Source organism: Rhineura floridana, chromosome 1 (assembly GCF_030035675.1).
Source record: "Rhineura floridana isolate rRhiFlo1 chromosome 1, rRhiFlo1.hap2, whole genome shotgun sequence".
In the NCBI taxonomy this organism is placed as follows: domain Eukaryota; kingdom Metazoa; phylum Chordata; class Lepidosauria; order Squamata; family Rhineuridae; genus Rhineura; species Rhineura floridana.
Genome location: NC_084480.1, coordinates 67,785,400 through 67,857,488, shown reverse-complemented (window position 1 = coordinate 67,857,488; position 72,089 = coordinate 67,785,400).

Sequence of the window (72,089 nt, the reverse complement as noted above, 5' to 3'; positions counted from 1 at the left end):
CTATCATTGTGGAAGAAGGTTCATATCTATCAATTGGTGACTAAATAACATGCTTTATGAGTGAACCCATTACTATAGAAAGGAATTACTCAGTTGTGGCAGGAACCAAGTAAAAAAATTAAAAACTTTTAGAGATTAGAATATCTTTATGCTTCTAAAGAGTTTGTTGTTGTTATGTGCCTTCAAGTCAACTACGACTTATGGTGACCCTATGAATCAGCGACCTCCAAGAGCATCTGTCATGAACCACCCTGTTCAGATCTTGTAAGTTCAGGTCTGTGGCTTCCTTTATGGAATCAATCCATCTCTCATTTGGCCTTCCTCTTTTTCTACTCCCTTCTGTCTTTCCCAGCATTATTATCTTTTCTAATGAATCACGTCTTCTCATGATGTGTCCAAAGTATGATAAGCTTAGTTTCATCATTTTAGCTTCTAGTGATAATTCTGGCTTAATTTGTTCTAACACCCAATTATTTGTCATTTTCACAGTCCATGGTATCCACAAAGCTCTCCTCCAACACCACATTTCAAATGAGTTGATTTTTTTCTTATCCGCTTTTTTCACTGTCCAACTTTCACATCCATACATAGAGATCAGAAATACCATGGTCTGAATGATCCTCACTTTAGTGTTCAGTGATACATCTTTGCATTTGAGGACCTTTTCTAGTTCTCTCACAGCTACCCTCCCCAGTCCTAGCCTTCTTCTGATTTCTTGACTATTGTCTCCATTTTGGTTAATGACTGTGCCGAGGTATTGATAATGCTTGACAAGTTCAATGTCCTCATTGTCAATTTTAAAGTTACATAAATCTTCTGTTGTCATCACTTTAGTCTTTTTGACGTCCAGCTGTAGTCCTGCTTTTGTGCTTTCCTCTTTAACTTTCATCAGCATTCATTTCCAATCGTTACTGGTTTCTGCTAGTAGTGTGGTATTGTCTGCATATCTTAAATTATTAATATTTCTCCCTCCAATTTTCACACCTCCTTCATCTTGGTGCAATCCTGCTTTCCGTATGATATGTTCTGTGTATAGATTTCTGTCTGCTCAGAAATACAAAAACAGGGAGGGAGTTAAGCATTCAGGAGGCTACAACACTTGCTTGTGGGTTTTATTTGGCTCAGTGGCTTTCACATTGTTATGGCCTACTTTAAACTTTACATCTGTCCTATATTTGTCTTCTAAATTGTGGACTCTGCCTGTAAAAACATTTATTCCAAAAAGTGATACATTAAACTCTCACACTTTGGGAGAGAAACAGATAACAATGATGTTACCATATCCAAGGTGAAAAGTTGTCCACAGCCACTTGACAGGGAGATAAAATGTTAGGCATGGAGCGGGGGGGGGACACACTGTGAACGATTTTCAGTGTCTATCTATTGAATGTTTAGCATGGCAACACTATGCATGCCTACTCAGAAGTTAGGCCAACTGGGTTCAAAAGGACTTACTCCTAGGTAAGTGTGTATAGGATTACATCCTTAGTAATTTATATATTTATAAAATTTATATACTACTTAATATAAAAAGAAATCTCTAAGTGGTTGCATGAGATATAATCAGGAAGAAATATCAATATCAGTTTATACTAGAATACAAGATTATGATAAGAGTTTCTAAAAGCTAAGTAAAAACAAGAATCAAACTATACATCATAAGTAAGAATGAGCAATACATGAAACAAGAGTTTAAAAATTAAGAATCAGAGCCAAAGAAAGGTTGGAGAAACATACATGTCTTTAGGAGGAGTGTAAAGCACATCACCCCCTCTAGGATGCACACCTTAACGTGGTGAAGGGGTTTGAGAGTGTTGAAGAAGCTAAGAGCAATGCCGTCAGGAGTCTAGACCAAAACACTAGACTCCTAGCAGGGGCACCCAAGGCGGAATGGTCAAAGCTGAAACACCAGACTAAGACGCATCCAAACTCAGAGGAAGCCAATGGTAAACCACCTTTGAATATCTCTTACCACGAAAACCCTATGAACAGAGTATCCAAAAGGCAACATGAGATAGTGCTGGAAGATGAGACTCCCAGGTCAGAAGGCACTCACCAAGATACTGGGGAAGAACAAAGGACAAGCATGAGTAGCACTGTGACTAATGACACAGTTGGGTCAAAGCCGAAAGGAAACCCAGAGGCTGATGCGCACAGATGCGAAAGGCGAGTCCGGAGTTGTACGACGCACACAATAGGAACATGGAATGTGAGAAGCATGAACCAGGGAAAGTTAGAAATTCTCAAGCAAAAAATGGAGCGTATCAACATGACAATACTTGGTGTGAGTGAATTAAAATGGACAGGAATGGGACATTTTCAATCAGGCAACTACAAAATATTTTATGCAGGAAATGAGAAATCAAGAAGAAATGGGGTTGCTTTAATAGTGAGAAGTGATGTAGCAAAAGCAATTAGGAGCTTCAAAGCAAGGTCTGAGCAAGTGATATCAATGAGATTAAAAGGGAAAACTGTTAACATAACCATCATCCAAGTCTACGCTCCAACGGCAAATGCAGAAGAAGAAGAATTGGAGAGATTTACGCAGAAGTACAGGAAGAAATTGAGCACACACCAAAACAAGATGTGCTGATAATCATGAGGGACTGGAATGCAAAAGTAGGGAACAGAGAAGAACTAGGAATTGTGGGGAAATGGGGCTTAGGAGACAGAAATGAAGCAGGAGAAAGACTTATTGAATTCTGTGAAGCCAATCATTTGTTTCTTGCGAACTCATTTTTTGAGCAATCAAAAATACGACTGTACATGTGGACATCACCAGATGGTCAATATAGGAATCAAATTGATTATATAATTGGCAACAGAAGATGGAGAAGTTCCATACTTTCTGCAAAAACAAGACCAGGAGCAGACTGCGGTACAGATCCTGAATTGGTTGTAACAAAAATCAGAGTAAAGCTAAAGAAGACCAACGAAGTAATCATAATGCCAAAATACAATTTAAATAACATCCCAGAAGCATATAAAGATCAAATAAGGAACAGGTTTGAGGCTTTAAACTTAGTTGACAGAGAACCAGAAGAACTATGGAATGAAGTCAGAGACGTTATCAGAGAAGAATGCAAAAAGACAATATCTCTAGTTAAAGAGAGAGAAAGACCTCAATGGATGACTGAAGAAACTCTTAAAATGGTTAAAGAGAGAAGGAAAGCAAAAGCAAAAGGAGAGAGAAACACAGTCACAACATTAAATGCAACAACACAGTGACTAGTACGTAGGGACAAAGAGAACTATTACAATAGTTACTGTATAGAAATAGAAGAGGACCACAAAAAGGGTAGAACAAGAGCTGTATTCCAAAAGATTAGAGAAATGAAAGGGAAATTTAAACCAAGAGTAGGGATGTTGAATAATCAACAGGGCAACACACTGACTGAACGAGATGAAATACAAGGAAGATGGAAGCAATACACTGAAGAACTTTATGAAAGAGATGCCAGGATGACAGATTCATTTACGGAGGAACCGTATGATGAAGAACCAGAAATTTTAGAATGCAAGGTGAAAGCTGCTCTTAAAGTACTTGGAAGAAACAAATCACCAGGAATAGATGGCATACCAATAGAGTTGTTACAAGCTACTGAGACTGAATCTGTCCAAATTTTGACAAAAATCTGTCAAGAAATATGGAAAACTAATCAATGGCCCACAGACTGGAAACGTTCCATATACATCCCAATTCCAAAGAAAGGGGATCCCAGGGAATGCAGTAATTATCGAACTATTGCCATAATATCCCATGCAAGTAAAGTGATGCTCAAGATTCTACAACAAAGGCTCTTACTATATATGGAGCGAGAAATGCCAGAAGTCCAAGCTGGATTTAGAAAGGGAAGAGGCACCAGAGATCATATTGCAAACATACGTTGGATAATGGAACGGAGCAAGGAATTTCAGAAGAAAATCACCCTGTGCTTTATAGATTACAGCAAAGCCTTTGACTGTGTAGATCATGGAAAACTATGGAATGCTTTAAAAGAAATGGGGGTGCCACAACATCTGATTGTCCTGGTGCACAACCTATACTCTGCACAAGAGGCTACTGTAAGGACAGAATATGGAGAAACCAATTGGTTCCCCATCAGGAAGGGTGTGAGACAGGGGTGTATTTTATCACCCTATTTATTTAATCTATACGCAGAACATATCATACAGAAAGCGGGATTGGACCGACACTTCCCAGGAGGATCCCTCCGCCTGTGCAGCTCTAAGACGGGCTCCCGTCTTGGATGAAACTTTTTCAGTTTTAAATCCAGTCAGAAGGGTCTTTTTTGACTGGGGATAATTTCTTCCGGATAAGGAAGAAACGTGAGATTTCCCACACAGCTTTGTTGTGATTGTTGGAGACTGGAATTCGTCAGAATTGTCTGTGAAAGAAGGTCTTCCAGCAGCTCGGATGGAGCGAGGATTTCTAGCTAAGCTCAGCTGAATAAGTGACCCGTTTTTTTTTCCTTTAAAGAAAGACGGACTAACAGGCAAGCATCTTCCTGTCTACGCTTTATTATTTTCTTATCTATACAGCTAAAGAGATTTGTCAAAGGAACAGCAATTAAGAAAACCTGGGTGAGCCAAAACTTTCCTTATCTTTTACTCACGGAACTAAGGGGGAAGAAAATAAAAATAGCCTATATTTTTTTTTTATTGCAAAAAGCTGACATGGAAAATAGCATTATAAAGATTTCAACGGATGAGGGGTTTCTGATTGGAAGAGAAAGGAAAAATCTTTTTGATTTATAAGACTTTTGTGTAACACATGTCTGGGACTATTTTTTCTGATCTACTTTTTTTTGACGAATCTGCTCTTTCCTTCTGCTACTAGTTATTTGGATGCTGTGAACTAAAGCTGTTTTTGCACTTCTGGGCATACAAGAGATAAGGGCTGTCTAGAGTGTGACGTCAGTTGGTTTGAAAGATTAACTTTTGTAACTGGATAAAGACATAAACTGTTCTTTGCTTGGGACATTGAAAATTGAAGGAGTTTTGTTCCTTTGGCTTTAAGAATGACAATTAAGAAGATCATGGATGTACAAGAAGGGACTTTATCTTTAGACATGTTTCAGAAAATAATGAATGGGATTAAGTCAATAAAACAAGAACTGAGAAATAATAGTCAAGCGTTGAGAATTGAATTTGACGAAATGAGACAGGAGCTGAAAGAAATTCAGGATTCTATGAGAAAGGAGAATAAAGATAGATCTGGAAAACCAAAAAAGGATGAAACAGAAATTAAAGGCAAGGTTCAAACTATGGAGGTTGGATTAAATATGGACATGGAAAAAGATTTGGATTTCCTGGCTGTGATGGATCCTGTGATGGATGCTATTCAGGTCCATCTCTTAGTGACTGTCTACGCACTTCAAAAGGTTGGAGTTAATGTTAAATCTCTGAACAAACATGCATCCTAATTCACTGTATTCATTATAAATTCATGACCAACAGGCAATGGTGTAAAATCTGAATTATCAGATTTTTTTTAAAAAAAAACAAGCATACATATGAGAGTACAAAGAACTGGGGGGGGGTTTCTCAGTGTAATAATGTTAAGATTTACAAAGACCTCACATGTTGAGCTAAGCAAATGGGAATCCACTGTATGCTCTATAAATAACAAAAGTGTCGGTTACTACTGCAAATGATTGTAAATTTGGTAGAACCAAATAATTTTGAAATCTGGACAAAGTATGCAGGCCACTTACAGTCATTTCCCAGTCACTCCTATCACTGTCACTGATCAGCAAAATCTACTGTTGTTTATCAGATTTCTTACCCGCCCTTTACTACAAATTTCTGGGGCAAATTACAACAATATATTATTATTATTATTATTATTATTATTATTATTTATTACATTTGTATACCATCCCATAGTCGAAACTCTCCGGGCGGTTTCCAACAATTAAAAACATTAAAAACAAATACACAAATTTAAAAACACTTCTTTTTTAAAAAATCAAAAACACATGCTAAAATGCCTGGGAGAAAAAGAAAGTCTTGACCTGGCGCCAAAAAGATAACAGTGTTGGCGCCAGGCACACCTCATCACAAAGATCATTCCATAATTTGGGGACCACCACTGAGAAAGCCCTCTCCCTTGTTGCCATCCTCCGAGCTTCCCTCGGAGTAGGCACCCAGAGGAGGGCCTTGGATGTTGAGCATAGTGTATGGGTGGGTTCATGTTGGGAGAGGCGTTCCATCAGGTATTGTGGTCCTAAGCCATGTAAGGCTTTATAGATTAAAACCAGCACCTTGAATTGAACTCGAAAACATACAGGCAGCCAATGCAAGCGGGCCAGAATTGGTTTTATATGTTTGAACCGTCTGGTCCCTGTTACCAATCTGGTCACTGCATTTTGCACAAGCTGCAGTTTCCAAACCATCTTCAAAGGCAGCCCCATGTAGAGTGCATTGCAGTAATCTAATTTGGAGGTTACCAGAGCATGGACAACTGAAGCCCAGTTATCCCTGTCCAGATAGGGGCGTAGCTGGGCCACCAACTGAAGTGGCCCTACAATTATAAAAACAAATAAAACTATTTATATAATTATAAAAAAATAAAACAATTTCAAACAAAAGCATCACAGTATAGATTAAACAAAACAGAAGAGATTAATGGTTGGGTCTTAACTACTGGTAACTCTCTGTAGCTTGATCTACAACCTGGTTGAGCTACAGTACTTTCATTTCAATCCACTTCATGTTAGTGGCATCAACAGTGCAGTCCTATACATGTATACTCAGAAGTAGGTCATACTGAGTTCCGTGAAACTGATTCCAAAGGAGCCTTACTCCGTTTAGACCCAAGTACTTGCAATAAAATGGTGATTGGCAGGTGAGCAGTCTTGCCCACCTATGAAACTTGGCCTCTGTGTTTGTTTGCAGGGGAAGATTACAATCTGGCCCACTGGCCAGTTCCCCACCAACCCCCTCATCCCACCCCTGCACTAAAGTACTAACGGATTACCTGATATACAATTTAATAGCTACCATACAATATGTTCAAGATTCTAAATGCCAGTAGTTGCACTTGCTTCAATGCATGGCAAGGCAGCTATGTATATCCACTGCTAGAAACTGATCAGCCTAGATTTTGTTTCTGCCATGGCATTATAGAGGATTTTTTTAATGCACTTAACTGACATACCAAAAACATGAAGCAGCTAGAAACCAATACAGATGAGGGGTCTTTTCCCATACACACATTTCCTGAGATGATCATAAACATAAGAGTCAAGCTATGCAAAATGAAGTGGTACACAAAGATGGTAGAATTCTAAACTGTACCACTTCAGATTGCTGGTGGGAAGGGATCGCATTTTTGAATGCTCCTCCATATTAAAAACTCCACTTCTTTAGTACACTAGTACATAAGATAGAACGTTCAGCAATTGTATCATGCAGATAGCTTTTTCTATGGGGAATATTCAAAAATATGGCACTCACACTTTACATTGTAAAGTGATACAATCCAGAGTTCCATAACATTAGTTGAGCACTCCATTCTGTAGAATAAATAGAAAGGCTATAAGAAATGGCCTTTGAGCACCTCAGTGTCCTTCCAAATACTTCAATGTCACACATATTCTATCTCCACATCACCAAATTTGCATGTTCTTTTTGAATCAGCCAAGGTGAAAATCAGTTTTCTACTATACTAAAAATAAATTATTCAACTCTCCAGTTGCTACAGAAACCTTTATTTTTATTTATTGCCACTTACTGGCTCTTGTATCTCAAAATTTCACAAAAAGCTTTCCAAAAAGTTACAGTATTTACAGCACAATGCCAGATATGGTTTTTCTGAAGGACATCCCATAGAATTCAATGAGATTTACTCATAAGCAGTGGAGGCTGGTGCATATTGTCTACTAGGGCACAAGCCTGCCATGGAAAATTGTAAGCAAAAATGTAAAAGTTTTCACAAAATCACGAACATCTCAAAGACACACTCTTTCCTGTCCCTACACCTTCATATCCTTCCATCTGAATTTGGAGAGACTCCTAGAGACCTTTCTGTCAATCTTCCATTCTCTGATCAATCAGCTATCTGCACCACTCAGCCAATTCCAGTCTAATCCCAATCCAAAACTATTGCTAATGACCAGGAAGTTCCTCCCACCTGTCTCCAGGCAAAAAAAAAATGTGGAAAATGAGCACATTCCTAGGCCTATAACTTCCTAAGAACTGGCACTTTTGGAGGATTCCCCCCCATCCCCGCTGTTTCCAGTTTGATGTGTTATACTGATTGCTGTTACCAGTTTGATGTGGGCAGACTGAGTGCCTGTACAACCCACCCAGGCAAGCCAGCAAATAACCACATATTGAATTTACCTTTGACCTACATGTGAAATCCAATTTTTATAGACCTGAATATCCTAGTTGTGTCCCAGGTTCTTTTTTCATGATTCCAGACCTTATCCCTTCCCCAATTCAGTATCAGGAGTAGGCAGGATGGACTTTTGCTTTTACTATTCTTAATTCATTGGTATTACATTTATAACTATCCCACCTTTCCTCTGAGGAGTTCAAGGTGGCATTCATGGGTCTGCTTTCCCTGATGTTATCCCCATGTTATCCTCATAACAACCCTGTGAGTAGATTAGGCTGAGAAACCATGACTGGACAAGGTCACAAAGTGATCTTCAAGGCTGAGCGGTGATTTTAACTCATGTCTCCCAGGTCCTAGTCCATTTAATATCCCTCCACCTCAGTCCACGTTCTGGAAATAATAGAACTGAGTAAGCTGGGGGAGGCGAATAATCTTTTCCCATAGGTCTGGAAGTTCATGGGGGCCCTTGTTAACAATCCTGTGTGGCACCTTTAAGGCAAACCAATTCAGGCTGCAATCCTGTGCAAATTTATTAAGGGACCAACCCCATGGAATTCACTGGGGCTTACTTCTGAGTAATGTACAGTCATTGTGGCATGAACCCAAAACAGACATTATGACACTAGCAACCCGTTCTGAACCAATGTAAGACTTAGGTGCTAAGTATTTATCAGCTACAATATTTATGTGTCCACAGTATCATTTCAAGGAAGAAGGATGGGAAGAAAACCAGAGTAACTTGGCCATACCTCCAAGACCAACTTAGCCACGAACCAGCCCCACCAGGCCCAGCGTTCATCAGCCGTCAATGTTTGCAGTTCAATTTCTCTTTATTTGTTCTTACACACACAGTTACAATCAGGTGAGGAAGAGAGCAGGGATGAGCCTGTTGACTCCATGGCCTCTGTCACTTCTAGTCATTGACTTTGTTGCCTTCTGCATGTGTTATATCATTTATAACACAGTGGCACCCACCGCCCCGAAGAGCTGCAAGGCTACGAGGCCTGGGAGCTAATGCTGTAGGGTCGGAAGGCCTGCGGGCCAGACCAGTTGGTCGGCCTGCCGGTTGCCGCCACCCTGTTTTCACTTTACCAGCAGCAGCGGCGTCCTGGGCCAGGGCATGCAGATGGAGACCCCCAGCATTAAGCTGCACTAGTCCTGGCCTGAGCTGCAGGCCATCACCGTTTTGGACTAGTGTACTGCCCCTTGAAATAGCTGTAAGTTCAGGTGGTATGGAATGCCTTTCCTGGATATTTTTTCTTAATTAATGTTATTTGCTATTTAATTTAATTTTTTGTACAATGTATTGCTTTATTGATGTATTGCCTTGTTGATGTATTTTTATATTTGTGTTTACTTTTTCTGTAAGCTGCCTTGAGGGCCATTTGGCCGAAAGGTGGGGTATAAACAAACATTAACATAACATAACATATTTTGTCTGAAGGGTAAGTGGAATCCAGCAATTTCTCTCCTTTATGCACTATTTGAGCCTGGATGGGGCCTGAAGCTGCTTGTAAACAGAGGTTTGTTAATACTGTGCAGAGGTGTGAGTTAGCTTGGAGTAGGCTGTGAACTCTGTCATAGCAAATGTTCCTTCCTGATTAGATCATTTGCATGCTTCTAGCAAGAAGTGACTCATGCAGAAATCACTCTTTGAAGTAGACAGTAAACAGTAAACAAGATCTGGTGCCTTACCAGTATTTTATGAGTACAGCAGTGAAGGCATGATAACAGTGTAGTAAACAACTACAGAGTATTCTCTGAGGTGACAGTGCCATCAATTGGCCACTTACAATACTAGAAATGGCCTATGATAGCCATTTCTCTACCTATAAAGAAAACACACAGGCACACAGAGAGGAGACATAGAGAGAAAACACAGAGACAGCAGCCATCAACCGTCACACATCAATGGTACAGACTCTGTGGATGGTTAGGGAGGGCTGCTGGACAAGAGAGCCCCACTCTCTTGTGATATAGGAGAAGAGGCCTCCTCTCTCCATAGCTTAGTCTGGTAAAGTATAATCTGCAATAAATATCTTATTTGTAATGCTGAACTATAATCTGTTAGCTGAATAAAACTACATTAAGTACCATAGCTGGTGTCAAACTTTATTGCTTATCCTACCTCATAAAAGAACATCTGTTCCTACACACACCAGTCAAATGTAAAGGGGGTGAGAGAACAGCATGTTAGGAAGGGAACTTGTGTAGGCTTCCCTTGTGATTTAGAATCTTCATCTTCCAGGGCTCTAAATTGTGCAGAGAGGCTACATTAGTAGATTGTGGTGTTGTTGTTATGTGCCTTCAAGTCAATTACGACTTATGGCAACGATGTGAATCAGTGACATCCAGCAGCATCTGTCATGAACCACCCTGTTCAGATCTTGTAAGTTCAGGACTGTGGCTTCCTTTATGGAATCAATCCATCTTTTGTGTGGTCTTCCTCTTTTTCTACTCCCTTCTGTTTTTTCCAGCATTATTGTCTTTTCTAGTGAACCATGCCTTCTCATGATGTGTCCAAAGTAACCTCAGTTTCATCATTTTATCTTCTAGTGACAGTTTTGGTTTAATTTGTTCTAAGTATTTGTCTTTTTTGCAGTCCATGGTATGCGCAAAGCTCTCCTCCAACACCACATTTCAAATGAGTTTATTTTTCTCTTATCCGCCTTTTTCACTGTCCAACTTTCACATCCATACATAGAGATTGGGAATACCATGGTCTGAATGATACTGACTTTGGTCTTCAGTGATACATCTTTGCATTTGAGGACCTTTTCTAGTTCTCTCACAGCTACCCTCCCCAGTCCTAGCCTTCTTCTGATTTCTTGATTATTGTCTCCATTTTGGTTAATGACTGTGCCGAGGTATTGATAATCCTTGACAAGTTCAATGTCCTCATTGTCAACTTTAAAGTTACATAAATCTTCTGTTGTCATTACTTTAGTCTTTTTGATGTTCAGCTGTAGTCCTGCTTATGAGCTTTCCTCTTTAACTTTCATCACCATTCGTTTCAAATCATTACTGGTTTCTGCTAAGTATGGTATCATCTGCATATCTTAAATTATTGATGTTTCCAATTTTCCCTCCAATTTTCACACCTCCTTCATCTTGGTCCAATCCTGCTTTCCGTATGATATGTTCTGCGTATAGATTAAACAGGGTGATAAAATACACCCCTGTCTCACACCCTTTCCGATGGGGAACCAATTGGTTTCTCCATATTCTGTCCTTACAGTAGCCTCTTGTGCAGAGTATAGGTTGTGCATCAGGACAATCAGATGTTGTGGCACCCCCATTTCTTTTAAAGCATTCCATAGTTTTTCATGATCTACACAGTCAAAGGCTTTGCTGTAGTTTATAAAGCACAGAGTGATTTTCTTCTGAAATTCCTTGGTCCTTTCCATTATCCAACATATGTTTGCAATATGATCTCTGGTGCCTCTTCCCTTTCTAAATCCAGCTTCTGGAATCTTGAGCATTACTTTACTTGCATGGGATATTAAGGCAATAGTTCAATAATTACTGCATTCTCTGGGATCCCCTTTCTTTGGAATTGGGATATATATTGAACGCTTCCAGTCTGTGGGCCATTGATTAGTTTTCCATATTTCTTGACAGATTTTTGTCAAAATTTGGACAGATTCAGTCTCAGTAGCTTGTAGCAACTCTATCGCTATGCCATCTGTTCCTGGTGATTTGTTTCTTCCAAGAATTTTAAGAGCAGCTTTCACCTCACATTCTAAAAGTTTTGGTTCTACATCATATGTTTCCTCCGTGAATGAATCTGTCATCCTGGCATCTCTTTTATAGAGTTCTTCAGTGTATTGCTTCCATCTTCCTTTTATTTCATCTCGGTCAGTCAGTGTGTTCCCCTGTTGATTATTCAATATCCCTCCTCGTGGTTTAAATTTCCCTTTCATTTCTCTAATCTTTTGTTATGCGGCTCTTGTTCTTCCCGTTGTGTTGTCCTTTTCTATTTCTGTACAATAACTATTGTAGTAGTTTTCTTTGTCCATACGTACTAGTCACTGTATTGTTGCATTTAATGTTGTGACCGTGTTTCTATCTCCTTTTGCTTTTGCTTTCCTTCTCTCTTTAACCATTTTAAGAGTTTCTTCAGTCATCCATTGAGGTCTTTCTCTCTTTTTAACTAGAGATATTGTCTTTTTGCATTCTTCCCTGATAATGTCCCTGACTTCAGTTCATAGTTCTTGTGGTTCTTGGTCAACTAGTTTAAAGCCTCAAACCTGTTCCTTATTTGATCGTTATATGCTTCTGGGATGTTATTTAAATTGTATTTTGGCATTATGATTACTTTGTTGGTCTTCTTTAGCTTTACTCTGATTTTCGTTACAACCAGTTCATGATCTGTACCGCAGTCTGCTCCTGGTCTTGTTTTTGCAGAAAGTATGGAACTTCTCCATCTTCTGTTTCCAATTATATAATCAATTTGATTCCTATATTGACCATCTGGTGATGTCCACATGTACAGTCATCTTTTTGGTTGCTCAAAAATGTGTTGGCAAGAAACAAATCATTGGCTTCACAGAATTTGATAAGTCTCCTGCTTCATTTCTGTCTCCTAAGCCCCATTTCCCCACAATTCCTAGTTCTTCTCTGTTCTCTGCTTTTGCATTCCAGTCCCCCATGATTATCAGCACATCTTGTTTTGGTGTGTGATCAATTTCCTCCTGTACATCTGCGTAAAATCTCTCCAGTTCTACTTCTTCTGCATTTGACGTTGGAGCATATACTTGGATGATGGTTATGTTAATATTTTTCCCTTTTAATCTCATTGATATCACTCGCTCAGACCTTGCGTTGTAGCTCCTAATTGCTTTTGCTACATCACTTCCCACTATTAAAGCAACCCCGTTTCTTCTTGATTTCTCATTTCTTGCATAAAATATTTTGTATTTGCCTGATTGAAAATGTCCCATTCCCATCCATTTTAGTTTGCTCACACCAGGTATTGTCATGTTGATGTGTTACATTTCTTGCTTGACAATTTCTAACTTTCCCTGGTTCATGCTTCTCACATTCCATGTTCCTATTGTGTGTGTCGTACAACTCAGGACTCTGCTTTTGCATCTGTGCGCATCAGCCTGTGGGCTTCCTTTCGGCTTTGACCCAGCTGCGTCATTAGTCATGGCGCTACTCGTACTTGTCCTTTGTTCTTCCCCAGTAGCTCGGTGAGTGCCTTCTGACCTGGGGGTCTCATCTTCCAGCACTATCTCGACTTGCATTTTGGATACTCTGTTCATAGGGTTTTCGTGGTAAGAGATATTCAGAGGGGGGTTACCATTGCCTTCCTCTGAGTTTGGATGCGTCTCAGTGTGGTGTCTCAGCTTTGGCCATTGCACCTTGGGTGCCCCTGCTAGGAGTCTAGCTTCTTGGTCTAGACTCCTGATGGGATTGGTCTCAGCTTCTTCAACACTCTCAAACCCCCTCACCACATTAAGGTGTGCATCCTAAAGGGGGACTTTAGTAGGTAAGGCTTCCCACTGCAGAAATTTGTACAGTGATGCAGACGGTGATGAGAAAACAGCAGAAGGAGCAGCACTGATATCCCAAATCTTCCACTGATTCCAGGAGGCTTGAACACCTGAAAAGGGCCTATGTGCTTTAGTATATTAGTGTTTGACATCTTTCAGTTTTCTGAGTATGATGATGTAATGCTTCCTGTTGATGTGATAATGTCTACTACAGCGGGGGGGGGCTCTGGCCCACAGGCTAATTTATCCCACTAGGCTCAATGGCCCACAAGATCATTACTAGCAAACTCCACCCACCCAGTAATAATGTGATGTCATCTGCCAGTGACTTTGATCTACCCCATTACTTTCTGTTCTTTCAGCAGTTTTCCTAAGATTTGACTTAATAAAATGTATGTAAAATAAGTTTAAAATATACTTAAACATTGTGTTTTGAGTTTTTTTCTGTGTTTTTGGCAGCTGTTGGCTATGCCCCTTCTCCCCCCTCCCCAAAAAAGCAGCCCTAGGAAAGATGGCCAGGTTTGAATCTGGCTCAAAGATAATTTGAAAATTATTGTTGGGTGGCATAGAACAATTTCCCAAGGCAAATTGTTATAAGGCTTCTGACTTCTTCAGGTTAATAGTCAAGTCAAGTTTTCTGCATGTTTCCAGGGAATAATCCATAATTAAATATGAATAGTCTATTTCTGGTCTGTTTTTTACCCATAATTTTGATTCATTTCCAATTTTTAAAGGTCAGATATTGGTAGAGCAAAGGGCTATGGAAGTTTCCAGAGCAATGGGGAAGGATTGTACAAGATTGCATCACCCTCTCTGAGTTCAGACCTCTCTCTACATCCTTGGAGAGGGAAAGGCAATGCTTCCTATAGTTCCTGGGATGTCCTCCCAGGTACCATAGGACTGCAGAGTGAATACATGCTTTGGTATGTTTAGCAGCAATGGTGAATGAGGGGGCAGAGCACCCGCACCATCCTTCTAGCAGTAGCAGATTGGCAGGATGGGTGAGATTATGATGATGTCAGGGTAGCTCCAGGTGGGCTGTATCAGCAACCTGCAAGTGTTCACATCTGTGGGCTGTCAAAACCGCCTACATGAACCTCCCCAACATCTTGTCCTGCAATGCCTTGTCCTGTCCCTTCCTCATCCCAGCAAGTGGCAGCTCTACCCCCTCACATGCCGCTGTAGATGTTTAGACTTTAGATGATAGAACTGCACTGCAACATTTGACGAAGCACAAAATCTTGGTAAATAACTAGGTTCCAATCCACACATTAGAGACATATGGATCAGTTCATTTGACAGGGAATTTTGGGATTCGTTGGACTAGGGGCCCTTAAGGAAACTGAAAACAGGTGTGCAGCAAAGGTAGGCCTTTATTGGTTATGTGCGCACAGTCAGTCTCCCATGATGTTCGGTGGAGCTCTGCAACGTGGCACTGCTTGCATAGGGTTTTTATACATTTTAGAAAAAAGACATTAGCATATCCAATCAAGGGGTTATACATGAGCATTACATAGCTGTTGTATAGCGATTACATAGTGGTTACACTTCTAGCCAATCAGGTAATTTCTCAGTAATTCTAATACCAGCACATTTCAGCTATGAGCTATCTACATTACAATGTTATTTTGTCCCAGGCCTTGGAGAGCTGGGATGTTCAGTACAAGTTCTGTTCCATTTATCTTATCATACCGAGGCTGCACTAAGTATTCCAGGCATACCAGTCACCATGGATACCAGGCCGAAGAGACAACCTCAAGGAGAGCATTTTTAGCTGAGAGAATGAGGGAATTTTTATAATAGAAAATAGAAAAATTCTAGTTCTCTAAAGAAATATATTTGTATATAAAAACAATCCCCCTTCAATTCAAGATAGGAATTTAACAATATTAAATTCCTCAAGCATCCTATTCTCAATGAGGTGGGCTCATTTTCTGCCTAATAAAAGTACATTTAACAGCAAACAAATTCCCAATAAGTTCCTCACATGTTTACTATTTTATTTATTTTGGACAACAGTGGTAGAAAAAAACAATTAACCATCTGTCTTGAAGCACTTATACATTCCTTTATACAAATTCCAAAAGTCATGTGTTAGCATCTTGAAACTGTAAGCAGACAAAGCCTTTCTTGTTCTGTGAAAGCAGGATTGCTTTGCCCTATAACTAACATGAGAGGTTGCTCCAAAGCCTACTGGACTTCTTAAAAAGAAGTGAATTTGGTGTTTTCATTTAGAAGATTTGAATTCTGTGGGGATTATACACTAATCTTCATACCAAAAAAATTACTTTCATGTAAAAGGGCATTCTAAAACATTTTCTGAATGTATTTTATGAATGGTTTAAATTTGTATAAGCTCAAAATATATAGCAGAATTTCCTATCATTAAAGCAGTTTCATTTCATGAAAAATAAATGTGACAGCCAAGCCATTAGTCTAATTGCATTGCCATTTTGACAAAAACTGCACTCGGGTTCACTTTTGTTTTAAAGATTATTAAATCCACAGACAAAATCTGTTCTTCCACAAAGTAATCAAAACCAGCCTATTCTGAACCTTAGACAGTGACCCACAAATAAAGGCAGTCAGCAATCAAAGTGTATTTAAACCTATTCCTTTCTACCCCTCCATTTTAAATATACATTACTTTATTACTGTCACAAGCATGTACTGAAGTTCCTTTTGGGGCAAAGTCTCCTAAGAGAGTGATATACATGACAAATGAGAATTTTCAGTAAAAATGTAATTATTTTATTGTTTTGTTGGATTTATTTATTGCATTTCTATTCTCCCCTTCTTCCAAGACACTCAGAACTGTATAACTCTATAATAAATTTATTTCGGTCCAAGACCAGCAAAGAACTGTATAACACAATTCTTCTTCCCTCTCCCAACCCACTTTTTTACCCACAACAATTTAAATGCAAACTTAGCTAATTTATCTTATTTTATTTTATGCATGAGGGGTACAAGCAGTTGTAGTTGGTCCATGCCCACAGCACACAGCCAGAGGAAGTATGGTGTTCACAGTCTCCGGAACGTTCTGGTCCCCGCTTGGAGTACAAGTAGGCTCGCACAAATTCAACAGGCACAATCGTTTTAACTCGCCAGGTGCTGGTTCAGCTCCCTTGCATCCGCTTGATTCAGGCCATGGTGACAGCTCGCTCTTCTCCAACTGTGAAGCACACTCAATGAGATGCTGGGTCGCCTCATGGATGTATCAAGAGAAGTTATAGATGGAAATGCCGACACCACTGCTGATAATGTGGAGGTGGTAATACCCCTGAGCTTTCTCCAGTTGCACAAAATACTTAGTCCCCATAGGAGTACCAGTACGTTAAGCAAGGGTAAATGGCTTCCACTTGCCATGTAGAGTTGGTCAGTACAACTGGTGCGAGAGGTATCCCAGTCAAGGAACCCTTGACCATAGATTCGGTTGAGTTATCAGCAAGGTTGAGGCTATGGAACTCATTGCAGAACTGGTCGCTTGAGGAAGGTGGTTGGTAGCAGTGTACCCAGTGTGGTGCTATCCTCCATGATCACTCATGCTGAATAAACTCAAACACAAAATCACACCCCTATTTATACTATACGCCTTTCTTATCTCCCTCCACTCACAGTACTCTCATACTAGTGATTTTGCTGCAATGGCCCACCCTGTGGTTTACATCTCTTGCATTGTAGTTAGTTGGGCATGTTCAAGTGAGCCTGGAATTGGGCATGGTACATTTATACCCCGCCTTTCTTTTCATGATAGAAACCCAAGGCAGTTTACATATGGTTCCCAGGTGGTCTCCCATCCAGGTACTGACCAGACCTCACGCTGCTTAGCTTCAGCAGGGTGCTGGCCTCATGTGCCTTCAGACCATAGCCTGGGACCCCAAAACAATACATGGACCAATACACAGTCATGCTTCAAAATTCATACTTCTGTGAATTTCACAATGCAGTTCTCTAGAAATGTACAAAAATGCTTATACTAGGGCAAAATATGCATATAAATCCATATATGTGTGAAAATAATTGCATACCAATATTCTAAAGTATTGCCGAAATAGCGCTGGCAGAAAGCCAAAGCTTAACTAATCTAGGTTTTTCTGAACTTCCGACATAACCCTTCTCAGGAGACTACTGACTTGACGCCTGGATCCCACTTGGAGCAAAACGCCTGTATATCTAAATCTCCGATGGTGGGCTCTATTCTATTAAAGGGACAGCAAAAAATTACAAAATCTTCTTTAGCTGTCCCCCGTATCCTCCCTGAAAACCATCCTGAAAAGGTTAAAGGGCCTGAGTCACTACTTTCCACAGAATGGTCTATGCCGCTTAAAGGCTTCTCTTATAACTATAAAGGTGACTATTTAGCAACGAATTTGGCCGACGAATTAACGATGGTGGAAGGACAATTTTTAACTAAGGAACCTGCAGCAACCAATGGAGCTTCTGATATTATGGACAAGTTAGTTACAATCTTACAACAGGATCCCGCTGCCAACCCACAACATGAGGGCACTGCCATTCCAAATTTAACCCAATTACATCAAATTGCTAACCCCACCCAGACTTTGGAAGTAGATGCACCCCATGATAAATCTGTGGAACAACTGACTCAGGATTTGGAATTATCCTTTAATCATACATTGTCAAACGGAGTTATATCTGATTTATCTTTAAAAGGGTGGTTACATATTCTGTCCTTGGAGTTGGAGTGCCTTAAGGCTTTTATGAAGGAATGTAACTCTTTGCTAACAACGTTAGTCATTGCGAGACGTAATGAACAGCATAGTGCTCCTTCCTCTCAGGGGCATTTGGCAAGCTCTGGAGCCCCTATGAATCCTATTCAGAATAAACCCGTCGGTGTTAAAAAGAAACACCCGGCATTCCATCCAAAAAAGTCCAAAAATGTGAAGTCTCAAAAAATAAAACAGAAAAGCAACATGAATTACAAGAGACTTTTTAATTTGTTAGAAAATACATCGCTGACGCGAACATCGAAATTAAGCTCACCCCAAATAAAACATCCTGGAAAAAAGAGCCTGGAGAGGCCTACTCAAGAAGGTCGATCTAATGATTTAATACAATCGGAGAGGGAACCCTTGTCTGAAATCCATATATTGACTCCCGCGCTTGACATACCCCAACAAGATCCTTGGCAAAATGTATTAAGGGAGGCACGTATAAAACATCAAACAACTTCTCCATCTTCACACCCTCGATGGAAACTTATATTGATCAGAAATAAACTAGTTTTCGGAAATTATCCCAAACCGTGGGGCTTTGTAAGCCCTTCTGCTAGGAAACGACATCTGACAGGCATCCTGAATAAGATGCTGATATCTCCTGTAAATAGGAATATATGTTGCAATGACATCAGTCAAGTAGATTACTTATACTACTCTAACACTAGAGCCAGAGCGGTGGTTACCTTTTCCTCCTATGAGCTAACTAACCAAATATGGCTTAATAAAGATTCATTGATAAAGCTCGGTATAACTACTCTTTGCTTTTTTGAAAATGTAGCACCGCCTTTGGACCTAAGAAGGTATCTGGTTAAAATTCCAATACATCCAGTCCCACAAGCGCAATTTGACTCGAGTCCGTTGATTGTTTTAGATGACCAAGTTAATCAAGAGGAGAGAGAATCTTCTTGCAAGCTTTTGGATTCACACATACTGATAAACCATCAAAGGAGCTTACTCAGCCCTCACAAATTAAGTGGACGATCAAAAATTCCTGAAGGATTGTTTACTCCAAAGATTAATTTGGACCAGACGGCCTTGCAAAGGGAGTCTGTAGATTTAGATATTGATATTGGCAATCCATCTACTTTGATTGACAAACATTCATCGTTAAACAAGTTTTCCCGACAGGAGGTCCAGTCTGATGATCATCTGGAGGAGGAAGAACAATCGTTATTGCAGTCGTTTGGTTTACTGCCAGAATCTGAATGGGACAAAATTCTAGACAGTTTTGTACAGCTTTCATTACGTCTTTCAGTAATTCATGAACAATCTAAGTCGTCTCTGCCCTCCAATCCAGATGAGATAAAGGAAGGAAATGACAAACCTAAGTTACTCTTAGTACCAGGAGCCAAGATAAATCAAAGACAAAACCTTTCCTCTAGGTTTCCTGCTGCTCCCAGTTTGAGTTTTCCAACCGTGCCAAAATCCAGTCAGGATAAAATTGGTTGCACCCCCTCGACTGAATCAAAGGATCTACGTGGGTCAGAATGACAACTTAAGTTTCTCTCATGGAACATCAAGGGTTGGGCTAATAAAGACAGTAAGGATGATTTATTTCCTTTTTTACAACAATTCACGATCGTTTGTCTTCAACAGACTTGGGTAACTTCTGAATCATCGATAGCTCTACCTGGCTTCCAGGCTTATCCAGCACCAGCGACTAAACAAAATAGCAACAGCAGAGCTAGTGCTGGTCTTTGCATCCTCATCTCTGATGATTTGCCAGCAGTGATTCATTTCTTATCATTTCCATGTGAACACTTTGCCCGAGGTTTGAGGATTGTTAGTGAATTGACGGGCCCACTTATTATTATAAATGTTTACTTTCCTCCTCATAAAGCTAGGATTTTAACCTTAAATAATATTTGGGACCAATTATCTGAATTTCTTGCTCGTGTGGAATGCCAATATCCTGAACATGGAATGATTATCTGTGGGGATTTTAACGCTCGGATGGGCTCTGGTAGCATGAATGAATTCTTATTAAATCATGGCCCAGTCACTTCATACCCTTTAGAAGTTAGGACTTCCCGAGACAGAACGTCAAACAAGCAAGGGTTGAGGTTAATGGAATTAATCTCTGCCCATCAGCTTATATGTTTACATGGCTCTCAGACAGATAAATCTAATGGTGCTTTCACTTATTTTTCCGGCCGGGGAGCCAGCGTAGTAGATTATATGCTGGTGTCTGGTACATTACTCATGAGGGTGGATGGGTTTTTTGTATTGGATAGAATTGAAAGCGACCATTTCCCCCTGTTAACGATTTTAAATCTTTTGCATCCGCTGATCTTACCGATACTACCAATTTTGGACGATCTTCAGATTGCAGATTGCAGAGTACGCTGGTCTATAAATTTACATTCCCTTATTTGTCAATTTCTTGAGTCATCTACCATTTCCGAAGTTAGGCAGGCAGTTTTGGAATCGAAAATAGATGTTGTCATAGCTTATGAACAAATTATATCTATACTTAAACCAATGCTAATTAAGAAAATCGCCCCAGCACAACACAGCCCAGGGACAAAAGCTGGTTTGATCAAGAGTGTAAAATAGCTAAGCGCCAATTAATTAAATTCACTCGCAATTTAATATGGGATCCTACCTCCTTTAAACATCACCAACTTAGCAAGCTGCGCTCTTCATACAAATCATTAATTAGGCATAAAAAAGAAATGTACACTAGTTTACAGTGGCAGCGACTTAATCAAGCTTGGCTGGATGGCAACGATCGCCTTTTCTGGGAGCTGGTTGCTGCCGGATCTGGTGTCTACAGACATTTTGCATCTAATAATATTACCCCTTTAAAGTGGAAGGAACATTTTGGTAAGCTATATGCTGCCCCAGTCAAACCTAGTATTGCTTATCCAGTTTACTATGAGCCTGTTTCCACTAATTGGCCCCCGGTTACCCCAGCCCATGTTAGAACACTTATTTCTTCTTTAAAAAAGGGTAAGGCCCCGGGGGAAGATATGGCCCCCTCTGAACTCTTTATGGAATTCCCAGATTGGTGGGCACCCATCCTGGCTAAACTTTTTACAAAGATCAACAACACAGGTATAATGCCAGATGGATGGAAACAGAGCATAGTTATACCTATTCACAAAAAGGGTAAGAAAGAGGATCCGAACAACTTTTGTCCTATTAGTTTACTAGATATAGGGGCAAAGTTATATAGTAAGTTCCTCCTACAAAAATTGGAAGAATGGGAAGTGGAAAACCAGATTATTGCTCCGGAACAGGTGGGGTTCCGCAAAGGACAGAGCACATTAGATCATTGTGCCACTCTTTATTTCCTTGCAAGACAATCGGTGGCTGGCCCTACAAAACACCTATACGCCGCTTTTGTTGATCTTGCGGCGGCGTTTGACTCTCTTGATAGAGATTGTTTATGGGCCAAGCTGTTGGGTACTAATATCAACAAACGTCTACTATACCTAATTAAAGAATTATATTCTAATAACACCCTTAAAATTAGAGTGGGTAACAACCTGACTGACCCAATAGCAGTGGGGAAAGGTGTTAGACAAGGCTGCCTGCTGGCGCCTACTCTATTTAATCTATATCTGAATGATATAGTACATGAAATGGAGGGTTTAAAATTTTTTCCACCCTCTGCAGGTAATAGAAAGACCACCACTCTTTTATATGCAGATGATATGATCCTCCTTTCTCTTACTCCTATAGGTTTGAGAAGGCTATTGTCAAAGTTAGACTGCTATTGTAACAACGAAGGCCTGCAAATCAATTATAGGAAAACAAAAATAATGGTTTTCGGCAAGAGATATCAAAAGCATAAATGGTCTATTGGGAACCATCCAATAGACCAATGCAGATCATTTAAGTATCTTGGAATTAACTTTCAAGACACCTTAGCTTGGAAAACTCATTTGTCGGCCATTAAATTGTCGGCCGCTAAAGTGATAGGTTCCTTACTAAAATTTTATAGGACGGAAGGGGGGCATATGGTGGCCCCAGCTCTAAAAAATTTTCAAAATAAGATTTTGCCCCAGATTACATATGGGGCGCCAATTTGGGGTTGGTCAGTACCTTCCTTTTCTGTGTTAGATGCTATCCAAAATAATTTCATTAGACGTCTTTTAAATCTTCCGCCGGGTACCCCATCTGCGTTTTTGAGAGCCGAAACTAATTTACTCCCAGTTAGCGCTTATATACATAAATCTTTATTACGCTACTGGGCTATCTTAGCAAACTCGTCTTTAAGGATATTGGTGAGATCTTGTTTTGATGTGGCAGTAGTAAGTAACTACTGGTCCTCCAAATTTCGGTTGATCCTTTCACAATATCATATTCCCATACATACAGTTTCTGAGCTTTATAGGTATAATATATATGACCATATAGTGAATCATTGCGTGTGGCTGGATGGCTTGTCAATTTTAAACTCGAAGTTTTCTAGATGGTACATTTCATTTAAATTTGATCATAAATTGGCAAATTATTTAACATATCAATTCCCGGTAAAATTAAGATATTCATTTACTGCGTTGAGATTTCAAACTATGACAACTGCATGGTTAGCAGGGCGTTATCAACATACCTCATATGAACAATGCCTATGTATATGTCAAACTGGGAATGTGGAAGATCTATCTCATTATTTATTTGATTGCCCGATCTACTCCCATCCTAGGGCTGTGTTCCTTAATATCTTAATAAATCGTCAAGGGCCTGGCTTGGATGATCATTTTATTCCATTTCTTTTAGGAGATAATGATTATAGGATTTCTTATTATGTGGCTAGATTTGCCTTCGCTGCTCAAAACCTGAGGGCTAAATACTTAACTACAATGGATTTACAGGCTGCTTAAGGCTTATTGGTTTTAGTGTCCTATTTGAGTTTTATTTTCCATTGCAAATTTTAATTGTGTTGTTATCGCTCCGTTGATGTTTTAACTTTGTATGCATGTTGCGATGGCCTAAGGCCTGCAATAAAGTGATGATGATGATGAAAATAAAGTATTGTATTAGGGAAGCTGCTTTGCAAAAAATGTGTGTATTAGGCAAAAATGTGCACTAAAATGCTGATGAATTTTCATGACAATTTGTTTTTTAAAAAATCACAAACTGATATGGAAATATGGAGAACTGAACTTAATACTGGAGAAATGAGAAACTGAGAAAAACCAAAATTGGCAGATTCGCTCTTCCCTAACAACAACTCTGAGAGGAGAGATGAACTATGAAATGGTGATTGGCCCAAGTCATGTGTGATATTTCACAGCCACTTAAGTACTGGAGCCTGGATCTCCCTGGTCATAGCCTGACACTCTTACTGCCACCCCACCCTGGCTCAGTGGACTATCCAGGGGTCAGCTTGTTTGCTAGACATCAGTCTTTTCTTTCCAAACTTTTAAAAATTTATAATGCATTTTTTGCCAAAATTAAGTGATGAGCAAAGCCTTCTATTTGTCTAATTTACAAAGACATTTATACTTGAAAAAGGTAATTGAAAAAACACACTGCGAAGTTTAAAAAAACGATTATAGCACAAGAAATATAAAAAATGAGTATTTGATATAAACACATGAGAGAGAGAAAACATTTCATGCAGAAATATGTGTTAAATTATTGCTATAATAACCTGATACCTTTCCCATGATGTTTCGGCAAAGAATACAAGGCAAATCCCTACCCCACAATGGGCATAGCCAAACTGTATTCAGCCAATAAAATAAGAAACCAGCCACTCTGGATTTAAACACATGAACAGGAAGAATCCTAGTAGGATGATGGAAACTGCCATAGGTCCCAGAAATCCTCTTTACTTAAAATAACAAGCTGTGTAGCATCTGTTGAACCTCAGGTACCACTAAAGGGTGAAATGAATGTGTTGCTCAGCTGTCAGCAGCTGAGAGAAATGGTGGGTTTAAGTGAAGGGTTGATCTGATTTAGTGCCTTCTTTGCAGTGCTTCACTCTAATTGGAACCTATGAAGCAGTACATTAGTAAAAAATAGAGCGAGTCAGTATTAAAAGTGACAAAAGGCCAATGCAGCCTAGTGATAGTTGGGGAAAAATGGGGGTGGGAATCCTGTCTTGAGATACCATGAATCACTACACAAGCAAATAGCAACATGTGTATGGCCCAGTGTAGAAGATACCTTATATGAAGTTTTCCTCCACATGTTCAAAGAATGCACACACAGAGAAGAAACAGAGACCAGCACACCATTTCTATCCCCAGCAGCTTCACTCTTCAGCCCCATCTGCACCTTAACATTAAAGCACTGTTATACCAATTTAAAACAGTCATGTCTATTCCCCCTCAAGCATTCTGGGAACTGTAGTTTGTTAAGGGTGCTGAGAGTTGTTGGGAGATCCCTGTTCCCCTCATAGAGCTATAATTTTCAGCATACCCTGGGAAGAGGAATTGATAGTTAAACCACTCTGAAAATTGTAGCACTGTGAGGTGAATAGGGGGTCTCCCAACAACTCTCAGCACTTTTTACAAACTACAGTTCCCAAGAATCTTTGGGGGAAGCCATGACTGTTTAAAGTGGCATAATAGTGCTTTAAATTTATGGCACAGATAAGGCCACAGATGTTTGTACTTTGGATGGAAGGTGTGAATGGAGCATCTATGTGTGATCGATGAGCCAGCATGTGCAGCCCCCCTCCACATATTTTTGGAACATGTAGAAGGTTACACCTGTATAGGGCTGGCCTCTCATTATCAGGGAATTCTCAGAGCATTTATTTAAACTTCTTACATTGTACAATCCTGCTAAACATGTGTGCCTTTATACTTGCATCCTACTTTTCCTATAGGATAAAGCTTATAGAGGGCTATGAGCCAGTTTCCAAATCATGCACTAACCAGTCCAAATCCTGCTGATTTCAACAAGCTACCACACAAAGGGACGAAAACCCATGTGTCTAATTTTAGTTATAATTCCTCTGCATTATTTCTATTATTATTTATAGTTGTATGTAGTAGCAAGCTTTGAGGGGGTATAGGAGAATTCTTTCTCCATTGGGAACTTTGCTGGGGTCCATGAATAAAAATTGAAGACACATGCTTGAAGCAAAAAGGTAGGCCTTTATTCTTTACAAGCACATGCCAGCACAGGCAGGGTCAGCCTCCAGAAACATCCAGGAGAGACTGCACTGAGACACTGTATGCAAGCTCTTTTATACCTTAATATTACAACATGTGACAGTAATTCACCAATCTTATGAGTCCTTGCCCACCCATCACAGTTCCTCCTCTATACATTCATTCCAAACCAATCAGAAAGCATTAGCTAACTCCCTCGGTGATTCCAAGATTCTGTCCTTATCATAAATGTTACCATTGTCCTACTGTCTCTTCAAGACTAACGAATTTTGGTACTAGTTGGAACAGTTACTTCTGTGAATGTTTTCAAGCCTACCCAGTACATCCATTGTTGCATTGTTTTCAGATGGGTCAGGCTGACTCAGGCACACCTAGAAATATTTTGGACAAGTTCCCCGAGTTAAGTTTGGGAACTTAACTCAGGGTGTTTGTGAATGTATGAGCACCCCCAGTTCTATTCCTTTTCCCATAGGAGTTCTTATGTCCTCATACTTTCTCAGAAATCCCATTCCCTTTCTTATGAAATACATAGCTCATGAAAGAGGATTTTATTTAAAACACTTGAGCTCATCTTGAAGACACACAAACAAAGGAAAGCTGGGTGACTGGCTAACTAATAATTTTTTTAGCCTCTTTAGATATATAGACAGACAAGCAGGTCACCCCAGATGTACCCTTTTCTTTATGGAAAGACACCTGTAACGTTAATACACTGTTATTTAAAATCTAAAATCTATTTCTCTTTATTAAAACATTTGATTACTTATCCCCTAGATGGCATTAAAGAATCAAACATTGGAAATCCCTACTCATTTCATCAATCCCAGCCTCTCTCGGTCCTAACGCTTCTTGATTCCCAAACAATAAAGTCATTAATTTCAGCCTTGTCAAGTACCAGTCGGTTTGCCAAGAAAAACAGGCGGTCAGTATGACCTGTTGCCATCACAACGGATTTTTGCTGTTAGCCTGAATAAAATGCTAAGATTCTGTTTTCTCTATAAGCATGGACTCAAGGCCCCACTAGGCCTGAAGTTCAGTATTTAACTCCTCATGATTATAAAACATATACCCTTTTTTATAGTTATGATCATACATGTATGGATATATAAAATTCCCCATTAGTGGGAGATCAGAGGGCAATATTTTCCATAGGGTCACCTTGCCTTGCAGACAGCCCATCCTCAGTGTTAGAATAAGCAAACTTGCATGATCCCTTCAAGGGATATTTTGGGAAATATCCCACATACCTGTTTACCAGTGATGCAACTTCCTAAAGGGTGGGTTTACCTGGCTTCTCTTCCTCCTCCTTTGTCTGGGATTCTCGCATATTCTCCATTAAGCCTGAGGAGAGTGAAGCATGCACATGCTCCTCTCCAAGATGACCATTACCATGGACTGAGACTTCTACTTTTCTTTCACCTAAGCTACAGCCTACGTTTCCTGAACATATGAAAGGTCGTGAGTAAACATTCTTTATCTTTTACCTAAGAAGATTGTGTCTGTTATTATTTGTGTCTGAGGGAAAGGGTGGACTGGTTGATTCTTATCCCACTGCTTGCATTTATATCTCTGTTAAGAAATAGGACCACTAAACTATTGCTATTTCACACATATTTTTAAAATACCAAACACTCAGCACTGGTTGTAATACTGAGTCCATGATCCTTTAAGGTTCATCAGTCAGTCTCTCTCTCCCCTGGATCCTGGATCCCACAAAAGACCTGGACGCTGGACAGGAACATGTGGCTGTGGTCATCCACAGGGAATTTCCTCTCCTCCTACCTGGCAGGACCTGCTCTGCTCATCGCTCCTTCCCTCCTATGGGTATACTATTTCTCTGAGTATTATAGGGTCCAAGGAAAACTGACACTGCTATTGTGTGCCAGCATAATGTCTTCCTTTCATCTTCCCTCTTGCCCAGTTAAGATACCTTTTGAAGGGCCTGATCAAGCTAGCGATATAGCCATGCCTCACCTTTGGCATCCCCCTGGCATATTTCCTTCCAGGACAGCAGATGGGTGAGGGGCACCATGCAACTCAACGGAAGCTGTCCACATTACAGATAATATCCTAATAAATAAGTGAACTGCAACAAGTACCCTCAGACCATACAAGATTTTCTGGGTCTTCTATATATTCCCAGTTGCTTTTCACTGCCACAGGCAGTCATCATTTCAAGGAACATGACACATGAAGTTGAAGCTATGCAACACATTTTAATATATACATTTCCAATGTATATTTTAACATTTGTGATTTACGCTAGTGATCACACATCCCAGTAAGATCCTTAGCTTTTGCTTTTAAAAAGAAAAAAGAAAATGAAGTATACAGTTAGCATTATCTGAGTTGCACAGGAACTGAAGACTGGAACTGGCCATTACAGTATTGGGGTGTAAAAAAATTATATTTGGAAAAGAAAGTTATATTTTCATTCCTTAATACAGTCACCTTTTGTTTTGCTATTTTACACTCATTTACATCCAAAAAGTAGCATTAATAATTTGTGCTTTGCATGTTTCATCTCTGAGTCTAAAAGTGCCTTATAACGCTGCCAGTTCAAGGAGAGTTGTTGCTGAAAATTAAGAGACAGAAAGACATGGGGAGCAATACATTAAAGGCCAGCTTTCAAAACTGGTGGCTTCTCCGAAACAAAGACAGAAAAACAATCTAAACAGCAGCCGACAAGCACAGAAGGTGAAATTAGACTAACTGATTGCACTTATTAAAACCAGAGCTTTAAACAACTGTTGAGTTAAAGGATATTCATTCTAAGCAAAGCCTTCACGCTATCGTAATACAGCCAGCTTTTAAAAATAAATCAAGTCTTCCTCTCACATCTGAAAATTGCAGTATCTCTGTAACAGTTTAGAGACAGCAAAGCCCATCTTGATGCATGAAAAATTCAGCTTAGATACTAATGGTATTGCAGCATTATTCCGCCTCAACCCTGCAATGGCTCAATAAAGGGTTTAGCCCAACCTTCACTGACACGGTGCCCTCCAGATGTTTTGGACTACAAAATATCTGCTGATGAGAATTGTAGCCCAAAGCATCTGGTGAACACCAAGTTGGCGAAGGTTGGCCTACCCCTTAGGCATGTTGGTTCATGCATAAAATGTACAATTCTCTTTGTGTCCCTTCCAAATTTTTCAAATAGCCACTGAGCAACAGCTTCTACAACTCTGAAACTCATAGGCTTGGTAGTAGCCTCCTCTTACACTTCCACATCCTAGATAGCCATGCATCTTTTTTTGTTTTAACAGTTTCTGACTTTCTGTCAGACCTTCCAAAGAATCATTTGTAACTGCCTGTCCAAGTCTAGCCTATGGAAAAGTTGAGTCATAAGTAAACTTGATTTGGAACTACTCCAAACACTGGTAGGGTAGAAAAAATGGCATGGATCTGTCTACAGTACATACAGCACACCCCTCTTTGTTTTCTGGTTTAAGTCATAGGAAAAAATTGGGCCCTTTTCTTTCAGTGATATTGGTTCACAATCGGCAGATAAAAAAGAGCAAAGATAAAAAGATTCCTAGACAATTATTTTAGAATTACCGAAAGAAGTAACTGTGCAAAACACACATGACAAAATCATGAGGTATGCACTTGTTACTTCAAATGTTTTTCACTTACGATTAAATGTAGCCCACTATTTCTGAAACAGTTTCAATCTATTATATAACAGTTTTAAATTCCTTAATCGATCCTGAACTCTATCCCCATTAACATCATGCCACTTCTGTCCATGGCACTTTACAGAGATCAAGTTTGATAAGACCCTGTCCCAAGGGGCTTACAGCCTAACAACAGACAGAAAGAAATAACAGAGTAAGGGAAAGGAAACTGAGGCAGGGATAAACAAGGGATACCATTACTTCACTTTCATCTATTTGGCTTAGTTAGGGTATTGGGCAAGGGGATTGTTCCAAAAGTGTCCTTTAAGGTAAGTTTTGAGAAGAGATTTGAAGGAAGTAATGGAGGGTTGTGGGAGGCAGTTGAAGGTTTAAGGAGCATCAAGAGGAGAAAGGTGGAGAAATTTCAGGGCATGAAAACTTCAGATAGCTACAGGTAGTAGAGCCAGATGAATGAAGATCACAGGAAGGAAGGTGGATATAAGAGCGGCCAGATAAGGGCACACAGCTGTGGAAGATCTGAACATTTTGCATTGGTGCAAGAGAAAATACATACAAGAATTTAAGATTTATTTATTTTATTCAATTTTTATACCGCCCAAAGCCAGAGGCTCTCTGGGCGGTGCACAACATAGCATAAATACGATACAATAAAAATACATTAAAATGACAATAATAACACTAAGCATATATGTTAAACAATTAACAGCCTGGTCTATGTAACAACAAAAATTTAAAATATTTAAAAAGATGAGTGAAAAACCATATGCTCTCCCTTGGGATGGATGAATCTGTCGTTTCCCTCCATTTCTCATCTTTCCAACCTTCAATTCAGTTCATTTCATTTCTGCATCAATCTGCAAATTTTTCTTGTAAAATGTCTGCACAAAAAATGATGTTCATGCAGATTTTTCCCTACTGTATGCCTTTTGCATATGCAATTTTGCCTAATATATGCATTTTTGCAAGCAATTTAACCAAATATAATGTAGTTTTGTACATTATTTTGACTAACATCTGCATTTTTGTACACACCTTTTGGTAGAAGAATTGGGTCACAACATTCAGAGGAGTGTGAGTATCAAAGGATAGCTGTGGCTTGGTTCGCTCTTTGGTTCGGTAACTGCAAATTAGGTGGTTCTCACGCATTCCCAGGCCTTCCTCCACTCCAGCATTGTGTTAGCATGAACACCATGGAACTCACATTATTCCTTACAGTTCTTTCTAGCCCAGCAAAAGTCATTTTTAATGGTAATGGGATGTCAAAACCGAGACAGCATTGCACTAGAACAAAAAGCAACCTTGTCACTTTTGTGCTGTTAACATTTTCTTTGGGGGGCAATTCTGCTTTCTGTGATATCACTTTAGATAAATCTAATGCTCTACACGCATCCATGGAAAATATGTAGTAGCTAGACTTAACATCAGGATAAAGTAAGAGTGAACATGGCTCATTTATTCCCATAATTAATACATTCTGATATAAAACATTCTGAGTGAACATTATTTTGCAGTTTCTGCATGCTACTTTCTCTAACTAGCACAAAATAGGACAGTCAGCTGTGTACACCAAGGCAGCAAGATTTGGGTTTCTGTGGCTTAGGAAGGAGGAGGTATTCCCTATACCCAAGTCCAAATCTGCAACAGAGGTAGTTACCCTCTTTGCCAAACCCAGCCTCCAAGAGGTCTTCTGTATCTTTAAAAGTTGTGGAGGAGGGAGGGTGGTTTTTCCCATTACAGGGTTCCACGAACACCTGCACTTGGCTGACCTTCTCTTCTCCTAAAGATACAGGATCAGTCTCAGGCCATGGACCTGGGAACCCTACTTCCTGCCCTGTTCTCCATCCCATGCACTCAGTCTGCCTGCCTCTTATTGCTGACCCATAGTTTTTGCATACAGTAGGGCAGATACAGAATTTTAAATAGGCTGCATGGTTGCATGGACCCTCACCTGTTTAGACAGCAATGCATATTACTTCATGTGATAAGCCAGCCCTGCTGCATGTGTGTGTGGGGGGGGGGCCTTCTCATTCTGCTCAGTGAGGTCCTGGACTTCTGCCCCAAAGTCCTTTTAGCAGAGTGAATAGAATAAAGCAGACAGAGTCCAGAGAGAAAAAAAGAAATGGACAATATTTTACTGATTTAAACTGAACAAGAACACAGGGTATATATTAAGAGGAGGAAAAATCAAACAGAGATGTTTGTCTTTCTTAGATTAGGCCTACACAGGGGGAAAACTCCTTCAGGACCACATTTCCTCCTGCCTACAGTCAAAACTCAACTGCCTCCCTCACAGACATCTAACTCCCACCTGTAAGAATCTGCTGTTAGCCAGTTAGTCTGCTGTTGGCAAAACCAATAAGAAAATTAACCCCTTGAATTACTGACTGAATGATCCCTGCTGTTGTACTTGCAACAAATCCTATGTTAACATCCTATCACGTTATGATATACAGACTAAAAACACAGTATTACAATTAAAACATCAAGTACATCAGTAAGAGCTGGTTGGCAAAGAATTTCAGATTTGAAAGACCTGTCTGAATAACAACAGTTTTTAGAAGACATCTATAAGCAAGCAGGGATAACTCCTCCCAAACCTCTATTGGCAAGGAATTCCACTTTCAGAGTCATGGCTTCTCCCCAAGGATCCTGGGAACTTTAGCTTGTTAAGGGTGCTGAGATTTGCTAAGAGACCTCTCACAGAGCTATAATCCCCAGCACTCTTAACAAACTACAGTTCCCAGTATTCTTTTGGGGAAGTTGTGGCCATTAAAGTAGCATAATAGTGCTTTAAACGTATGGTGTGGGAAAGAAAGTCACAGGTTTATCAGCATATGTATGTATGTATGTATGTATGTATGTAAAAAAATCTTTGTCCCAACACTTAAAAGAAATTAATGTTGGTGCTTGGTGAGCTTCTCTTGAGCTTCTCATACTGGGTGCCATGAGAGACAGAACTCTGCAGGTGACTACCTCCCTGACCTCAGATGGAGAATGAATTCAGACTTGGATTTGGGATGATTCATGCAGGAAAATCCTGCTCTTTCAGTAGCCAGGTCTACCTGTTTTAACACCCAAGTATTCTAATAGCCTGCACACATATACACAATGCTGGTACAGAATTGGCAGTTCAAAAACGACACTGACAGCTGCCTATGGATAAGTGAAAAAAGATCAGGAGGCAATGGGAAACAACCAGTATCTGATTTGGGGAGATATAAATTCTTACCTTACTGGGAAGAAACTGAAAACTCAAATTGTTCAAATCCCATTTTATTTCTTGACACATTTTGAAGTTGCATGGAAAGTCCTTCTAGACACTCTTAAGTATGGTTGTCAACCCTTTCTCTGACAGCTCTCCTCTTTAATAACTGTGTGAGAAGCAAAAAATCCAGTGAAAACCGTCACCTTATTGTGCCATGCAGCAGAGGGGAAATGTTGGCAACAATGTCTTCAGTAGCTCTGTGGTATAGTAGTTAGAGCAGCCTTTCCCAACCAGTGTGCCTCCAGATGTTGTTGGACCACAATTCCCATCTTTCCTGGCCATTGGCAATGCTGGCTGAGGCTGATGGGAGTTGTGGTCCAACAACATCTGGAGGCACACTGGTTGGGAAAGGCTGAGTCAGAGGATTGGACCAGAGTTCAAATCCCCACTCAGCCACATAGGTGACCCTGGATCAGTCATCGTCTCTCAGCCTAACCTACCTCACAGGGTTGTTGTGAGGATAAAATGGGGAGGTTCTCAAACACAAAACCCATTGAAAATAATATGAGCCATCAAGAACACAAGTGTGTCACCAGAAGTCATACTTATTTCCCATTCATTTCTATAGAGTTCCCACAGAACAACATCTGCAGTGGTGAGTAGCCTTTGTGGCTGCTCAAGGAAGGGAAGCCTGGCATTTGGCTTTAACGTGCAGATACATTCTGAGTCGTGGGACTGGTGCAAGGCTACTTAAGTCCGCCCCACCTCTCCTTAATCTCTTCATTCACTATAGGCATTGCTACTTGGGCCAAGTAGGAATGTTTTTGCCCATCAGTGGTTTGGCCGTGCTGGCGGTTTTTTTCACCTATGCTGTACTGATTTGGTAGTGGATATAATTAGCAAAGGCAGTCACTAAATTTGCCACACTGACAAGTAGGTACAGGAAGTTATCATGTAGTTAATATCTGGAACCTTTAGGGGTGAAGGATGCAGTTCTGAGACTTGCCTTCATAACTGTTGGGCTCGCCGGCATGGTACTGAGTGTCCTGGCTCCTTCAGCAGATTCAGACTCGGGACTCTCAGACTGATTATTGCCAATGGCTTTAATCCACAGCTTGGAACATAGATCAGGTTACAGATGACACAGCAAGGTACTAGGCATGGCTACGCAAGTGATGACATTGTCACAACACTTGACATGCCCCCTGTATCTCTGTTAAGTAGGATAGGGTGGGCATGACTACTTGTACAGGACTTACCTCCCAGCTCAGGATTGGGCAAGCAAGAAGCAAGAGGACACTCCCATGAGTAGGCTGGTTGTCAAGTTCAGTCTGTTTGCACCTGTTTGCATGATAATGGAGGTGGAGATGACTCAGCCAGGTCCTCCCTTTGCTCCATCTCTGCCATCTCCTTCTGCGCGGAAGGCAATTCAGCAACAGGAGGTGGATTGAGAGGCAGACCCACTGCTGAAGGTGGGGAAGAGGAATGGGCTGCCAACTCAGCCCCCTTGATCATGTTGGGTGGTGCCTCCGGGCCTGAGCAGCCAACATGCAGATCACTTGGCCCCTCCCCATCAACCTCATCCTTAAGTCCCAGATCACAGGCATCATCTCCTGGATCCCAGTCCTCCTCCTCATCAGACCACTTTGGCCATGAATTCTCCCCAAGACTCATGACAGTGAGCACCTTTGGGACCAATCTGTAACACCCATCAGGAGTTGTGGAGGCCTGGGAGGGGTTGAAGCAGGAAGGCCACCCTACTTATCTGAAAGGGTGTGGCTTAAGGGAAGGGGTAGCTGAAATGCTATCCCTCACACTTGGCAAGGCTGGGTCACCCACCATTTATTATGAGCAGTTAGAATCTTACTTCATTGTTCCTTACTGCTTATCTGTTGTTGTTAAATTAATAAATATGGCCCAATTCATCCAGTCTTGTGTCTTTCCGCCTTATTTATTTGTAAACAAATTATTTCTTTGTGTAGTTGCAATCTGTCCTAATTACCCACCTCTACATCCTGTACTTGTGTGTAGGGCACACCAAGGAGCCCTTAAGAGAAGGGCCGACATTTTGGCATTGAGCTAATGAACCATCAAGTGTCTGTAATCAAACTGTGGTCAGGGAGAAGGCAACATATTTATGTATAGCATCCTCCTGGTTAAATACTGTTAGTTTTTAATTTAGCCCACGCTTCAGAATAACTTAACAGGGCAGTCAAAACCTTTGCACTTCTTTTAATCTTCAGATATGAGTATGATGTTTTTAGGTTTACTTGATTGAATCCAAGGAGCTGAGCCATTCAACCATGTATGTTCCTCAGATCTCTTCACTCTGGGGAAAAGCAGCCAGTGAAATTCTTATGGCGGTGATCCAAGCCATGATGAACTGAAGCAATTTCATTTTTGTTGGCCATTGCTCCAGGTCACTGTAATTTAATGAGTAGTAATCCTATTTAAAATATGTTACAGACAGCCAGGTGCCTGCTGGGAGAAAGCTGCTACACATGAACAGATCAATATGCATTGTGTGCATTCAACCATTCAATAATCGATTCACCCTTGTTATGAGAAAATAAATGCTAAAGGTCCTAAAAGTTAATTTCTATAGAAAGCTTTTACAAGGCTATCAAATTATTAAAAGTTTTCATGGCTTCTGCTTTTCTTTTTGAAAATGAGAAGCCTGGGCAACTTCCTCTTATGAAATAGTGTAACTCCTGAAATCTTTTAAAATCAGGTTGTTGTTGGGGATGAATAGGTTAGTCTGTTTTCCATCTGTGTCAGTTTTCCATGTATTGATTCACCATTTTGTACCATTTCTTTATCATTCTATGGCTCTTTAAAAAAAACACAGAGAGACAAATTCACACTTTTGTAACCTAAAATAATGCATGTTATATACATTCTAACCTAAAATACACATTTTATATGCATTTTAGTACAGATTTGAACTGAGAACTGGGCAAGAACTTTGTGGAGTGGAGAAGTGCAAAAACTGAAGCATAACTGTATCCTGACCTGCATATTAGTCCAAGAAGGGCAAATGAGCTTGGTTTGTTTAAAAATGCAGACAGAACAAAATCATCAGTCATCCCTAATTGATATAGAAGTTACTATCTCTTCATGGAGAGCCAAGCTAGAACTTACAGAGCTGGATCTAAACATCCCAGTCTTCTCTCCTTCTGCAAAAAGGGAAGGGATTTTCATCAATTCTCCCTTTCCCCTGCAGACTCCAGTACCACCAGCCACACTGTTCCAGAAGGTCACCCAGAAGGTCAGAAGGTACAAGCCTGGTTCATTCCTCTAGCTGGAGTGTTCCATGCCTGGAGTTTTTCTCATGGATACTCTGCACACACACCATAGAGTGGGCAAACCCGTTGTGTTATAACCCTTCCTAGACCCTGCTGTGAATGCTGAGGACCTAGGAATATCTGCTCAGAAGATCTCAAAATCAAAGAATCCACTAGACTAGGGATGAGCAAATCTGTCCATTTCAGTTTCTCGGCTTCTCATTTTTCAAATCCTAAGTCCAGTTCTTTACATTTCCACACCAGTTTGCAATTTTTTTTAAGTCCTCATGAACATTCATGAACATTCTTGCATTTTAGTGCAAGTTTATCTTAACATACACATTTTTGTGTGCAATTTTGGCTAATATACATATTTTTGCAAAACAGTTTCCCCTAATATAATGCATTTTATCTGCTTTTACTAGTATATGCATTTTACCCTACTTTATCCTAGTATACTCATGTTTGTATGCATTACTTGTCTGAAGAACTGCATTGCAAAATTCGGAGAAGTGCACATTTTGAAGGATGGCTGTGTTTCAGCTGGTGTATTGTTAGAAAGTATGAATTAGGTAGATTTGCCTTGAAATGAATCACATTTCTCCCCAATCCCTGCACTAGATCCAGCATTCAAAGATAAACTCCACAGAGATGTCTCTGAAGAGGAAGAGAATTACCAAACCCCAAACTGGGAGTGGCAGAGTAGCCTTCTCAGTCTGAATTGGTATCTGGGGTTGTAAACTGCTCATGGCAGCTAGTGTCACAAAAATTGCTCAAAAGAAAAACATATTCCTGACCCAGCCATATTCTTGGATTAAGAGGGGAAAAGTCATCTCTTATTTAGTGGCGTATTGCAATTTTGAACCCTATAGCAGAATATGAAAGACATACAATATACCATTTTCAAATAGCTATGTATACATTTGCTGCAGTCACATAAAAGCTATCCATACAACATGAACTCTTTTGTATCAAAATTACAACTATAAACCTGGCATTGCAATGCACTCTTGCCTAGCATCTCCACTGCTGGTGCTAATAGTGTTTTTATTGCTGTATTATAAAGACATATTTCATTTGCTGAGCCATAAACACTACTACAACAGGCTTTCACAAGGGTATCTCATCTGTGCTTCCTGCAATCTGAAAATGAAGCTCTTCCTGTCTCTCACTGCTGGTCAGAGATTTGCTGCTCTCCATTCATCACACGGCAGCAATCTGTTCTGGGAAGCAAAATTAAACCACTGAAGTGCAAGCATCAGAGTGGCTAGTACACAAGAAATATGCCAGTCCTTTGATTTAAATGTTTCACATGGGGATTCTATGCCTCATCTTGGAAACATCAGAGCACCCTCAGGCTGTGTTCAAAAATACCAATACCCTAACTAGCATTCATGTAACTGCACAATAGCAATGAATGCTGATTGCCTCGGCCTAAATGCTCATGAGTGTTGAAACATTTGATGACTAATTGGCTTCTTGATTACTTTTTTAAAGGTGTGTCTTTGCATTGTTTGGATTTGCATTGTTGAACAACACGCTGGGAAAGTGATGTACCTCCCTTGAAGTGCAAGGCACCTTCATTACATACACACACATGTATGTTCTCTCTCACAAACACAGAGCCCTTCCAGACTGTTTCATTTTCCTGGAAAATGAGCCCCCCTTTTTATTTCTGGTATGTATGGAATACTGTCAGTGTCTCCAGGGTCAACTTGCTAAGTTTGAATTGCTTGAGGAGAAACAATCCCCTCAAGGTATAGCAAGATAGGGAATGAGGTCAACAAAGAAGTGGAGTGGAAAGGCTTCAGGAAGGAGAACACAGATGTGGTGATCACAACTCTAACTGCGTCCAGATCAGTTTATTAAGTTCTACAGAAATGAAGCACAATATTGTACAATTTCTCAAGCCAGCTACATGAAACAAAATGGGTTGTACCTTCACACCCTGAGCAGAAGTCTTCATTCACAGAAAGAGAGGTGCATTCATGGAAGGGATCCTTGCATTCATGGAATCATGGTAGCTCCTTCCATTCATGGAGCAGAAAAGGTGGATGCAGCCCAATGGTCATATCCACTTTCATGTTCAAATGTCCTGAGTCCTTGGGGGGGGAGATGAGGGGAAGGTGTTAGCATACAAGTTCAGCTCTGACTGGCTTCTGTAGCTGCACTGATTCTAATTACATCCTCTACTGAATAAAAATGTTTAGGCGACAAAAATGAACAAACCTTTGTGTTGTACCTCACCATCTGAACAAAGGTGACTTCACTAAAGTCTCAAAGAATAACTACATCAAAATTCTAGATCAGTCAGATGATGGCTTTAAAAGAGAGTTAGACAAATTCATGGAGGATAAGGCTATGAGTGTCCACTGGCCATGATGGCAATGTTTTGCCTCCATTGTCAGAGGCAGTATTTCTCTGAATACCAGTTGATAGGATTCACAAGTGGAGAGAATGCTGTAGCAGTCAGGTCCTGCTTGCAGGCTTCCCATAGGCTTCTAGTTGGCCACCTTGAGAACACATGCTAGTCTAAATGGGCCTTTGGTCAGATCAATAAGGGCTCTTATTATACAGCCAAGACAGTGGCTGTATACTATAGCCAGAGTGGATTTTTTGCATTCTGCAATGTTAAATTCTGATGTTTCCCATAAGCTCATTTCAAAACAAAACCTTACAAAACTTATAGTCTTGAACTCAGAAACGCTTGCTTGACAACCCTGTAAATTTCCTTGGTGATACACAAAACAGTCAGAGAGAATTGAGAGTTCAAAGTCTCAAAAGAGAGGGGGAAAACCCAGACCCATTGTGGACTTTTTTCTGTCAGATTTCTCATAATTTGCTGAAATTAATTAAAAATCAGCCATGTTAACTGAGTTTGTGTAATCCTGTTACTGACCTTGCCCCATACTCTGACTTTCATCTTCTGCAGTTTAGAAGTTACAAAATGACTGGCTCATTTTTAATTAATTTAAGAAATTGTACACTGAACTGAATGATAACGTCAGGCATGCTCAGTAAGAACCAACTGTCAGTGTTCTAAAAGCCAGACTCACAGCTGCTTGGCTTGCCTGATCAGGGGGCCACACCCACACCAGACCTTTATTTCACGTGAGATAGTCATGGCTTCCTCCAAAGAATCCTGGGAAGTGTAATTTGTGAAGGGTGCTGAGAGGAGACTCCTATTCCACTGACATAGATCCAGGGGCCAGAGTGGTTTAACAGTCAGGTGCTCTGATTGAAGCTCTGTGAGTGGAACAGGGCATCTCCTAGCAACTCTCAGCACCCTTCACTAACTACCCTTCCCAGGATTCTTCAGGAGAAGTCATGACTATCTAAAGTGAAATAAAGGTCTGGTGTGGATGTGGCCATGGACAGCTTTGGTTTAAATTGGGGTAGGTGGCTACATATCCCTGCTGCAGAATCAAAAGGCGGGGGAAACCCTGAAAAGCAATGATAATGTTCACAATGTTTTCCTTTTGGAAAGGAAAGGGGCTTCCCTCTGCCCAGTGCCCACCCACCCAATTTCCTCCCCTCCCTTCCCCTCCCCCAGGTCAGTTTCACCTATCCTAAATATGATTGCACTAAACTCAAAAAGTATGCAAACAATCAAACCCACCCTCACTTCTCCTCACTTCCATTCCCTCCCTCGTGCCCATTTCCTCCCCTTCCTTTGCCCATCCCTCCCCCTCCCCTTCCTTTCCAATCCCCTCCTTCCCTCCTCCCCTCCCCCTCCCCATGGTCAATTTTACCTATCTTAAGCTTGATTGCATGGTAGTGAATACCATTGAACTCAATAAGCATGCAGATTATCAAACCTGCCCTCCCCCTTCCTTTACCCCTCCCATACAATCATCTCCTTCCCCCTGCCTTCCTTCTACTCCCCCTCCCCTTCCTTTCTCTTTTCTTCTCCTCTCCCCCTCCTCCTCCCCCATGGTTAGTTTTACCTTTCATAAACATGACTGCATAGGAGTAAATCCCATTGAACTCAGTAAGCACGCAAATGATCAAATACTCCTTCCCCTCTCATCTCCTTTCCTCCTCCCTCCCCTCTTCCTTCTTCCTCCTCCCCTGCCCACTCCAGCCCTCCCTGCCTCCCCCTGGTTAGTTTACCTATCCTAAGCATGATTGCACAGGAGTAAATCCCACTGAACTCAATAAACATGCAAATGATCAATCCATTCACAGCAAACTTGCACAGGATCCCATTTCTTACATTTCTTGAATAATGAGGGAAATAAAATTTTCTAGATTTGTTTCTCTGTAGAAACAGTAGTAACACAGGAAAGAAGCAAAGTAAGAAGAACACCAACAAACATACAAAAATGTAATTTTCCATCTTTGGAGATAGCAGGTGTTGCCACCACTCACCATATGCTCAGAGGAACATGTTACCAAATTCTTCCAAGCTACACAGGAAGTGGATTGGACTGTGAAAGACCAACCCAAATTGTGTTTGCATGTTGACAAATTTGTAGGGCAATACAATATCTCAGAGACGAGGTCAGGTCTCCTGCTCCCCTGGTGCATTCACTATAGCTGCCCAATTTCCCTGCTTTTTAAAGTTTGATAGAAATATCTGTGGGCTGAAGGTACATTCTTAAACTGTAAGGGTTTGTGGTTTTTTTGCTTAGTGAATTTCTCTGCTTTTTAATCTGGGAGGTAAGAAATGGGATCCTGTGCAAGTTTGCTAAGAATGGATTGATCATTTGCATGCTTAGGATAGGTGAAACTGACCACAGGGGATGGGGAGGAGGAAGGAGAAGAAGGGCAGAGGCAAGGAGGGGGATGGGAGCAGGCAGGAGGGGGAGGAGGGGGAGAAGGACAGGTTTGATCATTTGCATGTTTATTGAGTTCAGTGGGATTTACTCCCATGCAATCATGCTTAGGATAGGCAAAACTGACTGGGGGGAGGGAGGGCAGGCTGGAGTGGGCAGGGGAGGAAGAAGGAAGAGGGGAGAAGAGGAGGAAGGAAGAGGAGAGGAGAGGGGAAGGAGGGGAAAGGTAGATCTGATCATTTACATGCTTAATAAGTTCAATGGGATTTACTCCTATGCAATCATGGTTAGGATAAGTAAAACTGACCATGGGGAGGCGGAGAGGGAAGGGGAAGGAGTGGATTGGAGGGGGGCAAAGGAAGGGGAGAGGAGGGCAGGCTTCATAATTTGCATGCTTATAGAGTTCAATGGAATTTACTCCCATGCAATCATGCTTCAGATAGGTAAAACTGACCATGGGGAGGAGGAAGGGGAGAAGGAGGAGGGGAATGGGGAAAGAGGGGATTGGAAGGGGATGGGGATTGGGAGGGAGGGGCAAAGGAAGGGGGAGGGAAAGGAAGGGGATAGGAGGGAGGAAAAGGGAGGGTGTGTTTGATCATTTGCATACTTTTTTGAGCTCAATGTATTCAGAGGGGGGTTTACCATTCCCTTCCTCTGAGACTGAGAGACTGACCCAAGGTCACCCAATGAACTTCATGGCAGTGTGGGGATTCGAACCCTGGTCTCCCAGGTTGTAGTTCAACACTGACCCGGGGGAGGGGCAGGGGGGGGAGGAGATTGGGTGGTGGGCACTGGGCAGAGGGGAAGCCCCTTTCCTTTCCAAAAGGAAAACATTGTGAACAAGAAAATTGCTTTTCAACGTTTCCTCCACCTTTTTATTCTACAGCAGGCACATGTAGCCTCGCACCCAAATCTAAACCAAAGCAGTCCATGGCCACATCCACATTATTGTCATTATGTTTAGCTAATATTTGACAGTGCAGTTCCTTACATGTGTTCTCAAAAGTGAGTCCAATTGACTTCAGTGGGGCTTACTCCTAGGTAAATCAGTATAGGATTGTAGGATTTTAGTTTTTTTAAGCCATAGAAATCACTAAATAAATAAATATGGGCTGCATCTCTCAATTTTTTAATGACTTGTTTATTTCCTTTTTGGCTTGTCTGTCTCACTTGATGCCTGTGTCCATGAAACTTGAACCCTAAGAGGCTTCCTCTAAAACAAATCGTGTATCTAACTCAAAATGAAGAAAGGTCTGCCAAACCTCTTTCTGACAACTCTAAGCAACTTTCCCCCCCAGTTTTCAGATCTGTGCTAAATTGTGGAGAATTCACCTTAGCATTTCTCCTGTAACCCTACTGACTATTGCATATTCCAGGAGTGAGGACCTTTTGGCCCTCTAGCTGTTATTGCACTCATCAACATCCCAACATCCCTAATCACTGGTCATGCCGGCTAGGTCTGGTGTGAGCACAGTAACATCTGCAGGACCACAGGTTCCCCACCCCTGGCACATGAAGTGTCTATTTACCATGAATACTACATTTCTATAAACCCACTTCAGAGCTAGCCTATTAATCACATGCATATGCCCTCATATTTTTATAGTCATTTTCTAGCTTCAGGTTTTAAAAAGCAACTGACTTAATAAATATGCAAGTGTTATGCGTGTGCACGTGCAAGTATGTATGTGCATGAGTTAATGCAATAGAATTTATCTATGAAGTTCAGTGCCACAGGTTGTAACTAGGGTTAATCACATACCACAACCATTTCAGTGTTGTGGCTAACAACAGTCTCTGCAGTTACACTAGGCAAACTAGAATAAAATTACAAGCACCATCAATCTACATGCTTCAGGGTATCAGATAATCACCAGCTGATGTGAGGAATAAATTTACCCCCTCTGGTATGATACTCAAACCACAGGAAGCATTATAGAAGTTATACTCTGTTCTCTAAAAATCTACATTGGTGTCTTGTAGTGAAAGGCTATTAGATTAGGTGGACTCTTCCTCTCATTTGCTGAGAGAAAAATATGTTTCCATCAAATATAATACATCCCCAGTAGGCTATTTTTATTTCAGAAAATGCCAAACATCTGTGATTACAGATCTTCAAAAGAGCTCTCTGATAAGGTGACTTCACCTTTTCAGTGCAAAGCTGCCCAAAATAATTATCTCTTTAGGATTTGGGGTTTGTTGTCTTGTGTGCGTGTTTTTTTTTTTCCTTTAAGTTGCATTTGTCTTCTAAGAGAATGTCTCTTGATTCAGCTCATGATAAAGAATGTTTTATATCCACTCAAAGAAAAAAAAGTCTGAAATCTTTGTCCTCTTAGGGCATGGCCAATGAGGCTGCAAGATGGCTGCCTAGTTTCTGCCTAGTTTCTCAGCTCCACTCTCCTCTGGGCAATGTTCCCAGATTAATGATAGCAATTCTTAAAATCTTGTTTTGTGCCACACTTTAGACCCTTTGGGGTATGCTACCAACCTCTTCCAAAACCAAGGGAGGGGGTTTAACAGGCTATTTTTGGCCTCTAGACACAGACGACCTAACTGTGATGAAGAAACCAGCTCCTGACAATATGGCACCCAGCCAAGCAAAAAACCCATGCACAGCAACCCAAGACTCTGGGGCTTTATTTCCCCATTTTTGGGAGGAATTGGTTACACAATTTAGATTGTTTAATGTGGAAATGGAATCTAGCTGGGAAGCAAAATTAAAACCACTAGAGGACAAAATGGAGACATTCGACAATAAAAATAGCAAACTCGGCATTGGAAACTTTGGATTTGGGATTGGCAAATGTGGAAGAGGTTCTTTTACTCAAATATGAGAACAAAATTATACAAAAATAAACTTGAAGAATTGAAGAATGGGGCCCATTACTCGTACATACACTTTCATGGCATCAAAGAAGGGTCTGAAGAGCACTCGGTATCTATGGCCACCTTTATGGTGGCATGGCTTGCAGCTACAGTTCCCAATTTTGAGCTCATTGCCTTGGGCATTATATTGGGCATTGGCAGCTAAACCCAAAGAAGGAGCTCCTCCGAGAGATATTACAGTATGCTTCACAAGGTATAAAAAAAAAGAAGAGCTTATGTTGCGAGTGAGAAAGATGAAAGAATTAACACATAATGGGCACCCTGTGCTGGCACTACAGGATCTCTGCCCTGACATGCTGCTACTCTGCAAAAGGCCGGCATAAAGTACAATTGGGGATTCCCTTTCAGACTGGTTGTCACTCACAATGGTCAACAACTTACTGAAACATTGCCTAAAGATGCTTCACCGCTACTGCCACCTGCAACTTGGAATGGCCAGAAGATCTTGCAAAGGAGGGTGAAGAGGAAGAGGATATGGAGAGCCCTAGACAAAGCAAAGGTCAGAGATGGGAGACAAAACACTACAAGGGAGCACTTAGAAAATGAAACAAACCCACAAAAAACTCTTCACGATTGCCAGTCCACCACAATGTTAACACTCCAAATACTTCATCAGCTGCTTGACTATTTCTACACAACAGCAGCGATCATCCTTAATCTGCTTTCGGAGAATAGTGGCTGGTTTGGATTATCAAACAACAGTGATAAATGTGTTATAATTTGCTTTATATTTCAACTTTTGTAAAGGGAACAAGAAAAAATGGTGCGGGGGGGGTTCCTTTCCTGCATCAATTTTCTTATTTGTAAGGTTCATTATATTTAGTTTATCCATAGGAGGGAGGGTTTAAGGGAACAGAGTACATACACTTAAATCTTTGTTTCAAGGAGTCTTCCCCCTATAAACTGCACATAAAATTGTGCAAGGTTAAATTTTGGGGCGTGTGCCATGGGGCACAGGCACTGGCTGGATTTAAGACCTAAAGCTGGTTATGTTAGATTGGATTTTTTGGGAGTAAATCGGTTGTTAATGTTTTTCTGGTTATTGTTATTGAGGGGTTTGCTATGGGAGTTGGGGAAGGGGTGGGAGGGAGGATTAAGGGAGGGGTGGGCAATCTAAGGGCAATTGATTGTGTTATAGCAGAACAAAAATCTATCCTTTGTTTCCCTGACCAGAGAAAGATCTGAAGGTAATATTCTAATTTCTTTATATAAATGGGTGAATTGGATAAGTTTAAAATCGTAACTCTTAATGTGAAAGGACTAGGACATGATTACAAAAGGAAAAGTATTATTAGTTATGTGAAACAAATGCTTCCTTCAGTACTTTTTTACAAGAAATTTATAAGCTGCAACTGAAGGAGGCACTGTTGAAACATGGATATTTTAAAGACCAATTCCTAGCTGCAGGCACATCAAAGGCAGGGGGAGTAGCCATAATTTTTAAATGTAATTTTCCTTTTATGGTACAAAAAATTTGGAGAGACCCAGAAGGATGTTTTCTTTTTGTAGCAGGATTGCTTGGAGGTAAGAATATCTTACTTTTGGTACTTTTGGTACTTTTGGTACAGTGTATGCTCCAAACATAGGGCAGATAAAATTCTTTAAAACAATTTTCAAAAAACTTCATAAGTTTAGTTATGAAATAGGTCAATTAGTTATGGGAGGTGAGTTTAATATTAACATAAAGGGTTTAAACGCAGTCAGATTGAATCAGACTTCCAAAACTTCAAAAACCTCTCAGGGGGATAAAAAATATTATTTGTTTAATATGGTTAAAAGGCAATCTTTTAATTTATTGTGTTATAATTTACAAGAGGCTTGGACAGAAGCCTCTCCCTACCACCTGATTGCAGGGAGGGAGTGCTCATCCTAAACCGGTGCCTGGAGGCTGTGAAGGGCTGGATGTGGGCTAGCAAACTGAAACTTAATCCAGACAAGATGGAAGTACTGCTGATCAAGGGGAAAACTGCACCAGGGACTGGGTTGCAACATATTCTGGATGGGGTTGCACTCCCCTTGAAGGAGCAGGTCCACAGTTTGGGAGTCCTCTTGGATCCTTTTTTAAGGATTTATATGGGAACACCAAGTATCGCAAGATATGATAACAAGATATGTAGATGGCCTGTGTTGTGAATAGCTAGAAGAGGAGGAGAAAGGAGAAATCATGAGAGATATCACCTCTGAGGAAATTAAATTAATTATTAATTCTACAAAATCAAATAAATCCCCTGGCCCATATGGCCTCACTAATAAATTTTATAAGCATTTTATGGATATTTTAATTCCCAAATTGTTATTTTGTTTAATGGAATTCTTCATGGGGGACCCCCTGTTCCAGACATGGTCAATTCAAGAACTGCAGTTATTCCAAAACCTTTTAGAAACCCCTCTCTTGTTGATTCATATAGATCTATAGCACTATTAAACACTGATTATAAAATTTTTATGTTGATTATTGCACATAGATTAAAATCAGTTATAAAGAAATTAGTTCATCCAGATCAAACAGGTTTTGTTCCCCGAAGACAAATTGCAGACCCAACTAGACACATTTTGAATTTGATTTATTACAGCAAAAATTAAAAATCCCCAATGGCTTTTTTAACTTTAGATATTTATAAAGCTTTTGATTGCATTCATTGACCTTTCTTGATTAAAGTAATACACAAAATGAATTTGGTAATAAATGTATTGAACTTTTACATAAAATATATTCCCCAACTACAGCAACAATACAAGTGAATGGCATGGAATTTCCACTATTCAGTATTTTCAGAGGCGCAAAACAGAGATGTCCTCTGTCTCCCCTCCTCCTCCTTCTAGCTATAGAACTGCTCCTATCTGTCTTCATAGCAATAATAAAACAGAGAGTTAAAATTGGACAAGAATCTCAAATTTTGAGTAATTATACAGATGATATGGTGCTTCTGGTGTCCAACCCATTAGAGGCTGCACAACATATAAAACATGAGCTTCAACAATTCGCCAGTGTCTCTGGGTTAAAAGTAATTTGAGAAAATCTGAAGCCATGTGCCACCTAATTTACATCTGCCACCTAATTTACAGAAACAATTCTCAGCTGCCTTGGACATAAGATATCTGGGAATACAAGGTTCATAGAAATCTTAACAAATTATTTTGAGTTAATTACATACCAATTTGGTACAAAGTTAGAGCAGAATTAAATAGATGGAAAGCATTAAAATTATCTTTATCAGCTAGAATTGCAGAGTCAAGATGACAATATTACCTAAACTTACCTTTCTCTTCCACTCTCTTCTGGTGTACGTCGCAGATAAGCAGTTGAAGATCTGGCAGAAAAAAATATTTGTATTCAATGACAAAGCACCCAGAATTAGAAAGTCAATGTATTGTTCCACTAAAAGGGGAGTTGGGGTATTCCACATCTGAAATATTATTACGACGCCAACGAGTTATATAATCTAATCTACTTAATGTTGGATTATAAAATTAAGAGATGGGCTACTTTGGAAAATAAAATTTCAGGAGGTGTTCCACTTGGAACTGCATTTTTTGGGACTGTGTCAAAAGCCACATGAAAAGAATTGGGGGGGAAACCATTTATCAGGATGCTGATACAAAGTTGGCGCCACTGGGGAAAGAGATTATTGTCCACTCCCTCAGCATTGTTGTTGTCATGTGCCTTCAAGTCAATTACGACTTATGGCGACCCTATGAATCAGTGACCTCCAAGAGCATCTGTCATGAACCATCCTGTTCAGATCTTGTAAGTTCAGGTCTGTGGTTTCCTTTATGGAATCAATCCATCTCTTGTTTGGCCTTCCTCTTTTTCTACTCCCTTCTGTTTTACCCAGCATTATTGTCTTTTCTAGTGAATCATGTCTTCTCATGATGTGTCCAAAGTATGATAACCTCAGTTTCATCATTTTAGCTTCTAGTGACAGTTCTGGTTTAATTTGTTCTGACACCCAATTATTTGTCTTTTTCACAGTCCATGGTATCCGCAAAGCTCTCCTCCAACACCATGTTTCAAATGAGTTGATTTTTCTCTTGTCTGCTTTTTTCACTGTTCAACTTTCACATCCATACATAGAAATTGGGAATACCATGTTCTGAATGATCCTGACTTTCGTGTTCAGTGATACATCTTTGCCCTCACCATTTGCTCACAGAGGCATGTTACCAAATTCTTCCAAGCTACACAGGAAGTGGATTGGACTGTGAAAGACCAACCCAAATTGTTTTTGCATTTTTACAAACTTGTAGGGCAATACAATATCTCAGAGATGAGGTCAGGTCCCCTGCTCCCCTGGTGCATTCACTATAGCTGCCCAATTTCCCTGCTTTTTAAAGTTTGATAGAAATATCTGTGGGCTATAGGTACATTCTTAAACTACAAGATTATTTTGCCTGTTAGTGAATATTTATCCCATTGGAGAATCACCTTATATCCAGATACCTTATATCACCTTAACTGGACTATGGAACAGATGATAAATCTGTGTAAATTCAATCAGTTTTAGTTCAACTAGTCTGTGTAGTTGACAGCAAAAGAATGTAGCTATTTCTGACATTAGGAAGAAGCTGTATTTTTTTAACAGCATTTGTTAGAGATTTTCGCTCTTCCATTGTAGAAGCCAACACAGCTTATTTATATTGTAGTTTTCAAGCACCACTGAAGCAGCAAAGTTTGCTTATCTAGAGATATAGATATGCATAAGGTATACTAGCACACTAGGGAGGAAAGACTATAGTTAGACAAAAGATTCAAACTCCTAATGAAGAAGTCCTGTTTGCCTGCCAGAAACAACAGACAAATGACAAAGCAATTTCCACACTTCTTAATGAGATCCCAAGATAGTTCTGTTGAACTCCAAACTGTCGAATAGATGAATTTAAACTCAGGCTGCTTTGCTCCAACCTTAGAACTGACTTTTTTTTTTCCCCTAACATGAGCGGCACACAGGAAGCTGGACAGCCGTGGAATAATGCATGTTTTCACACACCTAGGGGCATCAAGATTAGTTAACAAGAGCTCAAGCATTGATTAACAATATTGCAATGAATAACAAAGGAGCAAAGAATGAATTGTCACTTCTGAAATGCAGCTACAATTGCTTTACAGGGTGCAAGTTATTAAAACCATCATTTTCCATAGGAAATACTGCATGCCAGACTCAACTTATTTTCAACGGAGTGCAATCTATACATACATTTATTTTATTTTATTTCATTGCTCAGGAGAAACATGTGAAATGTTTGGAGATAACAACACTATAAGACTATGGCTAAAGGCAAACCAGAAAAAGAGGCAAGTGTACAGATAAATCTGACTCTCCATTTCTGTCTCTGAACTCCCAGTATGATCACTTCTCATAAGAATGCAAGAAGAGCCTGCTGGATCCGGCCGAAGGCCCATCAAATCTGTCATCCTGTTTTCACAGTGGCCAAGCAGATGTGTATGGGAAGCCCATCAAGCAGGATCTGAGGACAACCAAACTCTCCTCACGTGTGATTCCCAGCAACTGGTATTCAAAGGCATACTGCCTCCGACAGTGGAGGCAGAACAAAATCATAGAGGCGAATAGCCATTGATAGCCTTATCCTCCATGAATTTGTCTCATCCTCTTTTAAAGCCATCCTCCTATTTTTATCCCCAGGAGTACAAAAACTACATAAACATTTCTGCATGTATGTAGGATTCTACGGATCTGACCCTCAAGATACATTATATAGAAATATAAAAATAAAAAATTCACATTGCCACTTATATTACACTTTCCCTTCAGCCTTGTTTGTGTTTCAGTGTGCATATAGAGGTCCTAGGCAAAGACCTCAATTCAGTTACTTCAGTTAGGGGCAGCTCTGCTGAAGCGCTCCTTGCCTGCATGGAGCTTTTCAGAAGAGCATGAGAAGAGCCTGCTGAATCAGGCCAATGGCCCAGCTACTCCAGCATCCTGTTCTCCCAATGGCCAACTAAATGCCTGTGGGAAACAGGCAAACAAGGCACACAAACACTCTCCTCTCCTGCGGTTTCTGGCAACTGATAATCAGAAGCATACTGCCTCTGACCATGGCATAAAGGCATAGCATAGCAATAATGGCTAGTTCTCCTTTGTGAATATAAATGGGGAAGTCAATGTGGGCAAACAGATCATTTGGGTGTGCACTGGAGACCTCAGTTATGCTAGGAACTGCTTCTGGACCACGTCAGCATTTATATTGCTCCTTCCCCTTGTTACAAAAGGCATTGCATTCAGCCCCAAATGAGTGTTGGGCATACAGGCATAGACATATGGATGTGTCCCATGGGTGGGCATGGGGCAGAATGTTGACAGACTATTTAAGTCCAGTTGTCACTCTTGCTGCCCTTGGTTTGGAGAAATCTCAGTGCAGAACAGAGTCCCAAGAAGAAGAGGCAGCAGTAGCAGCAAGGCAAGGCCTGAGAACCCTGTGTCTTTTGACCCACCTGGTTTCAGCAAGCATGGAAGTGGTAAGAAAATGGTGATGGCAACACCAGGAAGAGTGGCCCAAAGGTCTTTGATTTGGAGACTGAGGGGTCTATTAGTACTAGCCAGTGGGGATTTTTGAGAGTACGGTCCAGCTGGTCTGTAGAACACAGTCCAAGGGGCCTTTGGGCTGTAGCCCTGGTAGCTTAAGGCCTTTCTTATCACCAGGGCAAAGTCCATCCCGCTATTCTGCTTTCCTTGAATGCTTATGTTCCTGTTGGAAAATGAGAACCTTTCCCACCTTCTCCACTGAACTGATGTATACTATATCTAATCTCACTGGAAAACAAATTGCTTGGTGTGTACAGAGTTACCTGTGTCTGTCTGTGTATATGTTTATAAAGACTCCAGCAGTGGCGAGGGGGCTATAAAATGTTTTTCTCTTGAACAAGTTGAAGTATTCCAAAATGATCAGCTGGTTGAGGCTGCCTTTTGTCATAATAGCCATTGTTGCCATGTTTGCTTAGAGAACAACATGGCCACAAGATACTACAACAGGAAAGATTGCCTATCTTCTATGAAATGTTCATGTATACTACTACATACAGTGTTATAATTATTTTATTTTTCCAAGAAATCTTCATTTATGCACTACAGACTACAAAGTTATGCTTTTGGTATCATTTTTTGTATCAGTCATTCGTTCTTCCGCATGCTATGGTTCTGTTACAAATACCTCAGGAAGTTTTGTGAATAAAACCACACCTATGGCCGTTGGAAGAATATCCCAGGGGCCACAACATGCATCACAAAGTGGATGCCCCCAACGTTGGTGTGTGAGAGAGATATCTGACATTGGAACTTTCTCACCACCATCATGAAAGCTTCTCCAGTCCTGGCCCTACCAGTGTCAGAGTTACTTTGTCAGTAGGGTCAAAAAGGGGGCATGCTAATAACGATTTGGGAGTGACCAGGAACAGGCATAGATCCAAAGGGTCCATAGCCTTCCTAATCCCATGACACGTGCCTATAACCAATTATAAATCTATCTATACATCTATCCCTTTTATTTTGATTTTTTTAATGGCAAGAAGAAAACAAACAAACAAAGGAGTGCAACAACTCACTTCTACCTCACCAATGAGACCCTGGCAGGGTGTTGGATATAGCAGTTCAATCACCTTTGGGTTCCCCTACTGCAGCCTTTCCCAACCAGTGTGCCTCCAGATGTTGTTGGACCACAATTCCCATCTTTCCTGACCATTGGCAATGCTGGCTGAGGCTGATGGGAGTTGTAGTCCAACAACATCTGAAGGCACACTGGTTGGGAAAGGCTGCTCTACTGCCATAGAATAGAGAAATTTTTTCACCCTCTCATAACACTAGAACTCATGGACATCCAATGAAATTAAATGTTGGAAGATTCAGGACAGGCAAAAGGAAGGACGTCTTTACACAGCACATAGTTAAACTGTGTAATTCACTCCCACAAGAGGCAGTTATAGCCACCAGTGTAAATGGCTTTAAAAGGGGATTAGACAAATTCATGGAGGATAAAGCTATCAACTAGGCAGAGGCAGTATGCTTCCAAATACCTGTTGCTAGAAATTGCAGGAGGGGATAGTATTTTGGGGCTTAAGTCCTGCTTACGGGCTTCCCATAGGCATCTGGTTGGTCCCTGTAAGCGCAGGATGATGAAGTAGATGGGCTATTAACCTGATCCAGCAGGATCTTCTTATGTTCTTATATTATGTTCTTATGATTGCTGCCTAATAGGACTGACATCTGAGTAGACAACCATAGGATTGTGCTGTAAATGCTTTCTTTAAAATTAAAAAGAAACTTCACTGGCTACTGTTTTTAAAATATCTAATGCATGCTATTGTATTAATGTTCTACCACCACCAGCACCCCAAAAAGGTTGGATTACAGCACCCTCTTTTCATATGTAGGGTTCAGCTGTAAATGGAAGAGGTGTGAGGTGAACAAAGTGGAATTATATGCTTCAATGAAAATAGTTCCTTCGTGAGCCTTACACTAAAGGAAATTAGATTAGCCAGCCAGGTGGCCAAATTTGCCTAGAAGAGGGTTTGAGTCTTCATGAGTTAGTCTCTCATTTAAGAGCAAAACAACCATGTGAGTTTTTCATGTGAGCATTAAGCATGACATTGGTGTATCTGAGGAACCAGCTCATAAGAATCTGACTTAAAGAGGCTATTTAAGCATGTGATGGCATCATTGCATGTTTTGAAAATAGTACTTACATTGACTCTTCCAATTATGGCTTTTTTACAGAAAGTGGTTGCCAATGGCAGAAATGCTTACCACATGACTCTAAAAGTCACGTGAACCACTCTATGCACTCACAAAGTTTTTACTAAGCAACACTGACTCTAACAGGCATGTTTTTCACATGACAACTGCCTGCTCATGCAACAGCCCAGTCATATCAGAATTCCTTTATGCCTTTGCTCATCTTATGACTATTTATTTATAAAAGTATTTCTATATGTCATAACATAAAATATCAGGTAGTATACAACATTAAAATAAAGCATTTTAAAAATCTATACAGATATCATTACAGTGACTGGCTAATATTTTTAAAAAGCCTATCAGCATAAATGAGTCTTCAACTCATTTATTGGGAGACAAGGCTTCTGATCCTTGGCCTCTCACTTGTGGGGTGCTGCAGGGCTCTATCCTTTCCCTGATGTTATTCAACATCTATATAAAGCCACTGAGAGATATCATTAGGAGATCCAACCTGCAATGCCATCAATATGCGGATGATACGCAGATTTATCTCTCATTTAAATCCTCACCGCTGGTGGCGATAGAAATTCTATCCAAGTGCCTGGAGTCAGTGAGTGATTGGATGGGCAGGAATAAGCTTAAGCTGAATCCTGACAAAACTGAGGTTCTGCTGGTGGGAGACAAGGGAAGTTGGGAATCATCGACCTGGTGCTCAACGGGGTACATCTGCCCCTGAAAGACCAGGTCCATAGTCTGGGGGTCATTCTTGACTCTCAGCTATCTATGGAGGTTCAGGTTTCTGCCATAAGTCAGGCGGCGCTATATCAACTCCATCTGATACGAAGGATACGCCCCTACCTCCCCAGCCATTTGCTCCCTTCGGTGGTACATGCTTTGGTTTCTTCTTGCTTAGATTATTGTAATGCACTATATGTGGGTCTACCCTTGAAAATGGTCAGGAAGCTGCAACTGGTGCAGAATGCGGCGGCCCACCTGATTAAAGGCAGCCGCCGCTGAGATCATATCATTCCAGTGCTCAAGGAGCTGCACTGGTTACCGGTGGTCGCCCGGGCCAAATTCAAGGTATAGACTTTAACTTTTAAGACCCTATATGATGCCGGCCCAGTCTACCTAAAGGAACGCCTTCAATATCACCAGGGGTGCCATTTAACGAGATCAACCATGAAAGGCCTACTCTATATCCCACCAATTAAAGCAGCTAGACTGGTGAGGACTAGGGTGAGCGCCTTCTCAGTTGTGGCCCCCACCTTATGGAATTCCTTACCAATTGACCTCCACTAGGCCCCCTCCTTGATGTGCTTTTGCCGGGCCTTGAAGACCTGGCTCTTCAATCAGGCTGTTGAGGTGGGTTAGGTTTCACAGGTTTTGCAGTTATTAGTTGTGATTTTAATTTCTGTGTATATGTTTTTATATTGAGTGTATTATATATTTTTACTGTACGTCACCCAGAGTGGCAGGACAACCTGCCAGATGGGCGTCTAATAAATCCAATAAATAAATAAAACAGACAAGTCTTAAAGATATAAGTTTTCAGTGTTATGGAGACAACAGCCATCAACAGGAAAATACTTTGTGCCAGTGGGCTTATCACTTCAAAGCATAAACACCTTTACTTGAAGAAAGTCTAATTCATTTCAATGGACCATACTTCCAAGTGAACCATTGTGGATCTCAATGGTGACTTTATTTATTTATTTTATATACTGTCCACCATTCAAAAATGTTGTAGTGGTGTACAAAAAAAGAAAGAAATATCTTCCTTTGGAGAAGGGCCAAAGCTCAGCAGAAGAGCATTTGCTTTGTATACAGAAGGTCCCAAGTCCAATACCCAGTGTTCTGAGCCCGTGGTTCTGAAACCCACTTTGCCAGACAGTCAACTCAATCTCTCTCTTTTAAACAGAACTATTTTATTGAACACAAAGGTATACAGAAACTTCAAAGAAAGCGTACGGTCTCTGGTGATGGTGAACTGAGGATGGTGATGATGATGAAGAAGGTTGATAGCAGGTAATTATATTGTAGGATTGTTGAAAAGGTAGATTCAATGGAGAAGAGGTACCTTGTGACAGAGACAGCTTCTGGAACAGGTAATTCTGGCAGAGAAGTATCTTCTGAGAGAGAGATAGGTAAAAAAGGAGTGTTGTCCTCTGGGGTACTAGGCCTGCTGCTAGCTTCACTGACGACTGAAACAAACTGAGGCAGGTTTTAGAGGGAAAACTAACTAACCAATTAAAGAGAGGGGTGATATCACCTGACAAGAAGTTACTGTGAGGCTAAGGGAGCATAGAGACAGACCTCTAGAGTTCCATAACTCTAACCCAGCCTTTCCCAACCAGTGTGCCTCCAGGTGTTGTTGGACCACAACTCCCATCAGCCTCAGCCAGCATTGCCAATGGTCAGGAAAGATGGGAATTGTGATCCAACAACATCTGGAGGCAGGGCCGGCTCCAGGCATGCAGAGGCCCTTGGGCATCAGCTTGCCCTGGCCCCCCAGTAGGTGGGTGGGTGTGCATGCGTGCCCTCCCCGCACCCCCCTCATGGCCCCCCTACCTGTAGCCTTTACCATTGCCCTTAATGAAGATGGCGGCCGCGGTTTCCCTAAGGGGAATGAAGCCTCTGCTGCCATCTTTGTTGATGGCACATGTGCGTGCTATGCGCACACATCTCTGGCAACCAAGAGATCTTCTGTATCTTTAAAAGTTGTGGAGGGGGGAGGGAGAATTCCACCTTGTGGTTTTTCCCATTACAGAGTTGCAAGAACACCTGCACTTGGCTGACTTTCTCTTCTCCTAAAGATACAGGATCAGTCTCAGGCCAAGAACCTGGATACCCTAACTGTGTTAGATGGACCAATGGCCTGACTCAGTATAAGGCAGCTTCCTATGTTCCTAAATACAAAGTTAAAACAGTAAAACAGTCATTAAAATCACTTGTACATTTAGTTCTACAGCATAAGATAGCTTATGCTCTGATTTGTGGTTATTGATCACACTCTAAATATGGAAACATCAATAAATTTTTGTAAGTATGATTGCCTTATTGGGAAGCCAAAAAATGTGTGTGTGTGTGTGTGTGTGTGTGTGTGTGTGTGTGTGTGTGTGTGTGTGTGTGTGTGTGTGTGTGTGTGTGTGTGTGTGTGTGTGTGTGTGTGTGTGTGTGACAGAGAGAGATGAGATCCTATACTTTTCTGCCCTTTCTTGTTTGTTGTCAAAAAGCTTGTTCTTTTCATGACTATATTGCATATCCTTCGTGGATTGTGCTAGTCCTCACAGAAGGAATTCGTTAAAAGGAGTCTGTGAATGATGAATGGGATGTTGCATAGTGGAGAAGACATGGGAGACTGTTCCAGAGGCCAGGCAGTGGGTTTTAAAAATATTTAGATACTGTCATTTAAGATTCCCATAAGCGCAAATGTATGAAAGTCCAATTTGCTCGTGATTTGTAGTGGGAGGCTGAGAAAGCTTGGGAGCATTCAAGGAGTTCCATTTGCTCTGTATTATATTGTTCAAACACAATACTGTCACTATGTAAGCCATGTGTGATGTGATGTGATGTGTGGAATTCTTCATGAATAAAAGGAATGTTTTGACATCAGTCCCTCTTAGGCCCTTTTGCTTCAAATGAGATATAATCATCACTCAGAAAATTGCAAGCAGATCTCTCGTCTGAAAAGCAACAGTCTCTCTCTTTCCCTCTCAGTGGATTACACAATGCCATGCCCTGTGCTGATGAGATATATTTGGTATATATAGAACAAGAGACAAAAAATGTAAAAATTCAAAACTGTAGTCTTAAAATATTTATGTGATTTCGAGAAGAGGGGGCAACCCTTGGATTAATTAACCAGCATGATATTTTTAAATTTAAAACACCCATTACACATTATGCATGCCTCCTGCTACAATTTATTTTTGTAGCATCTAAAAGTACATGGCAGTATTTAGAGCCATTTAGTTTCTGGCTAATAAGCTGTGATAGCATGTAACATTTTCCATAATCTCTCTCGTGTAGAGGATTCCAGATCTATGCCATAAATAGGTTGGCACATTGCAGTTGATGCTGCCAAAGAAGGCAAAACAAAATGTGGTGTATCCACAACAAATACTAATAGGACTTCAATAATACGGAGGGGGAAGTGCCCCCTTATGATTCTTATTTTTGCAAACTGTTGCACTTCAGAACAAAAAAGAAGAGTGAATGGCTTTTAAAAGATTGATTTTGAAGGTAGGAAATATAAAGCCGCCATCCTGATTTACAAGTACAAATTTCACAAAACATTCAACCATATAAAAATGAAAATATTCTGTAGTATGTGCAGCCCAGTAAGAGGAGCTGGTGCTGCAGTATTTCAGATAATAGCATATCTGATAGCACATTATATGCTAGCACAAAAGACTGAAACATACACACATAGAGCCGATTTCAATGCAATTCCTGCTCAGCACTTCAGGAGACAAAGAGTGGAAAAGATGCTAGCATCCTCAAGCACTGCTAATAGTGCTTAATGTACTCAGAGTGCACACTGTTACCAGGGTGATTTTTAAAAGCCAAATCAGGGGGGGAAATGAATCATGTTCAAGAAAATGAGGCAGCAAAGTGGTTATATCAGATGTGCCATTATATGACTGTATCCATTCAAAAAATGCATATGACAACTGCATGGACACACTCTGCCCTGATCTGATTTGTGGTTCTGATTTGTAAATACAGATCAGGCCCAATCCAGTCTGGACAGATTTGGACCCAGTTCGACCCAATCTGGATCTGAGCCACAATCCAGATATTGCAAATCTCTGGAAATCCCGTTCACTTACATTGCAAAATCATAATCACCACAACCTTCTTGTTTTTGACCTAGGGACATGAAATTTGGAGATATGGTAGCTGATGTATATCAGACTAAACATGCCAAATTGTAGGTGGATAGCGCCAGGGATCTTCTGCATACACAGTAGATGCTTTACCACTGAGTTATGGTCCTTCCTTTCTTTAGCATCTGAGCAACTGAATCAAGAGAGTTCCAAGATCTTTCTGTGTGCCTTCACCCCCTGCCCATAGCATCAGGCCATTTAGCCAACCATAATTACCACCACCAAAACCCCATAAATTCTATATATGCACTGCAAAGTTGGGCAACCTACAAACTGAGGGCTGCATGAGGACTAATTTCGTGCTGGTGGCAAGGAGAGAAAAGTCGGCAGAAAGGGGTTGCAGAGAAAGAGAGAGAGAATGGGGTGACAAAAAGAGAGATGTATTGCATCACAAACCTTGAAGCTCTGCAAGCATAGTGCTTATCCTTTACTATTTCATACTACTCATGAGTCAAGCACATGCTAGATGACCCATAGAACAATTTCTGCCCTGAAAGCTAGCTGAACAGCTAAGATAGGTAAGGGGAACCTCTGGCCCTCCAGCTGTGGGTGAACTATAACTCCCATCATTCCCAGCCATTGCTGGGGCTGATGTGTTGTAGTTCAGCAAAGGTTCCCCACTTGAGGTAAAGGTTAAAATGGTTCAGATTTAAAAAATGAAATAATATTGTTATGGGTTTGGGGATTGAGATAGATGATTTCTATGAGTTCCCTTCCACCCTCTGATTTGGAACCCTGCACCTGGAGATGGGCTCTGCAGCTGAGAACCCTGCTCCACAGGTCCACAGGTCAGCTGAGTCTCCTTTGTTAATCTAATAGAGTGGCCAGGTGGGCTAATGGGTCTATCAAATGCCCATTAACTTGCAAATAGGCCAGGGAGATCCTATTGTAATTGAAACTCTTTAGGAAAGCCTCCCCCCTTCCTGGGGCCAAAAGAGAGGCTTGTGTTTTTGTGTCTGAGGAAAGGCTGGGAACTGGAGACACTCAGAGAGGTTAGCTCCGTGCACCACGGCTTTAGGATGCCTCCTGTAAGCCTGATGGAAAAGCAAGATATTTTGGACTGCTAATGCTTGAACCCCTCATTCTTAAGCTCAGGTTGGAATGTGTGTAAATAAAAACCCTATTTCCTAAAAGTCTCTGCTGACCTTCTTTCCAAGAAAACCAAACCCTGGGCAAGTGCAGGGACCCCTGGATATCTCTCACCACTTGGAGATTGGGGTGGTGCGCAACAATATGAAATAATAAAGGATCAAGCTACTAAAAATATGGCAAGGCTTTGTATATGCATGGACCTTTCCCATTAAAGTCTGAAGTATTTATGTATTAATCATCACAACGCCCACTTTAAGGATAGATTAGTGGTACTCAGTTCTTTGTAGAAGGCAAACTGCTACTGAGTCATAATACTTAATACTGTAATTGTAGAAAAAGAACAATAGAATGCAAGTGATGCCTGGGTTGTTAATAAACCTCTGCATGAAGAAGCATTATGTGGAACCCAAAAGTTTACATTATTCTCTTCTCCCCTTGAAAGGGGAGCAAGAAACTTGAAGAACCAGGAATATTACTCCAGCAACCCAGAGATATATGCTTCTACAAATATTTACAATCAAAAATGGCTTAGCATTATATGAGTCATTATTCAGATCTGAACATGTAAAGGACCCCTCAAGGCTTTTCCAGATGTCCCTTTCCCCTTAGAGATGAATGCTTCTGTCTCTTTGTACTGTATTAGCACCAAGCACATGAAACACTATCCCCATCCACACATAACAGGGAGGGATCCAGCTTTGTTGCTGGGTCATTTCTGTGCTCAGAATGTAGAAGCATATGCTCAAGTGTTGGAGAGAATAACACTCTCTGAGAAAACAGAAAAATGGCAGAAAATCAGTTGAAATTGGTGGACCAGAATGGTGGGTGGGGAGGGACTTATTACTGACACTATTGGCAGCGATGTCATGGGCACTGGACACCACCATACAACAGGTGTCCATGACATGAGACACACATGCCACTTCCACAGAAAAGTGTACACAATAGTTATACTGATATAAAAGAACTGTTCCTTCCCAGCAACTGAAGCTAGCAGTCTGAGTGCTTGGAAACAGTGACTGAGCAACAGTTGAAGTGTTTGATGAGATGATATTCAGGCAGCTTAGTGATGGTTGAGTAGTCTCCCAGGAAAAGAATAAAGCCTGAAAAGATCGTAAGAGGTAGGACTGGCACAGGAATTGAAAAAGGTCTACGATTGTACTTGGTTTCATGCATACTGTTAAAGCTGCCAGCTACACCTGATATACCAGGAAAAGTTAGTGCCTTTAAACAATACTTTATTCTGACCTCTGAAGGAGAATAGCGTTGTTGTTTGAGCAGGCCTCCTGAGTCCCATTTTCTGACTAATGCATTCACAATCTATTCAATTTATAACAAAGAGCGAAGAATAAACAATTAGGCCTTACATTTAGCAATACTGTTACACACCTGGCAACAATTAAATGCTTTAATTAAAAGTCATAGTACAGAGTACACCAGTATAACCTTTTCAGAAGTCACTCCACAGCATGCACAGCAAAACTTTTCTATTAAACTGTTGAACACCAGCATTTACAACATTTCTGCATAGACAACAGAACTAATGGACTGGGAATGAAAAGGATAATGCAAACTTGTTTAACAGCCAAGCTTTAATTTTCTCAAAGAAAAGCAAATTAATTACATCGTTGTGGATTGAGAAGCCAACGTCTGCTGGGTTTGTGCTAGACCTCATAAGGATTCAGACAACCATTTATTTTTGTCTTGAAAGAAAACTAATAGTCATCACCTGCTGACATTCATGGGGCAGAATTGTTTGCAAGGGTGCATCATGAATCATTTTTAAAGTTGCTTGGAGATTACTTTTCCAAAGTATGGTCTCATTAAAGCAGGGATGACTAACCTACGACCTTCCAGATGTTGTTGGATTCCAATTCCCATCATCCCCAGCCAGGGATGATGGGAGTTGTAGTCTAGCAACATCTGGAAGGCCACAGGCTCCCTACCCCTGTATTAAAGCCTTGGAGATCTGTTCAATATATCTGTGCTCTCCATCACTGTTGTGGGACCCAGTAGAAAGCATACTGGATTCCATATAGTTGTCTGGGTTCAAGTATCTGTTTTGTAATATCTGCTTTACTGCCTGCTTTTCTGGTCTTTATTTACTTTTTATCATTTATATTTTTTATCATTTTATATTTATTTTTAAAATTTTGCATTCCTTACTTTTTTGGGAGTCACCTAGAGACTGTTTGTATGAGGTGATGAATAAATCTAAATCATCATTATCATCTCCCTTTGGGAGGAAGGGCAGGATATAAATGTAATAATAAATAATAAAATCATAATCATCATCTTGTTTTAATGCCTGATTCACTGCTTTCTGTCTCTAGAAATTGTTTTATTGTGTTTGTGGGGGACAGTTGTAGATCTTTAAACTGCTTTGGGTGCATATTGTAAGTATAGCTTAGAAATATTTTAGATAAATAAATAAATAAACCTCAACAGCCATGGACTCACTGAGTGAGCTTGGTAAATGCCATGTAACTATAGCTACATACACACCATTTATTTAAAGCACATTATTATTCCCATGAACCCTGGGAACAGTAGTTAAGGGTGCTGGGATTTGTAGCTTGCTGAGGGGTAAACTACAGTTCCCAGGATTATTGGGGGAGATTATTTATTTATTTATTATTTTATTTATATCCTGCCCTTCCTCCCAGCAGGCACCCAGGGCGGCAAACTGAAATGCTAAAAACACTTTAAAACACCATAAAACAGACCTTAAAATACTTTAAAACAAAACAACATTAAAAATATTTTTTTAAAAAAGGTTTAAAAACATCCTTTTAAAAAGGGTTAAGAACATATTATTTAAAAAACACATATTAACAGCAATTCTAACACAGACACAGACTGGGATAGGTCTCAACTTAAAAGGCTTGTTGAAAGAGGAAAGTCTTCAAAAGGCACCGAAAAGATAGCAGAGATGGCGCCTGCCTAATATTCAAGGGGAGGGAATTCCACAGGGCTGGTGCTGCCACACTAAAGGTCCATTTCCTATATTGTGCAGAACGAACCTCCTGATAAGATGGTATCTGCAGGAGGCCCTCACCTGCAGAGCGCATTGATCAACTGGGTATATAAGGGGTAAGACGGTCTTTCAGGTATCCTGGTCCCAAGCGGTATAGGACTTTGTACACCAAAACTAGAACCTTGAACTTGGCCCGGTAGCAAATGGGAAGCCAGTGCAATTCTTTCAGAAGTAGTGTGACATGTTGGTGGTACCCTGCCTCAGTGAGCAGTCTCGACACCGCCTTTTGTACCAGCTGCAGCTTCCGGACCAACCTCAAGGGCAGCCCCACATAGAGTGCATTACAGTAATCCAGCCTGGAGGTTACCAGTGTGTGGACAACAGTGCTCAGGCTATCCCAGTCCAGAAATGGCCGCAGCTGTCTTACCAGCCAAATCTGGTAAAAGGCACTCCTAGCCATGGAGGTCACCTGGGCCTCTAGCAACAAAGATGGATCCAGGAGCACCCCCAGACTATGGACCTGCTTGTTCAGAGGGAGTATGACCCCATCCAAAGCAGGCAACTGACCAATTATCCGAACTCGGGAACCACCAACCCACAGTGCCTCCATCTTGCTAGGGTTCAGACTTAATTTATTGGCCTTCATCCAGCCCACCACTGAGTCCAGGCAGCGGTCCAGGGCGTACATTTGAGCACTGATTTTGACATACTCAGCCTATGCATATCAATACACAGGCCATTGAACCTAGCCGTTCCATATTTCACTGTCATATGAACTCCCCATTGAACTTTAGTTTCCCTTCTCTTGTAATCTGACCTCTATTTCTTATTTGAGTACATACATATTCTGCTTTAATTTAACTTCAGTCCCTTCTGTCATGGAAGAACAGGGTTTTGTTTTGTTTTTTAAAAAAGCTGATATGCATAACATGGGTGGATGACATGATTCATCTGCTTGTTGGACAGGATGCCTGTACAGTTTCACTCACTTTTCAGTGAAAATATTTGTTTCCAAAGGGAAATAAGAAATGGGTCTGTTCTCTCTTTGAAAGTATGGTGTTTACCTAAGGCTAGGAAATGACTGCAGCAATTGCCCAAATTGTTATGACAGCAGTTCTAGCAAGATCACACTGTAAGCTAACTATATTAGTGCCACTTTTGACCAGTTTGACCAAAAAGGGAAAAATTCAATAGGTCATTTGGAGGCCAAACAAAAATATAAAGAGAAATATGTCTTATACAAGTTCATCCACCAGCCCAAGCATGGGCACAATCCAGTGAAGCAGTTTTAAGGTTTTCATCAGAATTAAGCAGGTGCTTAGCTCTATCCATTGCTATTGATGGGACCTAAAAGCACCTTATGCACCATGTTCCAGATAGATATTATTATTATTTATTATTATTTATTTAATTTGTATCCCACCCTTCCTCCCACCAGGATATAGATACTAAACAAGGGCAAGAAAATAAGCCATACTGTTACTTCATTTTCTAACATTGTGACCTCAAGAAAAACAGAATGTTGTTGTCATGGGACTGTTATTATTAGCAGAGAATTTACAATGCATCTGTTTTTATCTTCATGTGTTGTGTGTGTGAGTTTACCTGAAAAGAGCAGACTTTTACCCTGTATTCAAATCACTGAGACTTTAGACTTTATAAAATAAGAAAAGCTACTTTATTTATAGAAATACATAGTTGATAGGAAAGGCATAACTAGTTCTAACTAAGTTGGAGGCACAATGACCAGTCTTGGTTGTTGGCTGCATGCTAGAGAAAAGAAACAAAGACAAATTGTCTTCTCTCCCTTGGCTGGATGGAGGAGAAGAAGGAAGGATGGAAGTGAGATCATCTCCCTGAGATTATCAGTGTACAATGGAAAGAAGATAGGTAGAGAAACACAGGTAAGGATAGGCAGCCAAGCCATCTGGAGGACTCCCTCTCTACTTCCCCTTAGATATACAAAGAGAATCCAAACAGGAGTTGTTTTTGCCACACTTCAAAAAGGGACAACACTTTTTATTTCAAAATTAGTAATACTAACATATATTTCTTATATGACTGGCCATAAAATTAATTAACAACTAGAAGTGTAAGCGTGGGCATACAAAAAGTACAGAGTCATTCAGTCAGCTTTTTGTATCCATTACTGTTGATTTAGCAAGTTGATGCATTATTTGTATCCAAACCCTGTTTTCTATCCTGAATTATTCACAGGTCAAGTCCACATTGTCTAGGAAGCAGGCTGTAAAGTAAATGAACTAGCCACAGCAAGGGTTTTTAATTGCCTTCTGTCCTTGTAAAACCGTACTGACTAAACAGTGCTGAAACAAATTGTTCCTCCACTTGCTCTGGACTCATCACATTATCTTGAAAAGGATGGTTCATCAGTATGAGGTTTGAGAATAGTCATCAAAATGTCTTTATCTGCCCCATTTGCTACATTTTGAGTCATTTATGCTAAATAAACTCTTGGACTCACTGTTTATGAATCAGCTCCCAAGAGTTGGAGAGCTACCTTGCTATATATAAAGTCATAGCCTTTGAAGAGCTTGCAATCTGATCTCTGAAATGGTGCAATGAAATAGATAAAAAAAAGTGAATAGCCTATTAATAGAGCAGTGAAGTGGATATTACATTTTATTATTTGGATGACACTGCTAATTATGATTCCCGGGAATATCCTTGTCACATTCAGTTAAGTTTCTGAAGGGAAGTCCTGCTGTGTGGCCCCGGCAAAGCCTTGGGCAGCAGGGCGTATTTGCAGCCCAGGATTGAAGTCCCGGCCGCCAGATAAGGGCGGCTAGCATGCCCGAGCTGGCACTTAAGTGCCATGCACAGGCGTGAGGGAGGCGGGGTGATGGAGCTAATGTAAGCTCGCACCACCCTTAAGCCTCCCTCTTTGGTGAGTGACAGGAGGGAGGATTGTTATCTTTGCAGCTTCAAGGATCGCAGGCCCACTTGGCTGTGGCTGGCCTCCATTGCTACTGCACGCAGTGATCGCTCTCCTCCCCCCTCGGGTGATCAGCTGTTTGGCAGTCACTGATCAGCTGTTTTTCAACCCAATTTTAAGGGAGAGGGACGGCGTGGCGTCCCTTCTTGCATCCCGCCCCCACATTTATCTGTCCCCAGCCCCGGGATCAGCTGTGTGGCAGCCGGCGGTCTACCTATCAGCTGTTTTCAGGCAGGAGTGAGAGAGGGGGCTCGGGCGGCGGATGGCTATCCCACTCCCGCTGAAGCCGTTGGGTTTTGGAGAGTGTGGTGACACACACCGCCGCTGGTTGTTCAGGCTGGTTTGCGGTGCTGTGAGTCTGCCGCCCATGTGGCAGCGGGCCCTGCTTGAGTGCACCTTAGGCGGCAGGCTTCTTTCACGTGGCCACCATTTTACGTGCCAGCACCATTTGGTCGTCGTTTTGGTGCCATTAGAGGCTGGTGGATATAAGTGGGGAGGCAGTTTGGAGGTGGGTTTGGGTTGCATTAGGCCCACCTCTCTTTATTTTGTTTAGTGTTGCATACTCTATTCTCATTATTATTATCAGTATTCTTGCTATTATTGTTTATTCTGGTCATTATTATCATCTGAGTGGTTGTTTATAGGACAAGGAGACATGCCTCCAAAGAAGGGATTGGGGAGCCTAAAGGTAAAGGTAAGGCCCCCAGGGCACCCCTCCCCAAAAGGCCTCTGCCACCTTTGCAGGGCGGCCAGGAGGTGGAAGACCAGGCACTGGCTGCAATACTAACCCGGCTGGAGGCACTGGAAAATCAGAGTATGCAGGCCGGTAAAGATGCAGGGCCGTTGGCTACCCAGCCAACTAAACGGGCCAAGGTGGGTAAGAAAGGTATCAATGAGGTGGCTAACCACAGTGCTTTGGATTTAATTTTAGTGTGGGTGGATGTGTTGGAAGCAGGACCTGGCGGTATTCTGCAGGCTCTAGTGAGTGACGAGGCAAGTACTCAGTCCACCTCTGACCAATGTCCGGCGGTGGAGCCATCCCCAACGGTCTCGTCAGGTGAGCAGGGCTATGCAGCTCTTCAATGAGGCTGGCTTGGATGGGGACCACCTTGGGGGTATCCATACTGGCCCACAGGCCAGGCTTGGACTTCTTCACTCTCTGTAGCAGGCGATGTGAGGTCACCTCAAGGGGGCACACAGGGAACAGAGGGTTTGGCACACTCCCAACAGCCACTTATGGTGGCTTGTGAGCAGGTGTGACAGTCCCAGGCAGTGGGCAAGTCCACACCAGTGAGTGGCGCTGCTGCCGCTGTTCTGAACCACCCCTCGGTTTCAGCAAGTTCCACAGATGTGGAGGACCCATTGGGAGCAGTTGCGGAGAGTGCCATTCCCTTTGGGGAGATGCCAGTGCCTCTGGGCTTTCATTTGCTCCCTACGACAAAAGAAAAAATTTGGCGGGGAGAATACATAGATCTATTTTCTCTTCTCTATAGGTAGCCTCCCAAAAAGGATAAGGGGAAGGGAGAGGATAGGGAGTATGATCGGCCCAAGCACAGGAAGGTGGACAGGACTTGGGCCAATTGGTTGCCTGCCTACCTGACGTACGCAGGAGTTATTTTGCAGAGGCAGCCTCGGAGGGGGCTGTTGCTTCTTAAATACCTAGACATCATATATACGGGTTACATGGAGTTTACGGGCTCTGCCTGGTTGTCGTATGATGAGGCCTTTCATATCCCTTTGATGTGACATTACCTTGGGATAAGAAGGAGCCAGATTTATGGCTCCAGTTTATGGCAGCTGCTAGGCCAGTGACAGGGAACAGGAGCGACAGTGGGCACCTCTTACTTAGGCAACTGGTAGTACATTCTTCCCATGTAACTGCAGGGCAGGGGGTTCAACACCATCTGTGTGCTGGGAGTATATCTCCAAGGGTTTATGTGCAAGGAATCCATGCCGTTTGAAACATGAGTGTGCCATCCGCGGTGGAGCTCACTCCTGTAACAGCTGCCCATTGGGCCGCCCCTTTAGGGGTGGGGATAGGGAGTCCCAGGCGGTAGGAAGCAGCCTCCTCCAGTGGCAGCTGCAGGAAAAGGAGCCCTCCCCAATTCAACTCCATGCTCTTAGAGCACTGGTGGTGGGGTATCCATCCATCAAGGATGCTCAGTTTTTGTTACAAGGTTTTTCTTTTGGTTTTTGGATCTCATATTCGGGCCCTCAGATAGCCTTCATGTCTTGTAATCTCAGGTCGATTGCGGGGCTTGAAGGCGTAGTTAAGGAAAAGATTGAGAAGGAAGTTCAAGCTGGTCGGGTGCTGGGTCCCTTTCTGTCCCCCCCTACTTCTTCATTGCAGGTCTTACCCCTGGGTACAGTACCTAAGAAGGCGGCTGGAGAATTTTGCCTTATACACCACCTTTCTTATCCCAAGGGTATGTCAGTTAATGATTTTATTCCAGGGGAGTTGTACACAGTTTGCTACACCTCCTTTGATTCCGTGGTGCACATGGTGCGCTCTTGTGGCTTAGGGGCCCTTATGGGAAAATGTGACATTAAGTCTGCCTTTCGGCTCCTGCCAGTCCATCCAGAGGATTTTGAGTTGCTAGGCTTTTCCTTCGCAGGTCAATTATATATTGACCGCGCATTGCCAATGGGCTACTCAATTTCTTGCTCAGTGTTTGAGCATTTCAGTTCCTTTTTGGAATGGGCCCTCAGGAGGCAAACCAAGTTAGACTATGTGGTGCATTATTTGGGTGATTTTTATTTGCCGGTGGTAAGGATTCCGGTGAGTGCCATTACCTTTTGTCCCAATTTTACAAGCTTGCTGAGGAGCTGGGTGTCCTGTTGGCCACTGAAAAGACTGAGGGGCCCTCACCGGTGCTTACTTTTCTGGGCATCAAGATTGACTCCAGGGCTCAGTGTTGCCAGCTTCCCGGGGCTAAGCTCAATGCATTGCGAGAGAGGATTTGCAGTGTGACTAGGGTAAAGAAAGTGTCCCTTGCAACCCTTCAAGAGCTGGCAGGGCATTTGAACTTTGCCTGTAGGGTCATTGCACCTGGGCGGGCATTCCTGCGATGGGTGTATGATGTCATGGCAGGGCTGTCTAGGCCTCATCATAGGGATCGAGTGACGGCTGCCCTGCGCGCCAATGTAGCCGTGTGGACATCCTTCTTCCAAAGTTTTAACAGAGTGTCCTTCTGGTGAGAAGAACGCCTCCTGGAGGCGGAGCTGCAGGTCCATTCAGATGCAGCTGGGTCTTTTGGCTTTGGGGTGATTTTTGGTGCTTCTTGGTGTAAAGGTGGCTGGCCTGAAGACTGGGTTCAGGCGGGATTAACTAGTGACTTAACCTTCCTCGAATTTTTCCCTATTCTAGTGGCAGTGCACTTACGGGCAATTAGGCTACAGAATTCTACTGTCCATTTTTGGTGCAATAACATAGCCATTGTTCAGGTGATTAACTCCCTTACATCCAGGAACACGAATGTCATGTGCTTGGTTAGAGCATTCGTCCTTCAATATCTCTGCTTTAATATTCTCTTTCAGGCACGGCATGTCCCGGGCATTGATAATAGCATTGCTGATGCTCTGTCATGGAAACAGATGGAGAGATTTTGCCAGCTGGCACCATTCGTCAGGGCTCAGCAGGATGTCTTCCCACCCTCACCTTTGGATATTGGAGAGCGGAGTCAGAGAGGGTGATAGGTTTATCACTTGCCCCCAGCATGCTGGCCACTTATAACAGAGCAGGTAGGGACCTTCATGACTTTAGGGCCATCAGGGGCTATCTTCAGTCATCGCCTATTCCAGTTGATCACTTACTGGAATTCTTCATGGAAGGCAAAGGGGCCTTTCAGTCAGAACCCTAAGGGGTAAGTTAGCTGTTCCTGCATTTCTTGCCAAAGCCCGGGGTGTCATGGATTCCACCAAGGACTTCCAAATGCAGCGTATGTTGGATGGTTGGGCCAGGGAGCACTCCCCTCCCCTGATGCTAGATGCCCTTTTACACCACAGCTGCTCCTAGGGTTGTTGGAGCAATGGAATCCCTTACGTTCTTCCCCCTTTGAGGTGTGTTTGTTTCACGTCCCTGCCTTCACATTGTTTTTGGGGGGCATTTAGGATAGGAGAAGTAGTGGCCAGATCAAAGACGGATGACTCCTTCCGTGCTTTGTTGATTTCGGATGTTAGTTTGGTTGATGGGCAAGCTAACGTTAGGCTGCTGTTGTCTAAGACCAACCAATGGTGAAAGGGCCAGACAGTGGTCTTGTCACCTGCATCGCAGAAGGACATTTGCCCCATTAGGGCATTGGATTTTTATGTTGATTTGGGAATCTGGGCCTGGGTATCTGTTTATACACAAAGGGGGTTCCCCTCTGACAAGATTTCAATTTTGGGCCCTCACGAAATCTGCCCTTCAGGGCCTAGGAATGGACGCTGCTGCATTTAGTACCTATTCCTTTCGGATTGGGGCGGCTTCAACTGCGGCCTGCATTGGTCTTCCATGAGAACAACTCCAGGTTATCGGTAGATGGTGTTATAAGGCTTACAAGTTGTATGTTTGATCATGGAGTAAGCTGCAAGATCCAAATGTTTGACTTGTTTTAATTTTTGTTTTTGTGTTGGCAGGTTGCTGGATGGGAATTGAGAGTGTGCGCATCTTACTTTGTGGCTATAGCATGGTTTTCTGGGCCAGCCGTAGGGCGGCAAAAGCAAGTGTTGGTTCACAGCTCGGGCTCAGCCAGTGGGCCATGGTGCAATGGCTTGGCCACCGAGGGATGCGCTGGGATGGGCTCCTACCCCTGTTGTTCCAGCAAAGTTTGGTGCCGGCTGTTCTGCCTGTCCTGGTCATCCACCTGGGTGGGAATGACCTAGGTTTGTTGAAGGGCAAGGCCCTGATATTGCAGGTGTGCCACAACTTCCATGTCATCAAGCAGAGTTGGCCTCAAGTTCTGTTGGTGTGGTCTGACATCCTACCACGCAGGGTGTGGCGCTACTGTGGGACCCCAAGGGATATTGATAGGGCACGCAAGAAGGTCAACGGACAGATCGGGTTGGCTGTCTCTGGTCAAGAGGATTTAGTCATACAGCATCCAGACATAAGTCAGGACAGTGTTGAACTTTATAGGCCTGATTTCGTTCACCTGACTGATGCGGATAATGACATTTTTTTGGCAGACCTGCAGAGGTTTCTGCGAGGTTTGGTCCTTGGCAGTGGGGTAAAGGGTGTCTAAATAGAGATTTGACACCCTTTTGTGGCAGGAAGGTGCGGGAAGGAAAGCTGGAAGGGACAGCCTTAGGCACCTTAGGGGGTGAGTGGTGGATCCGGAGGCCTGCCCTTCAGAGCTGTACAGCTTGGAGGCAGGATATGGGCTTCCTTTGGGGCCAACTTACCTCATCCACATGGAGTTGTACGGCCCGGGTTGTGATGATGTGGGAAGGCCCCCCTACTCACCCTAGAAGTGAGGCGGGGGTAGGGGCAAGCAGAATGGCTCCCCCTTGCCCAGGCAAGGGTGGTCGCCCAATAGCCGTAATTAGATACATCAATTATAACCTAGCTCCCGCACCTAGGTTTTACCTCTGCAGGTTATTTTAAGTTTAAAGTTTAATATAGTGGCCCTTAGTTCAACCCAGCCTTGGTGTCTGTGTGTTTATTTCAACCCTCGGCCACAAATGCTGTTCACATGAAGCTAGGGATTAGGGGGGATCAGACATGCTGCATGAGTGTATCCAACTCTTGCAAGCCACATGCATCTGAGGGGAACCAAACAAGGACCCTGGCCTGTCTGAATGGGCCAACAAGTCTTCCTGTTAGCACAGTTGAAGGTACAATGTCAATAGCTTTTATTCTATTAATATCATTGTGTAAAAACTGGAAAATCTACTTGAATCCTCAACTTTTATGCTTTCAAATAAAAAGTGAGGATGTGGGCATGAGAGAGAAGTTGTAGATAAAGTTGAATATATAGTTTATTGCAGGGGGAGTCCTTCTGGTTATCATTTTCTCCTTAGCAAGAGAGAAATTGGATCCCAACAATTCATGCTTATTTCTGATGTTCAGAGGTGAGTGCCAGTATTTATACTGCAAAAGTGACAGCATCCACAAACAAGAGATATCAGTAGGCTTGGGGAAACTCCAAGGTTTGTGGAAGCACAGGGTTTTTTTAGGGGATGGGGAACCATATTCAGTGACCATAGAAATGTTCAGGGAATGTAGGGGGAGGATGAAAAACCATGATGGAGGAGGAATGGAATGGAATTTCATGGATCAGGGCAAGGATGACTTACTGGACAAATGAACACTGCAATATTTTGTTGGCAGTCCTGCTTGTATTTGCATGTTGATCATCTTGTTTGCTTCCCTATATTTGTGCCCTGAGCTAGGTATGCCCAATAAACTTGTCAAACAGGCAATCACAGCCCAATCCTCAATAGCCTAGAGTCGTTGCTTTATGATTGTTGATTGTAAGATGTGTCTGTGAGTGTATACTTGTTATTTTTCCTTGTGTTATATGTTAGAAAAATAGGTCCTTTATGAAGGGTAGTTTTGTCATCAAAACCAATTTTTATTGCCCTTCTGACTTAGCAAAAGTATTTTTGTCCCATTCATGATCATGTGCCTGAGTTCTTCTTCACCCACATATAAAAACAGAGTTCACAAAAAGTGTAACTTGGCTGACATTTTCTTGGGTTTTGTTTTCCTGTATATCACTTTATGTTCTGCTTCTTTTTTATTCTGATAATGATTCTGGCCTGCCATACATACACTTCTGCAACATCACTGAAGAAAACTTTACCACAGAGATGGGTCTCACTTTGCTCATGCAAGACAATAATTTAGCTGATGGTAATGGCAAATGCTTGGGAACGTATTGCAACCAATTTCCTTTTCAGAGAAAAATCTCAAGCTGTAACCAGTTTCCCAACACAAGTTATTGATGTCACATTGTTTCAGACCTTTAGGGTGCAATCCTATACACTGACCTGGAAGTAACTCCCATTGACAGGAATGAGTGCATTTGCACATCACAGTAAGTCATAGATGATGGTTTATTGTGAATGCATTTTCTAAACCATCCTGGAATTTGGTAATGAAGGATGGTATGTAAAACTTTTAAATAAATAAATGCACAGACCTCTCCCATGTCACTCATCCCTACTATTGAGTAGGAGCAACAAACCACAATCCTTGGCATAGTGGTACAACTGAACTTGATATTGTGGCTTGTTTCATTCCAAACAGACCACAATCTGAAGCCAAGAATTGTTCTTCTGTGTAGATATGCAAAGGATCGTGCTGTTAAAGTATATGAAGAAAACATATGGGGAAATGTTTTGTAGGAATCTATCTACACTGACAGAATGATAGAGAAGAAAGTCTAATAAGTCTGATGTGCAAAAGATAGGTTTGCATGCCAGTAAACATCTCAGAATGTTTGTTCTACAACAAAATCAAGACCAATCCTATCCAATACCATAGTAACAGATAGGAAATCAAATTAATTCATTTAACTGCAAAAGCTTGGGAAAGACAACCTACAATGATTTCTAAAGATATACTCAAGGGAACATCATTTCTTTGAGTTTCTACCAAATTGGTTGTCTAGATTGCCTCCCCTCCTAGCCTTAGGTGGAATAGGTGATATTCCATGTGGAATATGTTTTCAGTGTTGCATTCTGAATAGTGGCAAAATAGTGCAGAACTGCATGTAGCAGATGGCATTCAGCAGGCACTACATAGGACTTTTATCTCGTTAGCCAATCATTCAAGAGTGTCAAGATCTATACTATGGGTGCTTTCACACTGCACTTTATTCCATTATTCTGATGATTTCTTACCTGGTAATTTGCGCATTATATTTCATCTTTTACACGATGCACAAGCTAGCTCCAGAATTCTAGTGGAATGTAGTGGAAGTTTAGCGCAAATTTCCGTGATAAATGATACCAGAAATAATCTGTGAGGTAGTCTGGGAACACGGAAGAAAGCTGTAGTTTTTCGCTTAGCTGCAGCCACTCACATGACAAGCATCCCAGCATGCA